The sequence below is a fragment of the Photinus pyralis genome, unplaced genomic scaffold, assembly GCF_008802855.1.
Source record: "Photinus pyralis isolate 1611_PpyrPB1 unplaced genomic scaffold, Ppyr1.3 Ppyr1.4_LG9, whole genome shotgun sequence".
Taxonomy (NCBI): Eukaryota; Metazoa; Arthropoda; class Insecta; order Coleoptera; family Lampyridae; genus Photinus; species Photinus pyralis.
Genome location: NW_022170878.1, coordinates 10,488,171 through 10,544,890, shown reverse-complemented (window position 1 = coordinate 10,544,890; position 56,720 = coordinate 10,488,171). Strand labels below are relative to the sequence as shown.

The 56,720-nt window shown below is 41.2% G+C and overlaps 6 protein-coding genes across 9 annotated transcripts; 1 reads left to right on the top strand and 5 right to left on the bottom strand.

The window, feature by feature from the left end:
- Positions 1-1,247: 1,247 nt before the first annotated feature.
- LOC116180646 lies at positions 1,248-4,795 on the bottom strand. Its single transcript, XM_031500735.1, has 4 exons — positions 4,563-4,795; positions 4,150-4,515; positions 4,018-4,101; positions 1,248-2,588 (listed from the first exon to the last, which is right to left on the bottom strand). The coding sequence occupies exons 1-4, from the start codon at positions 4,590-4,592 to the stop codon at positions 1,482-1,484; spliced, it is 1,587 nt and encodes a 528-aa protein (XP_031356595.1). The 5' UTR covers positions 4,593-4,795; the 3' UTR covers positions 1,248-1,481.
- A 205-nt stretch (positions 4,796-5,000) lies between these two features.
- Positions 5,001-5,736, bottom strand: LOC116181222 (putative protein TPRXL). Its single transcript, XM_031501521.1, has 3 exons — positions 5,574-5,736; positions 5,173-5,520; positions 5,001-5,125 (listed from the first exon to the last, which is right to left on the bottom strand). The coding sequence occupies exons 1-3, from the start codon at positions 5,732-5,734 to the stop codon at positions 5,059-5,061; spliced, it is 576 nt and encodes a 191-aa protein (XP_031357381.1). The 5' UTR covers positions 5,735-5,736; the 3' UTR covers positions 5,001-5,058.
- A 1,997-nt stretch (positions 5,737-7,733) lies between these two features.
- Positions 7,734-9,716, top strand: LOC116181477 (facilitated trehalose transporter Tret1-like). The gene is made up of 2 exons (XM_031501859.1): positions 7,734-8,221; positions 8,272-9,716. Exons 1-2 carry the CDS (start codon positions 8,155-8,157, stop codon positions 9,609-9,611), a joined length of 1,407 nt encoding a protein of 468 aa, XP_031357719.1. The 5' UTR covers positions 7,734-8,154; the 3' UTR covers positions 9,612-9,716.
- A 1,560-nt stretch (positions 9,717-11,276) lies between these two features.
- LOC116181467 (facilitated trehalose transporter Tret1-like) lies at positions 11,277-13,029 on the bottom strand. Its single transcript, XM_031501852.1, has 2 exons — positions 12,749-13,029; positions 11,277-12,703 (listed from the first exon to the last, which is right to left on the bottom strand). Exons 1-2 carry the CDS (start codon positions 12,813-12,815, stop codon positions 11,364-11,366), a joined length of 1,407 nt encoding a protein of 468 aa, XP_031357712.1. The 5' UTR covers positions 12,816-13,029; the 3' UTR covers positions 11,277-11,363.
- A 3,330-nt stretch (positions 13,030-16,359) lies between these two features.
- On the bottom strand, positions 16,360-23,379 carry LOC116180860 (carbonic anhydrase 2-like). Of its 3 annotated transcripts, XM_031501022.1 has the most exons (8): positions 23,220-23,311; positions 23,017-23,076; positions 22,923-22,956; positions 17,205-17,396; positions 17,034-17,152; positions 16,895-16,987; positions 16,625-16,846; positions 16,360-16,577 (listed from the first exon to the last, which is right to left on the bottom strand). In XM_031501022.1, exons 3-8 carry the CDS (start codon positions 22,954-22,956, stop codon positions 16,440-16,442), a joined length of 798 nt encoding a protein of 265 aa, XP_031356882.1. In that variant the 5' UTR covers positions 23,017-23,076; positions 23,220-23,311; the 3' UTR covers positions 16,360-16,439. The 3 variants fall into 3 exon arrangements, with proteins under 3 accessions (XP_031356882.1, XP_031356883.1, XP_031356881.1); XM_031501023.1 differs by lacking the exon at positions 23,017-23,076 and having other exon boundaries at positions 23,220-23,379; XM_031501021.1 differs by lacking the exon at positions 23,220-23,311 and having other exon boundaries at positions 23,017-23,209.
- A 10,618-nt stretch (positions 23,380-33,997) lies between these two features.
- Positions 33,998-47,792, bottom strand: LOC116180330 (glutamine synthetase-like). Of its 2 annotated transcripts, none has more exons than XM_031500261.1 (5): positions 47,638-47,792; positions 36,378-36,570; positions 35,688-36,324; positions 35,467-35,606; positions 33,998-34,660 (listed from the first exon to the last, which is right to left on the bottom strand). In XM_031500261.1, the coding sequence occupies exons 2-5, from the start codon at positions 36,559-36,561 to the stop codon at positions 34,512-34,514; spliced, it is 1,110 nt and encodes a 369-aa protein (XP_031356121.1). In that variant the 5' UTR covers positions 36,562-36,570; positions 47,638-47,792; the 3' UTR covers positions 33,998-34,511. The 2 variants fall into 2 exon arrangements, with proteins under 2 accessions (XP_031356121.1, XP_031356122.1); XM_031500262.1 differs by lacking the exon at positions 47,638-47,792 and adding an exon at positions 39,953-40,183.
- Positions 47,793-56,720: the final 8,928 nt, after the last annotated feature.

The following is a 56,720-nucleotide window of genomic DNA, read 5'->3' as shown; positions in this document are numbered from 1 at the left end:
ACTGGGCAGGGAAAACGGAAAACTTCTAAACGCACCCCAAATGCTTCTCTTGCATCTTCAAAAGCCCCTAACCTTGTGCTTCTTTTTCTTAGCAAGATCGAATGTTCTAAACCTTTAAAAAAAAGGCTTTCAAAGACACCGAAGATCTCAAAACTAAAAAGACTCGCAAGGAGTCATAGCAGCCCTTAAATGGTCTCTTAAGCATGTTTAAAACGTACAAAGGCCTTTGGCCAGACTTTTTTAAAGGGTTTTGGAAGACCCCCGATATAGGAACATGTTGGCTACCTCTCAAAGCCCTTTGTAGAAGCTTAATGCACTTAGAGACCCTTGAATGTCGTAAAAGGTCTTCGGGACTTTACTTTCAAAAGCTCTTTCGCTACTCTTTATGTCCTTCCGTATAGGCCACACTATATCCACTAAAATTCAAATGGATGCATCAAACGGAATTAAAAGGAAAATTATGAAAAAGATTTACAAGCAAGTTTTTTAGCCTTCTCAAAAAGTAAAATGGTAGGAATCCACTCCTCCCCCCCCCCCCAAGTATAGAGAAAAAAAAGGTACCCATTTGCATCTTTTGTATACTGGGCGGTATCATGGTAACGATAAACATTTGTGCAGTGGATCTGAGGAGTATGGAATACCGCCCAGTATACAAAGATTCGATTATCTGATGAAAGTGAAGTCTTATTTTCTAGGGGAGGGCGGCTCTCGTTAGCGTCTTCTATGGGCACTTTTATCGGAGAGTCTAAATCTGTTATCAGAATTTCCATAGCACGCTAGATGTAGAAGCTACAGGCTTACTTCTTATGGGCGCCATATTGGATTTATACGCAATCAGATGTTTTGTTGAGAAACGAGCGTAAAACATTTTTCTTACGACATGTCATTATTTTTTTTTTCGTCTTTTATCTCATTCCGTAAAAATCCAATATAGCGTCCACAAGACATCACTAACTCTGACACTTTTGAATCTCGGTAGCAGTCGGTTTGATGTGGATGGAACGAATGAATTCCTCTCCTATGTTGTGCAATCGGTTCTTTTATGTGTTTGGTCGTGAGGGTAATTGAATAAGACGCAGAATTTTGTGCGTAACAAAAGACAGCAAATAAGTATACGCACACAAGGTCATACTAGGGAAACCTTCTACGGAACAAAAACCCCGGCAGTCTAAATTATTTTTTAACAGTATTAAGGTTCTCTCGTTCTTTTTTATCGTTGCCCTTCTTCAAATATTTAAAAAAGCGAAAAAATTTAAAACTCACTCACACTTTATTCCGCTACAGCTATAATTACACAGAATATTAAAATATGGGGCGGGTCCGCACCCTCACAAAACTATGAATCAATCTCATTTTGATAGGAAACTAGCTTTAAATTAACAGCGCAGTAAAAAAATGAAGAGGGTCCATCTCAGGCTAACATCACAGATTTCGTCTACCCCTCACGTACTGAAAATGATAGCAGGTACACAAATTCTAACCTAAATTTCGGTTTCGGTATGCGAGTGACTTCTGATCAGTCGATTCTTATCGACGACGGCGCCGTGAATGTCGCGCAGGTTTTGGTAGTTCTGCTTGCCGATCGCGACCTTTTTCAAGAACTCGCTTTGGCTCTCGCCGAAGAGGAACTTCTTGACGTTCTTCTCCATTTCGGCGTACTTGACGGGATCGATCGGGGAGGTCGGGGAGACGGTTTGGTTGCTTTGAATCCACTCGGCGACCCTCTGCTGGTTTAGGACCGGCTCGCCGAGCAAGTCGATCGACTTGTGATCTTCGCTCGAGCACGTCGGCGAGCTGTTGTACTCCGTCTTTTTCAGCTTGATCTTCTTGTCCGACGGATGCGTGTATAAAACTGGTGGAATGTTGGTGTGGACGTTGTCGAGGAGAATGTTTTTCGATCCGGTTTGCAGACGAACGGAACAGTAACGGGGTCCTTTCAATTTGGCACTGTCGTGGAAGAGTTGCGATCGCTCGCACAGGTGGTGGTGGCGCAGTTTCTTGGAGGCTTCTTTGTTTGGTGGTAATTTAGAGCTGGTTTCGCAATTTTGTACCGCGCAATCCTCCTCTTTTAGATAATTATTCGGTTCTACCTTAACAATATTAGATCTAACCTGTAAATTTAAATTATCATATTCGTGAGTATAATTTGGCACATTTTTACTCATAGTTTCGGAATTTTTTACTATCTGCAGCGAGGGTTTACTTTCCATGTCGTTGTTGCACCTAAGGCAAACCGCCGATCTGTAAGTGCCCGTTTGGGTGCCGATGCTGTGGTTAGAAACGTCGTGAAGTATCTTTAAGGTTTTTGAGCATGTACAAGTATCACAGTGTTTTACTAGCGAGCGTTCTCGTTCGCGTTCTTGTAGGACTTTGGCCATGATCGCCGCCGAAACGATGTCGACCGGAGGAGACTCCGGCTCAGATTCTTCCCTTTCGGTCGACTTGGGGATGGAGTAGACCATGGCGGTCGGCGGGAACGTGGGAATTGGCACTTTAATGTTACGCACTTCGGGTGGCGTCTTTTTCTCCTCTGGTTTCTTTTTTCCTGCAACGTAGGAAGATACCTTCGCCTGTACCTCGTTTGGTAACTGTAAATGAAATGACAAGAGTGCTCATTTGTTTTTCCACACATCTGATTTTTACAATATGCGATATGCTTGCCTTTACTAAAAACATCTTTGGTTAAACTTTCAACAAAATATCTTAATAAATAAGAAAATTGACATTGCGCACATTAATCGTCAAGATTTTTCTTGATTGAGGTGACCGAACGCAAAAAAACGAAATATCTTTAAAAAAATTCATATTGTGACTGTGAAAACACGGAACCAAGTAAGAAAAGAACGAGAGATGGCAGATAGTAACCCTATCACCCTCACCATGGACCAGCTAGACACTGACCAACCAACTGCAAGCACCAAACACCGCTACACCCAGGTGGTCCTTCACCAAGTGTCCTACAGCGACCCCAAGGAGGACATCCACGCTTTCCTCGATGCCTTCAACACTTCGCCCAGATGAGGGACGAGGGTCCCAGCCATCTGCAGCCAGATGAACCAATTTACATCCATCTACATGTCAGATGCTAGGAGATCGCTTCGGGCTCAGAAACGCACCCACAAGCTTTCAACGCCTGATGGATCGCTTCAAGGCGTATCTCTACTCGCCTATCTTGACGATCTAATGCGGAACGCCATCTTGTAGACTCTCTCTGGACCTCGGGAAGACTAGCGCCATAAATCAGACGGCCGCACCTCGCTACGTCAAGCAATTAATGACATTCTTGCACACGTGGTACCACCGCTTCGTCTCCGGATTCCGCCGGACTAGCGCGACCCTTAACATAGCTATTAAAGAAAGACGCCACATGGGACTGGACCCCAGAAAAGACCTTTGAGGAACATAAAACAGATTCTCACTTCGGGATCCATCCCACGAAAAGCGGACCTAAACGTACGCTATGGAGGCGGTCCTGTCCCAAGAAGAAGGAAGAGACCTGCGCGAGACCTCCGTGTTCTCCTTACGATGCCGCTACGTGTGAAGAACCCCCCCCCCCTGCGAGTTACGTTCTCCCTGAAGCGTTCAGTATTTACAACTCTCCCAGAAAAATTTGTACCTTCAAAAATAATCATAAGCAAGGTGATTGATCTAAAAATTTGGGGGTGGGCGTAGTATGGAGGCGTGGTATGGAATTCCACCCTCCTGCATATATGAAGAACTTGATGGAATCAGGTTTCGCAATATTTTCTGTGTAAATCTTCTATTCTGAGATACCTACCAAATTTTTTCCTAGGATTTTACTTAGAAAAAATCCCCTCTATATAGGAAACGAAATATAAGAGGAACTTTATCTATCCACGAGCGCCACTTCAGATGATGAAATACAATAACAATGACAATTAAAAATTGGTCCTTCAACCAGATCAAATTTTTTAATCTTTTTTTGTTTGTTAAAAATAGATAAACTTTGTGTACTTTGATAATTACGCAAGTGGTAAATTCAAGCTTGAGACTTACCGAATCTAACTTCTGCGATACAAAGTTGCTTTGTTTACATTGCAGGAATTGTATGGCTAAAGCGACGTCGTTTTTATACCTCTCCTAAAATTTAGATCTGGAAACGACACCTTTTTTCGAGACCAAACTTACGTTATCCTCAGTTAACTTCTTGATCGAATAGTTCGCCTCGGCCAGAGTATGAGATAGGGTCGCTATGTCCTTGGTTAACGTGTTCTTGTCGGTCTCCGAGCTGTCAACTAGCTTCAACAGTTTATCCTCCAACCCCTGGTTGACTCTCTGAATGCGCCGGTGCGCCTCGTACAGCCGCTTATACTTGTCCTGCCAGGTGAACAGCTCCTCGTGTACAGAGGGCTTGTTCGCCTCGTTCAAGACGTTCGTTTCCATTGTCGTGATGTGGCTGTCGCGTTCGACAAGCTTCTGTTTGAGATTTTCGATTTCGACGTGGAGGTGCAGGTCGTGGTCGCTGGCGCACTTCCTGCAGTTGCAGCCGCATTCCTGCAATCTGTCGATTATTTTAAAGAAATACGCACTTGACCGAGTACCTTGCACTGATTGTGCTTATCGTTTGCCATTTCAACAAATTGACAAAAGCGTAAGTAAAGACGTGGAGAGGTATTTATGTAAAGGAAAAGGTGGTGGGGGTTTTTGAAAAGATTAAAACACCCATTTCTGCTTATCGCAAATTTTCATGCGACGTCAGCACGAATTCCCAGTGCTTTTTTAATTAGGATATAATTAACACGACTGTGGTTATAAAAAAAAATAATTAGACAAATGACATTTGACTGTCCATGTCAAAAACAGCTGATTTACTGTGTCTCTGCTATCACCAAATAAAAAAAAGCATTGATTATACAGGGTGGGTATAAAACAATAGACACTTCAATACATTACGCCTTAAAATCTCTGTAAAATGAAAACCTTCCGAGAGGCTTAGGTATTTAAAAAAAACCTAAAGGAGGAAATTGGAAACTCTTAGACGCTGTTCGTGTGACTTTATTCAACTTAACTAAAACAATTGATGAAATATTGAAATGATTAATACAACTCTGATGCCATATCCGCCCACAGGCAACATTTTTGGTCTTGGTGTGGGCATCCGTGACTAAAAGAAGATGATTTTGAGACGGTCAGATTCGCGAGGGTACTTACTTGCTTTCTTTGAGCACTCCATTGAGTTGGAAGCACAGCTCCTCGTTGAACATACAGTTGAACACCTCGCAGATGTCGCTTTCGCGTTCTTTTGGGGCGTCGCCTTCATCTGCGGATGCTAGCGTCGGAATGTCTGGAGATGGGGTGGGCGATGACGGTGGTGAGGTTGATGGGAATGTAGAGGTGGTGGGAGACGCCGAGGAGGGCGACGTTGGTGACATCGTTGAAGGTGATGCAGCTGATGCTGATGTTAAAGAGGGTGAGGATGTGGTTGATGATGAACCTTCACTTGGTTGCACCGTGGTAGCGACGTGATTGCAATAAATCGTAGGGCACTCGCATTTGTCACTGAAATTATACATCTTAGACAAACCTGATCGCGATTAGTTTCGAATAGTTACGAATCCTCAATTTGGCCGCCTGCTTGGAGGCACTCTTTGACTGACATGCAAGACCACGACTTCTCCGGGTTTACGGTAGATTTCTGCTCTCCTTTGATGGAGAACGCATTCAAAATTGCAAAGTGCGCAATTAGCAAAAGAACCGTGCTTGTCGGTAGCATTCTTATTTTGAGACTGGGTTGATGGCGGAGCCACCCACAAACCGGATACGTGTAAATAAGTTTCCGTTCGAATTGCGGTTTTTGAATGCGTAGTAGAGAAACGCTCTTCATTGTATCTTAATCAGATTTGCAATGAACTGGGTCAAAACAAAAGAACGTTCTCTTTACAATTCACCAATTAATGGATGCATCTCATCTTTACGGCAAAGAAACATAAATAGCCCTCTATAATAAATGATCATAAGGGTAATAAAAAGCGCTTTGGGTGAGAGTGTCACCGTCTGAGGGGTATGGAATATTCCCCAGGAAAAAACACATTTTGAGAACGATGAATGCGGCGAACGTTCCGCTTAGAGTCTTCAGAAATTTGTTTCTAAAATTCGTTCCTGGTGGGTATTCCCGCTTCCTCTCAGAACACTGCGAATTGATGAATTCATGAAAGCTTAGGGCTCTTAATACTTTGGGAGAAAACGCACTACCGGGGTGCTGGGGGGGGGGGGTATGGATTACCCCCCAGTACAAGGAGAATCGACTTCATTTGTTTGAAAATTACCTTGACAGTTTCTATCGGGAAGGAGTCATCAAATGTCCACTTCTGGGGGGTTTTCTAGACCCCCCCAGACCCCCCGGTGTTACGTTCTCCAAAATGTTCAGCTCTTAGAAGTCTCGTGTATGGAATGTCGTGTCAGCAAACCAAAAATTCAGTACTTCATTGGAAATAATCAAACATTTCTGAGAGAACATACCACCGGGGGGTCTGGGGGGTATGGAATACCCCCCAGTACAAGGGAGAATCGACTTCATTTGTTTGAAAATTACCTTGACAGTTTCTATCGGGAAGGAGTCATCAAATGTCCACTTCTGGGGGGTTTTCTAGACCCCCCCAGACCCCCCGGTGTTACGTTCTCCAAAATGTTCAGCTCTTAGAAGTCTCGTGTATGGAATGTCGTGTCAGCAAACCAAAAATTCAGTACTTCATTGGAAATAATCAAACATTTCTGAGAGAACATACCACCGGGGGGTCTGGGGGGTATGGAATACCCCCCAGTACAAGGGAGAATCGACTTCATTTGTTTGAAAATTACCTTGACAGTTTCTTTCGGGAAGGAGGCATCAAATGTCGACTTCTGGGGGGGTATTCCATACCCCCCCCCCCCCCGACCCCCCGGTGTTACGTTCTCCAAAATGTTCAGCTCTCAGAACTCTCGTGTAATGAATGTCGTGTCAAAAAACAAAGATTCAGTACTTCATAGAAAATCAACAAACATTTTGGGAGAGAACATACCACTGGGGGGTATGGAATACCCCCCAGTACAAGGGAGAATCGATTTCATTTGTTTGAAAATTACCTTGACAGTTTCTTTCGGGAAGGAGTCATCAAATGTCCACTTCTGGAGGGTTTTCTATACACGCTTCCTCCCAAAACGTTTAGAACCTATTTTCAGAGAGACTCGGCTAATCTCTTCGGAGATTTTTTAAGAGCCCGATAAAAAAGGGCTGCGGGCTCATAACATTTTGGTCGCCCCTACCGAGAAGTGCCCTAAAGCGTATAAGATCATCTGGCGTTGTCCAGAGTTGCCACTGCTTTTGTAGTAAACCGCTTCATTATGGATGTTTTAAAGATTGAGAGGGAATAGAGCAAATTGCTGTCATTATGAACTTACGTGACTCAATAAGAACAGTATATTCTACTCACGTCATTTGGGACGCTTACACAAAGAGCAATTTCAAAACAATTATCGCATATATGTCATTCGGTAATTATGAATTCTTGGTCACTCGACCGCATTACGGTCAATATGTACACGAAGAGGAAAGAGTCTGGATACCGTCCACGTGCTTCGGTACCAGAGAATTGCGTCAAATTTAATCCTGTCCGAGACTTGGGAGGAAACTGAACTTTCGAACGACTGGCAAATTTCCTTATTTTCCCACCCCAGCATTTTCAAAAACGTTCATCTCCAATGAAATTGTTGTCGCTGCGCTCACAGGAAATTGCCACATTTACTACGAAAGTGGTATGCACTACCTCGAGTACAATTATTAAAGGTCGAAAACAACCTTCCCGAAACGTGTTTTAAAGCTAAGATAAACTGCAATTAGTGGTAAGAGTAGGTACAATTAGCTTGTCGAATCGATTAGTACAAATTTCCTTGCGGTAATTCCCAACGTAGTAAATAAGCGCGTTATTGGATCCGTAGAAAATTTTTAAAAGCTTAATTAAAAAAGTGCAGGTAAATTGCTTTTAATTGGGCCAAATCGTAGAGGTGGTATTTTGAAGTTTGCGATAAGTACCTACTATCAAAAGTTCTTGCGCGATCCACTCCGTGCGTGCTTGTAGATAGGATAACATCGTGTCGTTCGTCCTCGAAATGTGATTGTGCTGTTATTGAAGAGAAGAAAAAAAACGCGCGTCCAAAATGACGATGAAATTAGATGGCCAACGCATCAGCAAGAATCTCTTCCAATATGTCGCAATGTTTTCTGGTAAGAGGCAACCGGTTCCGTTAGGTTTCTACCAGCAGCTCCAATTGCAGGTGGTCTGGCGATCATTTGCAGCGGAATGCATTACGGATGGCCGTCGGCGTCGCTGCCCAAACTGGAGGGAATCGCGACCAACGAGGAGGGATCCTGGATGGCAGTCATGCCGCTGGTTGGTGCGATGTGTGGTTCGCTCTGCGGAGGCTTAGTGGTCGATCTAATCGGGAGGAAAAAAACGATCCTACTCTCTACGTTTCCATATTTCATAGGTTGGATTCTGGTGGCCTATGCCAAGTCAGTTGTTGTGATACTCGTGGCGCGTTTCCTCGCCGGAATCGGTGACGGCTTCTCCTTCTCCGCACTTCCCATCTACCTAGGAGAAATATCAGATCCGCGCATTCGAGGATCGATCGGATCTAGCATTTCGGTAGCTTGGATTTTCGGCATCCTACTGGCGAACGTTTTGGGATCGTACCTCTCTGTCACACTCGCCGCGCTGATATCGTCCGTCCTTCCTGCCGTCTGTCTGATCACGTTCATCTGGATGCCGGAGAGTCCCTACTATCTCCTAATGAAGGAGAACGACGACGAGGCGCGGAAGAGCATGGAAATCTTTCACGGGAAAGGTAACATCGAAAACGAACTGGAAAGGATGGCAAAGGAAGTGAAGGAGCACAACGCCAGCAACGGAAGGTGGGTGGACCTCTTCCTCGTGCCCAGCAATCGTAGAGCACTCATCGTCATGCTGGGCACGCGCGGCTTCCAACAACTCACCGGAACTACGGCCATCACCTTCTACGCCTACACCATCTTTGACAACGCCAGCAGCCTCGTCTCCCCAAGCGTCGCCTCAATTATCTACTTCACAGTGCAAGTAATTTTCTGCGTCATCTGCTCGATGATCGTTGACAGAACGGGCCGTCGACCGCTCATGATCATTTCGATAATCGGCTCGGGCATCGCCCTCTTCATCGAAGGCACCTACTTCTTCCTAAAGGACGAGACGAACATCAACGTCGACGACTTCAGCCTGGTGCCGGTGATCGCGCTGGTGCTCTTCGTCGTAATGTTCAGCGTCGGCATGCAGGGCGTTCCCATTTTACTCCTCAGCGAGCTCTTCCCGACGGACGTCAAGGGTTTCGCGGTCTGCTTCGCGGACATCTACTTCAGCGCGCTGGCGGCGACCGTCTCGAAGTGTTTCCAAATCACCAAAGACCATTTCGGCCTGTGCGTGCCGTTCTTCGCCTTTACCGGTTGCTGTATCGTCGGTTTAGTTTTTATTATCTATAACGTACCCGAAACGACTGGGAAGACTCTCGAAGAGATTCAGGAGGGATTTCGCAGCGAGGAGGTCGAAGATTTTAGAGAGCGTTATAAGGAGAACGAAGAACTTTGAGACTGATTACTGTTTTAGTATTTTATTGATCTTTTGATCCTTTCTGTAGTTGTTATTCACAATGTCGTTCCTTTTATTTAAATAAACAAATGCTAAGCTATCGGAGATCAATCTTTACGCCTGTTAGGAATTGTCGACGTATGAGCCAAACTTCAGTGAGAAATTTTTCCACAACATCTTCAGTTTCTTCCATTTTCTTCGGGTTTTTCGACTATCTTTCTTCCCAGTTTCCTCAGCAGATCTTCCTACGGGTTTCCGACTCCCTCTTCATCTCGCTCGGGACCAATTTTGAAATTTCTCGTTGAAAATTGAATTGAAAGTCTATTTTAATGCCGAGCTATCAAAGGAAAATTTCGACAGAAATAGATCCAACCCACCAGACCTTTCTTCTGACTAAATTTGTGCAGAACTGGCCTTAGGCTCGCTCGGCATTTTTGATTCAAGAAAAATCTAATAGTTCCAAAACCAATGGTAAGCGAGCCGAAGACGAGTTCGGCACAAATTTACTTCTGCCATTAGACCTATTCTCTGACTAAATTTGTGCCGAACTCGTCTTCGGCTCGATCAGCATTAAAATAGCTCTACTATTAACACTTCAAGAAAAATCTAATAATTCTAAAACGAATGCCGAGAGAGGCGAAAGTGAGTGCGGCACAAATTTACTTCCCCCATCAAGACTTTTATTCTGACAAAATTTGTGCCGGACTCGCCTTCGGCTCGCTCGGCATTAAAATAGCTCTACTATTAACACTTCACGAAAAATCTAATAATTCTAAAACCAATGCCGAAGGAGGCGAAAGCGAGTTCAGCACAAATTTACTTCCCCCATCAAGACTTTTACTCTGATAAAATTTGTGCCGGACTCGCCTTCTGCTCGCTCAGCATTAAAATAGTTCTACCATTAACTCTTCAAGAAAAATCTAATAATTCCAAAACCAAAGTTCGGCACCAATTTATTTCCCACATTCACAATTACTCCAGACGAATAGTGCGAGTTTGTTTTCGAGCTATCACTTTTGCTTCAAAGTTTAATAGCAGATCTGTTTTTATGTCGGACTCGCCTTTGGCTGGCTGGCTTAAAGTATGTAACGTCAATTTAATTAGTGATTTATGGATGTAAAATTAATTATTCATCTTCAGGAACCAACACTATTAACGAGAAACTAAGTTAAAACGCCCCTTAAATAGATTGAGTTAATTATTAATTATTACTTGCCTGTACTCAAACGTATGACACTTCGATTTAGAACACACATTTATTACTTCAGTATCGATGTTGAGACTGAAACTAAACACTATTCATTTTGCTTATATAGCAAACAAAAAGCCTCTAGAGAAGTCGCGAATCAGCATAAGAATGAGTCACATCCGCTTTCATTCCTTATCACCGGTGATTAATCCTTTATCGACTTGACTGCGCCTTGATGTCGCTCGAGAAAATTCGCTACAAACTTTTGAAGACCTTTATGCATCTTCCAAGGGCCTCAAAGCGCCTCAAAAGTTTGTGTCTTTGGGATCTTTTGATAGGGTCTTTAAGTTGCTTTCAGTTTTATTAATACTTAAAGTATTTAGGAGGAATTTTCAAGAGTCTGTAATGGTTCAAAGTTGATTTTCGGATTATTGCCCCAAAAAAAGATTTGATTTGGTCTTCTCCATCGCAATATGTACAAAAGCTACCTACTTTATTTAAATAATTGATTACATGTTAACTAGATCCGTTTACAAAAATACTGTCGGTCAACGACATTTCACTTAAATTTCTGGGTTTTTTCGATACTCCTCCGTCGTCTCCTTAGAATCCTTCCCTCTAAAGCACTGCTGAATTTCTTCCAAGGTCTTTCCGTTCGTCTCCGGAACGACGTGGTACATAAAGAGCAGTCCCAAAAAACAGAAACCGGAGAAGGCGAAGAACGGCACGTGCAATCCGTAGTTGTCCTTGGTAATTTGGAAAAACTTGGACACGATGGTCGCGACCAAGCTGAAGTAGATGTCGGCGAAACAGACGGCGAAGGCCTTGACGTCCGTCGGAAAGATCTCGCCGAGGAGAAGGATCGGTATGCTCTGCATTCCGATGCTGAAGATGAGAACGAAGGCGATCATCGCAATGATCGGGATGACACTGTAGTCGTCCACGTCAATTTCGGTTTCTTCCTTTATGAGGAAGTAAATGGCCTTGACGAGTAGCGCGATTCCCGAGCCGGTGATTGAGATTATGAGTAGCGGCCGACGTCCCGTTCGGTCGACGATTACGGAACAGCACGTGCACACTACTACTTGTATTGTGAAGTAGATAATTGAGGCAACGCTTGGTGATACCAGATCGCCGACGTTGTCGAAGATGGAGTACGCGTAGAAGGTGATCGCGGAAACTCCGGCGAGCTGCTGAAATCCGCGCGTTCCCATCATAACGTAGAGCGCCTTGCGGTTGCTCGGGACCACGAATAGGTTCAGCCATTTTCCGTTGGACGCGTTGTGCTCTTTGACTTCTTCGGCCATTACCTCTAGCTCTCTTTCGACCTCCTGTTTGCCGTTGAAAATTCGCAGACTTCTGCGCGCCTCCGATTCCTGCCCCTTCATCAGAAGAAAGTAGGGAGTTTCGGGCATCCAGATGAAGGTCACGAAGCACAAGGCGGGAAATGCGGACGATATCAGGGCCGTCAGCGATATCTCCAAGTACGATCCGATCGCGTTGATGAGCATTATGCCGAAAATCCAGGTCACCGAGACGCTCGAGCCGAGCAGTCCGCGAATTTTCGGATCGGAAATCTCGCCGAGGTAAATGGGGAGGGCGGTGAAAGTCAGACCGTCCGCGATTCCGGCGAGAAGTCGCGCGACCATGAGGACGGCGAACGACTTGCCGTACGCGACCAGCATCCAGGCGGTGAAGAACGGAAACATCGCGAAGAGCAAGGTCTTCTTTCTTCCGATGATGTCGACGATGTAAGCACCACAGAGCGAGCCGCACACTGCGCCAACCAACGGCATCACGGCCATCCAGGAGCCCTCCTCGTTGTCCACCCAGCCTTCCAACTTGGGCAAAGAGGGCGAGGGCCATCCGTAGTGCATTCCGCTGCAAATAGTCGAGAAGGTACCTAAAACAGATTTTGCCATCGGTTCTTCACGAGTAGGTGACTTACCCGAAACCATGGCGAGGTATTGGAACAGATTTTTACAACCCCACATCATCTCCAACTTAATCGTCATTTTCGACCTTCTTTCGTGAACACGTCGATTAGAACTGAATGCATTTTTACTCTCATTACTAAACGACAACAACACAAAGACTGGTACGTACGAATCGCATGACTCAATGAGCAAAAAATTCAACAATCGCACAAAGAGAGATTGCCATAGCGAATTTTTCTGTTCGAATTGTTTTCAATTGAAAATGTTCGCCGCTGCCGAGACTATGAATCGAAATATTCGGACGAGCCAAACCTTGAGATTCGCGCATAAAAATATCAGCACGAGCCACGGCGTGGTACTCGATAATTCAGTTCATTATTGAGCGTTAAAAAAAGCACGCGATTGTTACCGTTTTTGTGATAACGCGCGAACAAAAGCACCTCCAAGTGCCAGTATCCATTGGGAAAGTCCGCGTCACGTTTTATCACCTGGAATCCCGCGTCTCACTTGAGGTATGCGGCGGTGGCGTGGTTCAGCCGAATTTATCCAAGTGGGCAGCCGAAGAAGATCTTTAGTATCACACTGAGAGAGGTATCGAGAAGATGCCGTTCGAAGCACCCTCAAAAATTGACTGATTTTCAAGGAAAAGAGATAGGCAACTGTTAAACCATCGCTGCATACCTTGTATCAGGTAATACCACGTTGGCGCACCTCCCTCGACTTCTTGCGTTGATGGTTTTTGACTTATTTTTTCTTTTAAGGGAGCATCGAATCCGAAAAGTTCATGGTGTACGGTACTAATTTTTGCATTTAATTTCTTGTCACTTTTGGAGGAAAAAACCCAGAACCATATTCGAAACGTTTAGGACCTTCAGAACTCTCGAGAGATTTTTCTCCGCTCCACTCCACCAGTTAATCATTGCTGGTCCCTTCACTCAACGTGGAGGACCTCGGTCATTTTTCGAGAAAGATTCAATGAATCTTTATTTCCTGGAAGATGTTCCTGGAGAGTATTCCAAACCCCTCGGTACTAGACTCTCTCTTGAAATGTAAACAAGTTTTTAGCACCCATATGACCAGTTACCAGGAAATACCATCAAAATTCTTTTCCTAATTCAAAGTAGATCCATTGAATATTTCTGTCCTAGGTATATTCCTAGGAGTTATTCCATACACTCCAGACTCCCAAACGCTATCCAAGATATAAGATTCTCTCTTGAAAAGGGGGATTTGGTGAATATTTTTACCTGGGGTGGTATTCTGTACCCCCAACAGGTCCACCTTATGAGCATCGATCAGGGATCGTACTTACTCGCCGGATCCCCTTAGGAATTTGGATCCGTCTATTTCTATCTAGGTCGACCAGGCAGCATTTAGGCACACTAAAGGTCGATTGTGCTTACTCCCTTTTCGCACTCCCCCCCCCCCCCCCCGGCCCGGTCACACATTCGCTCTCAAGCCTGGTGATCTAAAGACCAGTACCCCGCTCCTAATGTATGCACCCACCAGCTTCTCCATCGTATGTAGAAGAAACCAGCTCTCTCCAGCTTTCGGGGATATGTACCCTAAACGACCCCGGCTTACACCGATCCGGGTAGCGCCGTTTGGTGGGTCCGAAGTTATGTAGTCCCCAGGGCCTGGAAAGTGTGCTTTCAGGAGACATGTATTAGGGACATTAGGTTATACTGTAGGGTCTAAACGTTGTGGAAAAGAGCGTATTATAACTGAAAGGGGGGGGGTCTAGGGGATATGGTCCAGGTCCAGGAACAACACATCATGAGTGAAATATTTAGTTAATCTTCTCGAGAATTGTTATTGATCTTCTGAGGGCACTTAACAGGAGATTCGCGGAATATTTCTTACCCGGGATTTGTTACTGGGTGGTATTTACCACCCTCAAGATTATTGATCAGGGTGGGCCATTGATTTTCCTTTTCCTGGAAAGTACCCCATACCTCCCCCACCCCTCTCCATTACTACCCCCTCCACAAAACGTTTAGGCTCTTTAATGGCAATTTCGAGTTTCGCAAAATCTTTCTTTCATAAGACCCCCGTATTAGCGAATTCTCCCTCAAACATGGTATTTAGCATTTTTCGGAGCGGTGGCACTACCGGGAGTAAACCCCCCCCCCCTTCCCCTAATCTCTTTGCGAATTGTTATTATTGTGCTAATGACTCTAAAAGGGAAATTTATATCTTCTTTGCGCGGAAGTGCTGGGGGGGGGGGGTATTTCATACTCCCCGTACATTTTTTCGGACCACTTTGGTTCTAGGAACGTCGACGTGTACCTATTACTTCCTTCCCCTGGTCGATCAACGTGTAGTGATCCCGCACTCACGATCAAACACGAAGATCCCTCTAGACTCAAAGCAGTTTGACTTGTCTAGTAGTACACAGTGCCAGAGTGCTGTTCATTGTAACGGTAGTCCGATTTGCAGTAAGTTTCGAATTCGTATAGGAACATTTCCATAGATTTATACGTCTTTCGCTATAAAAACCGTTGCACGTCATTGATTTATGAATCAATTTCAGACAAGTTTTCTATAGATTTCGCACACTACTTGTTTTTTTTTGTACATGTTGCAGTGTTGCAGCATATGTCTGAAATTGATACACAAATCAATGACGTGCAACGGTTTTTATAGCGAAAGACGTATACCATCAGCGAGTTTGGTGTAGCGACAGCGAGCGTATTTGGAAAACCATGCGCTGTTTTGGTGATTACGGCGTCTCCGGCTAGCGTGGTTGCGTAGAACCGTGCGGGGACGGGTTATGAAATATGGGTGGATTATTGGACCACAGCGAGCGTTGATTCTGGTTCGGTTTTTTATTTGGGCAACTTCATATAGAAAATTAGAGAGGGAAAATAGCGAATTCTCGCTTAACTTCGATCGCAATAGCGTGCGACGTTTAATTTTTACAATCGTCCGTGATCAGTCACACGATTTTAAGAGAAATCGCCGCAATCAACGCGGACTGGCGAATATGAAATCGGCCGTGCCAATTTTTTGTGAATCGCGGAACAATTGCAAAGCGATGGACCTAGTTAAACTCGTGTACAAGATTGTCCAACTAGTCGAAAGTGAGATCCGTAACGCAGCTAGCTCTCGTGTTAATAAAATTTCTAGAAAAACGATTCGTTTGAGTGCAGCGCGTAGGCATACTCAACGGTTTTCAATAGATGAGACAAAAAGGGGAATTAAACGAACTTTTAGCGACCTAATTTTGGCTCTGTCGTGAAACGATCTTCGTACAAATAATCACAGGCAATTGCATGAGAGCAAGTATCATCCCAAAAGCGATCCAGTTTTCAATGTTTCTTGGAGGGAGCCTTTTGAAGGGAGGGCGATACCATTTGTGACTTAATGAAAAAACTGATTCCAACGATATCTGTACCCCGGCCCATCGTGTTCTCGTTTGTTGGAGGTACGATGGCGTCCGTGCTTCTTTGTTAGCAAGCATTGTGTAAGCCGAAAGGTACTCTAACCTTAGAGGCATTTACTGTACCTGCACTACGTGCGATTTGCCAAGAGCCGAATCAACCTCAACTACCCCGAAAGTATATTGCTTGGCCAAGACCAAGACAAGGAGAGGCGGGGGGGGGTGCTGTTTGGACATGTAATTAATCTAAAAATATATTTGGCAAACAGTGTAAACCACAAATATTGTGCGTTGCATTAAAATGTAGGTATTCCTAGTCACTAGTGCGTGCATTCGAGTACTTCGCGTCTTCCGACCGGCAGCGGAGGTCTGAAATTCGCCATGACGAATCCCTCGTGCTTGTCGATCGGGCACATTCCCTCCTTGCAGTAATTCCTCAGCATTCGACAGGTTTTCAGCTGCGAATTCGCATTTTTATAGCCGTCGAGGGTAAAAACAATCTCACCTGCTCCTGCGAAACCTCGATCGGCTGTTTGAATAGCACCCAAACCACGCACTCGTGGCAGGGGGGCGTGGTCAGTGAGCCTTGGTAGGTCCAATATGCGCTGTTTTCGGGGATAAACGCGCTCGGGTCGATGGGGATGCCTACCGGTTTCGCTTGGTCTTTAAATTGGACGTTGTGGACTTGCGCAACTACTTTGTTGAACTCGTAGTGATTTTTTCCAGGCTGAAAATGAATCAGTGAGTATGACCGGTGCTAAGCGCATCAGTGTACCTGTAGCAGAATTCCTAAAACGCATAATCCATCGGGGTGTTTCAGCGCCTCCTCAACGGAGCTATACCTGGTGTTCCTGTGCACTAAGTGCAACTGAAACACAAACATAAGCCACACTTTCAGCGCAACAAACCCTCACCTCCCCCGCGTACTTCTTCCCATTGATCGTGTGCTCGGACCCTTCGGTGTCGGAACCTCCCCAGTGACAGTGGAACTGCTCCAAGACGTACTTGTCCTTTAGCGGCCCCCCGCTCAGTTCTGCAAGTGAAAGGTTGATAAATCGGCCGAGACCGCTCGACGAATCGCGTACCCGAACCGGATCCGTTAACCTCCACCTTCCAACCGTTGCCGGTGTTGGTGATCCTCTCCGTGTTCTCGGGGATGTACTTCCAGGTGAGTTTCTGCGTCGGCACGAAGGTCTTCAATTCGTCCGGGTTGATGTCGATCGGGCTTTGCCTCTCGCCTTTCGCCGCGGGGAAACATTCCGACCACGTCAATGGACCTGGAAAATCAAGAACACGTAAAAAAACCTTTTTTAATCGTGGCCCCAAGGGGTATATGGACTGCCTCTTCATCTTTTCTCGATATATCGATCTCGTGGAGTATGAAATATTATTCAGGAAAGGAAGATTTGATCGTCTTTACACCTTAGTCGCGAGGCCTGAACGTTTTGAGAAGGTCGAGGGGGGGGGGGGATGAGAAACTCCTGGGAGAGACAGATTCGATCACCCTCTCTTGATTGACACTTACTACGAATGAACTAAAGGCTGTAAGGTAACACCAGGTGGTCTGCGGGGTATTAAAACTTGTCAAAAGAAAAAGGATTGAGTACCTTTTCTTACCAGGAGGGTGGGGAAGGCTGTAACGTAGCAACGGAGCTGATTGAAGGGACCGCCCCCCCCCCCTAGCTATTTCAAGATCTTAGAGACTTCATCACTCCTATGATTATTTTTAGGGAGGGCTTTCGTACTTCCTTTTCCTAGGAAGTATTCTAGACTCCCTTCCTGTACGATTGCTTTCCCCTGCCCTTGAATATTCTGTCAATGGGGGTTGGTAGAAAAGGGGATTCAACGACCTCCCTGAAAGTCTATTATAAAACTGACCTTTTGATGCTCTTTCGCGTTACTCTCAGAGGTACACATCTCAACGACTTGAGGATCTTTTGGAAGATCTTCCAAGTTGCTTGCAAGCTCATGGAGACCGTTTAAAACTCACTTAAATAGTCATAAAGCGTATTAATGGTTCTTAAACGTATTTTGAAAACCTTCTATACACTCTAAAGGCCAGTTAAAGCTTTCAAAACCTCCAGAAGGCCATTGGAGGACTCTTAAAGGCCCATAAAAAGATTACTGTAAGCATTTAGAACACTTTTCTAGACGCTTGAGGTTCAAGTTCTTAGAAACTGGCGCACTTGTAGAGGCTCAAAGGTCACTACAAGGTTCAAGTAACGGTCGAACAAAAAAGGATTGACATCAAGTCGCCTTTGGAAGTTCAAGTTATGATTACCAGATGTAAACAAAAATTCCAAGGGTGACTCGACAGCAACTTTTTTTTCATCGCAATATAGTATGCGATCAAAAATGAGTTGCTGTCGAGTCACCTTTGGAATTTTTGTTTACATAGGAAATTGCACTTCCAAAGGCGACTCGACAGCAACTCATTTTTGATCGCCGTTTATTATCTTTGATCATTGACAAATATTGGGCCATGGCTCTTAAGTCTTGCTAACTAATTGTTCAAAATTTGTCGTAAATGGAGGCTACGATTATTGATACGGTCAGGAAATGTGTATCGACTTTATATTTCCGCCACCCGGAAGCGCAACGGAAATTGCTGCAATTGGAACGAGTTTAATTTAATATTGAAATGTTTTGAAGGAAATTCTCGTTACGAAACGCAAGTTAAGTGGATTGCATTAGCTTAACCGATCAGTTTACAAAACACATTTAAGAAATTTATGAGAATTGTGTTGTTTAGGTCATTTCCATACGACGATGAGTCAGGCGCTTGAGCTCAGCATCTATTATTTAAAAGATTAGAGTCACGTGCAGCACAGCCTCCTTAATTCAATAAAGAAATCATGCGTAAGTGAATGATAATTGAAACGGGATCATTTTCAAGGTCGCTGTTCACCTACACACGAGCCTTCGAACCGCACACCACGAATGACTTTGTGGCGATCGTCTTACTTACCGGGAAGGTTTTGGGTTGTAAGCGTGAAAGTGCTATTTTTAGGACACTTTAATTTTATTGCCCCCAACAAACAATAACGAAAGTATCTGGGTGACCTTGAAACTAGTTATTATTTGACCAGAAATCGACGAGTATCGCAATCGCGACCGTTTTTCTTTTACATAACGCGGCGATTGCAAAGTTTATCGACAGATAGCTACAGAATAATAGAAAAGTGTTGTTTCTCTTATCGCCCAACCCGCGGCACTTTTTTTGAGAAAAATTTGATTAGATAATCGCTAACTGCTCCGAATGTTTCGCTATAAAACCGCCGATGTTTCGCAAGTATCCCAACTTGCACTTTGTTTGCAAATGCTCTCTTTCGAAATATGCAAATCTTAACCTTGTTGGCTTGATAAACCGGCGTGAGTACCATGGCAACGAATTATCGTGACCCTATGAAAGTCACAAATATTCCAGGACGAAAATGTTTTTCTTGTGTGGTGTACCTCAGGGACCCATACCAGGGCCGTCTTCTGCAAACCATCTCGACGAAATAGTAGTAAAAAGATGGGAGCATTGGAACAAAACTTTTTTTAAATTTTAAGATATCATTCATTTGGTGAGGATTCGACCAGATCAATCCGTGGATTATTTTTTGGCGTATCAGAGACATATTAAATCCAGATCTTAGATTAACTTATGGGAAAAGTTTTCAACGATTACAGTTCGAAAATAAAATTGTATTAATCAGGTTTTGGTATGGAATTCCCTCTCTCCAGAAATACACCCCAAAAAACGAGGGTTCGATATCTCTTTCTATAGTATACTCTTGGCATCATAAGAAGACTAACATTTTTGTAGGAGAACGCAGTACCGATTGAATACTCCCCAGTATCCGCAATTTCGATTAGACGTTTTAGAATGAGGACATATGGGGGGGGGGGGGGGGTGGTTGGAGCTCTCCTCCCCCAGTTTGAAGAAGAAACGTTGGGCTCTTTCTGAAAAATGGATCCTCTCATAACTAATCATTGTTTAGGCAGCCCCCAATTTCTTTTCCATACCTCCAGACCCCCGGTGCTACGTTGTCACCCAAAACGTTCAGATCCGCTCCTTTGATAATTTTTCAAAGAATCCCCAATTTCCCCTTATCTGGGGGTCATTCCCCCAACTTCTGTGCTACGTTCAGCTCTCTCATTATGACTCTTCAGTAAGAATCCGAGGTGATCATGAGAGCGCTGGTGACTGTCGACGTTTCGGGATGAGAACGTAGCACCAGGAAAAACTGGCGAACCTTCCTGAATAATGAACATTGTTTAGATGTGGGGTATTCCAATACACCTCAGTTATAACAAAGAGTTGGGGAAACTTTCTAAAGAATAATCATTATAATTCTCCAGGAAGGACTCGCAACCTCTTGCCTCCGTGTGATGCAAACATTTCATGATGCGCAAGTAGTACGGGGAGGGGGGGGGGCATACCCCCCGCAAACGAAAATTAGATTGCGCGTACCCGAAGACAATTACAAGACTGCTAGGAACAATAGGGAAAGAGTCATCGTGCTTTCTTGGAAAGTATTTTTATTTCTGGGGGGTATTACATATATTATATGCCCCCAGACCCCCCCGATACTATGATAGTTCCCAAAAACTTTTACTGTTACCATTCACACGATCAATATTCGAGAAAATGTTACCACATCACGTTCACAAAAAAGGTTAAAGGCAGACGAATTTATTTAGTGGGAAAACGTAGCACCGGGGGGCCTGGGGGGTATGGGATACCCCCCAGTAAGCGAAAATTAGATTACGCGTTCCCGAAGACTATTACAAGGATGATAGAAGGAATAGGGAAAGAGTCATCGTGCTTTCTTGGAAAGTATTTTTATTTCTGGGGGGGTATTACATATATTATATGCCCCCAGACCCCCCCCCCCCCCCGTACTACGATAGTTCCCAAAATCGTTTACTGTTACCATTCACACGATCAATATTCGAGAAAATGTTACCGCATCACGTTCACAAAAGGTTAAAGGCAGACGAATTTAGTGGGAAAACGGAGCACTGGGGGGTATGGAATCCCCCCCCCCCCCGCAAACGAAAATTAGATCGCGCGTACCCGAAGACAATTACAAGAGTGATAGGAACAATAGGGAAAGAGTCATGGTGCTTTCTTGGAAAGTATTTTTATTTCGGGGTAGTATTACATATGTTATATGCCCCCAGACCCCCCCGGTACTACGATAGTTCCCAAAAACGTTTACTGTTACCATTCACACGATTAATATTCCAGAAAATGTAACCGCACCACGTTCACAAAAAGGTAAAAGGCAGACGAATTTAGTGGGAAAACGTAGCACCGGGGGGTATGGAATACCCCCCGCAAACGAAAATTAGATCGCGCGTACCCGAAGACAATTACAAGAGTGATAGGAACAATAGGGAAAGAGTCATGGTGCTTTCTTGGAAAGTATTTTTATTTCGGGGTAGTATTACATATGTTATATGCCCCCAGACCCCCCCGGTACTACGATAGTTCCCAAAAACGTTTACTGTTACCATTCACACGATTAATATTCCAGAAAATGTAACCGCACCACGTTCACGAAAAGGTAAAAGGCAGACGAATTTAGTGGGAAAACGTAGCACCGGGGGGTATGGAATACCCCCCAGCAAACGAAAATTAGATTACGCGTTCCCGAAGACAATTACAAGAGTGATAGGAACAATAGGGAAAGAGTCATGGTGCTTTCTTGGAAAGTATTTTTATTTTTGGGGGGTATTACATATATTATATGTCCCCAGACCCCCCCGGTACTACGATAGTTCCCAAAAACGTTTACTGTTACCATTCACACGATCAATATTCGAGAAAATGTTTCCGCACCACGTTCACAAAAAGGTTAAAGGCAGACGAATTTAGTTGGAAAACGTAGCTCTGGGTGGTATCACCCCTCTCCTCCACCGGCTACCCGTAGCACCATGCGTACCTATCCCCAGGCAATTTTGAGAGCCTTGGCGACCACGAAAATCCCTGAGTAAACATTTTCCAAGCGATTTCTCCGACTTTTGATATGTTTATAATTTTGCAATAATAATCGATATTTTTTTGTATCCATTACGTAATTTTCAAAGAAGCGGTCAATCCGTATTTTTCTTCGGATTTTTCTGAACGTTGCTGATACGAACGGCGTGCAAAAATTTCGGCCAAATCGTTCTAATTTCCCTGGTAAAGAGTCATCGTGTTTTCTTGGAAAGTATTTTTTTGGAATTCCCCTCGCCTCAGACCACCTGGCGCTACTTTCATGCCAGAAAACTTTTAGTATGGAGTATGGGAAGAAAAATTCCACTGTCCCTTCCAAAAAACGATCATAACAATTTTTAAGGCCGAATAATTTTGTAGGAAAACTAGGGGATCCCCTGGATTATTTATTTTGAGGACGATAATGTAACTCACGCCCGCTAAAAAAAAAAAAAATCCCCACACTTTGTAATTGTAATGAAAATTTAGTTTCCAAAAATCTGCTCGTTTCGAGCAACCGCTTAAAATATGATATTTACGATAAAATCTATTTTTATGAATTCAAAAATAAAATTCTATTTTTTACTGAAATTACCCAGAGTGAAAAATGAAAACAATTGGTGGGCGATTAGGAAATAAATTCACCCAATTTGACACCCTTTGACCTTGCGGTTAAGTGGTAAATTAGCGCAAGCTTTCCACCTCGCGTCGCCGACCGAAGAAAATTTTCGCCCATCGGAAAATTAATTGCTTTTTAGTATGTGAAAGTTCCAAGGTCGTCACAGATGCGTGATTAGTGTATAAACAAAAGTGGTATTGTAGAGGTGGCACTTACCATTTTTCGAGCTGTATCCCCATTCGACCGCCATCTGAAAAAGCGAAGAGTCGTTCATCATTTAAAAAGCCGAGAAACTATTGTCTGTTATTACCTTTTAATGGATTACTTATTTAATAGTCTAAAATTACCGTACACCACAAAAGCACGAGCGCTAATGAAAGATAAATGGAAATTAACTTTTAAAGGAATTTTGTTTTGTCTTTATCAGCGCTGATTAAAATACGGCGGCAAACAAACTTATCATCACTCACTTCGTAAAACTAATCCTTCCCAACACACGCGCTCGTCGCTTACCTTCAAAACTGTCCCAAAAAATGTCACTTTAAGCAGGTACTACTCTCGGCGGACCAAGCTAAGAGAGGAGGCGCCCAACTGCGGGTTTTTGTTGTCCGAAGCTCCTATTAAAATCTGGTATCCTTCACTAAACCCCACTCTCTCACTCTTCGAAAACACGGGAACTCACTCGGACGGTTTGCCTTATTACATTTTTCGAATTTCGATCGGGAAAATTGAGGAAAATTGCTCAGATTGACGTTTAGCTTATAGCGCGCTGCCCGCACGAATTCTTCAAAATGAATAAATAATTAAAGTGACATTCAATTACGGACGGTCAGTACATTAAATGGCCATTTAATTTAATTGCGTTACAACCACGGCATTTGTCGCCGGAACGGTAACGAAAGTTCGCGTGCGTGTAGTTTGGAGGGAAATGAAGCCCTTATCGCTTTTACATTAGGTCGTTCAAAGTCGCAAAGTAAGGGCGAAATTGACAGTTCGTTTACATAGGCGAGATGCAATGAGTCGCTGTCGCCTAATTTCGAAATTGCGTGTAAAATTTCGAAAACCCACAGCTACTTCTTTAGCTTCATGCCTTTTTCACCTTCACCACTTCTGATTACCTTGCTCCCGTTTTTCGCCCGTTACTTCGACCCTTTCATAACCATTCTTCAGCAAAAAAAAACGTAATTTATTTCATGAGGTGGGGGCGTCTTCTATACCCCTCCCTTAAACTAGTTTCTCCTCAGCACTGTCGTCCAAGGATCATCGAATTTGTTCCATACTCCCTAGACACTAGACCCTAGAAAATTCATCAAGGAGGGGAGTATTCTGCTCTCCTCCCTGACATTACATGCTCCTCAGCACTTTCGGGAAAGGATTATCGGATTTGCCTTTTTTGTGGGAATGGGACACCTCGATGTTACGATCCCTCCCAGAATGTGTAGAATCCTCAGTACTCTCACAATAGGCGAGCAAGTAGAATAGAATTTCTATCCTGAGAAGGGGCAGTATTTTACACCCCTCCCCTTTTTTATACATTTTTTTAATTTTCATAAAACAATTAATGAGTAACGAAAACAATTGAACTTTTTTAAATGATGGCAGTGCATCTTTTCATTAGGATCAGTTGATTTTTTTCTTTTCGATGATGATATAACATGTTAGTACACAATTCAAGAAAATTTTTCAAAAAATTTGTTTCAATTAGAACAATAACAATAATCCAGATATCATACATCAAAATAAAACAAATGAACGTGTATATGTCATATTGAACCTTGAAGAAAAACCAATGGGGTTCATCGCAATGAATGTTCAAAGTGTTCACCAAAGGCAAAGCAGGATCACAAAAAGTTGGAATAAAAATTAAATTTCTTCCACATGGGTGCTAACGTGTTACGTCATTGAAAAGAGAAAAAATCAAATGAGGCTAATGAAAGTGTGCATTGTTATTTAAAAAATTTCAATTGTTTTTCGTAATTCATTGGTTTTCTGAAATAAAAACAATGAAATGCTGCCTTATTATGGAGAATAAAATGTTAAACAACTTTCATATAGGAAAATTTTTTTAAAATAATTTCATTAAAAAATAAAAACGATTTTGCAAAATTTCGTTTTTTTCCGGATATCTCCGAAAGTAGTCGGAATTTTCTCAGTTTCAAAACTGCATTTTGTTAAGCATCAAAAATACACAACTTCTTCTCTTATATTTCCCGAGATTCCCATGCGGTGGCCCTCGAATTTGAATCAGCCTGTACAGGGTGTTTTTTGGGAGCTTTAGTTAAACGTTTCTGGGAAAGTAAAATACGTAGGTTTTTGAAAATTTATACTTAGAAGTTACTCTGAACGCCGAATCTATGTAAAATATTTTCAAAATGTCCGCACTTCCGAAAACACCGGTAGTAGATAGTAATTCCGTTATTTTAAATGGCAATCCCTATTTTTTATTGCATTTTTGGATTCTACGTGAAATTTCAGTTCTTTTGATACCCACATGTCGATATCTGCCATTTATGATTTTTAAGTTATTTTGACTTTGTGAAAAAAAATGGCGGATGCAGATGGTACCTTGATAATTTATTACTTGAAAACGGTTATAGCCATGGCAACCCATTTTTATCAGTGCATAGAGAATGAATAGGGATTTCTTTTAGTGTACTTAAAAAAAACTTAAGTTGCGTACAACCGCACCTATGGAGATCCAAATTTAAGAAACTTCAAAGTCTATAAACTTAGTTTTTTTAAATGGAATGACCATGTTCTTAATATTGCATGAGATAGAGAATCGAAATTGGCATATTTTGATATTACATGTTCCTATAGCTATCTTTAACAGTTTCTGATTGAATTGACACTATTTTTTTCGGATTTTCTTTTTAGTAGTCGGCCATGATTCTATAACAATTGAATTTTAAACAAATCTAGTCATCACCCACTGTTATAGGTTAACATAAGTTTTTAAAAAATCGAAAAATGACTCGCAGTGGTTTCACCTATTATGGAATTATGGAATTTAATTGTTATTTATGGTGAAATGGGCAGAATCGCGGCGCGCGCTTTCCGTACATTCATTCGAAAACTGGAACGAAATTGTATGAATTTTGGAAATTTTGTACCCACAAATGCACTACAAACCGTTGAAGCTCAAATGATACAAAGCTCTACAAGAGAATATTTAAGAAAATGAATTGAATTGCAAATGCAAGATTAACAAAATAAATTCAATGCAAAATATAAAAAACTTCGTTGAAACATTTTTGGTATGGAATTGTTGCTAGAACAGATATCTGCATCCGCCATTTTTTTTCTTAAAGTCAAAATAACTTAAAATCCATAAATGGCAGATATCAACATATGGGTATCAAAAGAAGTGAAATTTCACGTAGAATCCAAAAATGCAATAAAAAATAGGGATTGCCATTTAAAATAACGAAGTTACTATCTACTTCCAGCGTTTCCGGAAGTGCGGCCATTTTGAAAGTATTTTACATTGATTCGGCCTTCAGAGTAACTCCTAAGTACAAATTTTCTAAAACCTACCTATTTTACTTTCCCAGAAACTTTTAACTAAAGCTCCCAAAAAAACACCCTGTATAAAAACATTTATAAAATTTATTCTTCTATAAACATCAATCCCACTCCATCTTCAAAATGTTGGTATTCTTTAATTTTGTTTCTAGTCCCGCCTAGCCTCATAGATACCCTCTCTGATTATTACTATTTGAAATTTTTACCCTTGCCCAGTTCAATACCTGCCCTGTCCAAATATTTTTCTCCACTTTTCTGGTAGTACCATAGCAGTTCTCTTCAAGAACTGGTCACCCCCCCCCACTCAAAAATAAAAAAAAGTAAAAATTAAAAAAAATGTATCTTTCCTGGAGCAGAGGGAAGCATTCTATACCCCCGCAGCACGTTCGTCAAATGATCATCCAATCTGGGGACGTGGAATACCCCCCAGAAAACAAAAATTCAATAATCCTTTTTCTAAAATTATGATGGAATTGCTGTGGAGGACTTGGCATCGTAAGGCCCGAGGGTTGGGGGTAGGGTTAGGGGGATTGACTCTTTGTTTCCTGTGTGCTGTTTTAGATCCTCCAAGTTTTGGTGATGATCCAAAATATATCAAAATTGGTTTTTTAAATTTAACGCCAGTTACTGAGTGGGCAATAGAGTGTATTTCCATTTTTTTTAATCCGCTTCTTTGCCTTGACGACACTTGGTAACTTAAGTGCTTTCTCATGTAACCTGAGCAATTCTCGTAATAAAAAAGCAAGGTCGAGACCTATTCAAATTTGGAAAAAACAACACCGCATGAGGAGTCACGTGTTACTTGTTGACACAGCTTCACCTTTTTTGAATTAGCTGCGTCAGCGGATTTCGACATTATTTGCGTTTTGCCCCAAGGATTAGATAACATTCTGACGGTCTTTATTTTCAAATAAAAGTGGGGGGTAATGAAGAGATTCTCAACTGGCAACTAAAAATTGTACAAAAAGCAAGAATAATTAATCGGTGTGAAAATAGCATTGTGTAATTTATGGTAATTATTTAATGTATGATTTTTCGTTTTCATTGCGAATTAGTAGAAACGCGTTTGAATGTTAATTAAAGGGATTGTTTGTCAAACAGGATGCGTACGTTTTGAATTGTCAATTGCTTTTAATATCCGTTTGATTAAGAGGTTGCGCGGTCACGTCGCGATGAATTTGCCGCCGCCTGTTAATGGGATGCACTTTGCGATTTAGGCAACGATCGTTACACGTTGTTGGTTATGCAACACTTCAAGCAAATTTAAACCAAAAAAAAAAATGCGAATTTACATTTTAAATTCTCTGTGACCATGCCCCACCATTTTTGGTCTATCTAAAGCCAAATTTTTCTCCTGTAAGTGCTTGTCAGAATTCCAAAGGTTCAGGACAAGAAAGAGCCACCAAAGGCCCCAAAAGGACATTTAAAACTCTTTTTCACGAACCTACAAAAGTCCACCTCCACTTTCCTCGAACATTATAATCTCAAACAGGATTGGTTAAGGTTTAACAGCGGCGGGGGTTCAAAACGATCGAGCAAAGGAGAACTCCACAACCCTTTCCCTGTAAAACTCATATTCTGGAAATGGTAACGGAACTGTTGTGTGTACAGGGTGTTTCAAATTCCTCGTTTTCGATGTTCTTCGGGGATATCTTGATAACTAAGAGAGATAGAGCGATGCGATTTGCACTTCTCTGGGTTACTTTTCAAAGCTGGCCTAGATGTCAGTTTTGGCGTATGACTTGGGCGAACGTGGCAACACTGCAAAAGTTCAAAAGTGCAATAAACAATTTTTGTGGGAATATATGTATAGTTCTTGTTTCAGGAAATGCTCCAAACAACAGTATTTTAATGAATTTTGCTTCATGTATCTCAAACCTGACTGAAACCTATATCTATGGTTTACTCAGACTTTAGATTAATTTATATTGATTACAGAGACTAACTTTTAGATTTATAGAATTTGAACTGAATAAGATAAATGAGTAAATTCTATTAAAACTATTATTTTGAGCAATTCCTGAAATGTGAATTATACATTTCACGGCCTATTTGTATTTAATCCACGAATAACGATTTAACTATGTATTTTTCTAATTAGAAAAAATGTAAGAATTTATTGGTACAAAAAATACCATACATCCATTTGAATAGACTTTGATGCTGTATATTACAAACTAAGCAGGCTATGGAAACTTGTTCATGCATTTTTGGACTTTTGCGCTGTTGCCACGTTCGCGCAAGTCATACGTCAAAATTGACATCGTTAATCTAAGCAGCTTTGAAAAGTAACTCCGAGAAGCGCAAACCGGATCACTTTACCTCTTTTAGTTCGCAAACATTCCCGAAAAACATCGAAAACAAGTAATTGGGAACATCTTGTACTGAGGATTATACTCCCCAGACCCTCCCGGTAACAAGATTTTCTTTCATAAACAGTTTTTCCTTTCGGACTATCATGACAGTTGCTACGGAAGTCCTCTTTTACGTACTGTACAGAACGGGCAGGGGGGGGGGGAGGTTACCCCCAGCACCAATACCCTCACCAATTGAAAAGTCGATACGCGTTTTTGGAAAATTATATTAAAAGCAGCGGGGGTTCAAAACCAACCCGCAAAGAAGGACTCCACAACCCTTTCTCTATAGATATATATGTCTCGTCCAGACGATTTGCTTTGGACTCTCCTCCTACAAACCGTTTTTGAGATATTCGGTCCCAATGGCTCTTTGTGAGGACCCTTCTCCGACAATCCACTCTTGCAATATAAGGAATTATAGCCGACCACGAGAAGGGTTCGAGGACAGAAGGACTATGATGGGTAGAAACTGATTCCTTTCGTTTTCGTTTCATTCGAGATCGAGCAGCAGTCGCCAACGTTTTAATTTTCACGGATCACTAAACAAAAAATATTTAATCAATTTAAGTATAAAGGTTACCTTAAAAACCCATAAAAATAGTACTTATTCAATGTAATCAGTAAGTTAGCATTGGCGATCCAAATTCTTCACGGATCAAAATTTTCTCGGGGACCACCGCTTGGCGACCGCTGTATTAGAGTACTATGAAAGATAAAATCAATTTCTCCCCCCCCCCCTTTCGTTGCCCCCTAATCTCGAAAAGAAGTCGCGCATGAAAGTTCTCCGCTCCTCCCTCCTCATATTCAAAAGTTTTACTTAGCACCACTAACGGCATGCGTATGTAAAATCTGAGGTCAATTGGTAGCCTGAAATGATTTAACGCCCCCCCCCTCCCCCGTCCCCTTAATATTATATTGGGGCGGAGGTTCTAAATAATCCCGCAAATAATAACCCCACCTCCTTTCTCTGTAAACCTCAGTGCCCTTATGGTGGTCTTTTGGTAATGGCAATGGAACTATGTATCGTGTGTGCCGGGGGGTACTCCATACTACCCCTCGATAACATTTTAACCCCCTCCCCCTTTTTCCCTATAAACCGCACTCCATCCCCACCCCTTTTCTTATCAATTAAATTATCATAACGAATAAATACATTACATCTGCAACAGGGAAACCTTCTACGGGTAAAACAGCCGGCATATCCCACACAAAGCAAAATGCTAAGGAGAAAAATGCACAAATAAATTGTACGATAAAAATGAAGTAATTGGATCAAAAACAAAACACACGAGACGTCATAAATGCACGTGAAAAACATGGTAAATCAACTTAGTACAAAGATACATTAAAAACACATGCATGATCAATTGAGATAAAACAACTCGTAAAATGATAAATTGCGTGACCATAAAAAAACATCAAAATGGCGTGGCTCTACTCCCGCCTCGGTTACCATAAATTAAGACGAAAAGTACATTTTGACAATGCCAATAGTAAGTATTCATGTTAAAGTCATGCACCACAATTTAATAAAACATTACAAACATCTACAGAAAGCCACATTCAAAGACTAAAGATAATGTCCACCATGCCATGTTAAAACATCCCCCATTGGCTGGACAAGAAATACTTCGCAAAGTGCTTACCCAAGAAACAGACTCGAGGCAATCGCAATTCCTACACCTAAACCGGGAGTATTACGAGCTTACGTACAAAGTCATGGCCAATGACAGAGTAATGTGGATACTAAAAACGAAACAATTACTCATCTACCTACTACTTCTCGTAAAACCCGTTTTCGTCGTTATCATTCGACACCGGATCTTCTAGTAAAACTGGAAAGCCATAATTAATAAATTACATGAATAAATTATATATTAGAGGATGCACGATTGTCATAGCGTTTGACTTTGAAAAGGCGTTCGAATATTCTAGACATCCAAAAAGACGCCATCAAGTCCAACGGCGATGAGGAATGAAGGCGCATGTGACGCGATCTCTCCGGGAAATGTGATGTGCTTATTCCGTAGTTATGGTGAATTCTCGAGAATGTTTCGTGAATTTTCTAGAATTCCGTTTTGCAATAGAAGCTAATTGAAGCCGGTTCAATGGAAGTTCCAACATTGATGTCGAAGTGATTATTTAAAGTTCGCGCTCGTGTGTGATAAATTTACATGTTATAAATTTGTGAATCAGTGAGTATGTACGGTTCCAGTCAGAAAACACAGTGTTCGTACCATTAATCAACCGCTCGTCCGAAATTCTGGAGCCTGTTGTACGGTTCCGGTCACAAAACATAGAGGTCATACCAATCGCTCGCTCAAATTTCGTGGCCGTTATATGGCTCCCGTTACAAAATGGGAAGTGCATACCAATGCCGAACGAACCGAAGGCGAGTTCGGCATAGCTTGGGCTTTCCCGTCCCGGCGGCAAACGACGTGCACCAACGGGCAAACCAGTGGCGGAGTAGCTACCGCTGGTGCCCGAGGCGGCCCACCAGAATTGCGCCCTCACACTCCTTCCTTCCTCTTTACACATTCTCCACCAAATTAACAGCTTGGCAGGTACCATGAAAACAGATATGTACAGGGTGTTCCAAAGTGCTTGTTTTCGACTTGGGCGAACGTGGCAACAGCGCAAAAGTCTAAAAATGTAATAAAAAGTTTTTACTCTATTTGCAATGTTGTTTTGCACCAATACATTCCTTATTTATGAGAAAAATACATGTTTGATAAGCAAAAAATTGCGGTAAATAGGGAAACCCATTATTCAGTTTTGAAAATGTCGATTAAACAAAGTAGGCCGTAGAATATTTATCTGATTCATTTCAAATTCTATAAAACTAGAAGTCTGTAATTAATATAAATCTATCTAAAATCTATATCTATCTAAAATTGAAATGAATCAAATAAATTAGTAAATTCTATTAAAATTGTTGAGCATTTTCTGAAATATGAGGTACATACAGGGTGATTCCTATAGTACCTGCCACCGTTTGGGAGCGTGTAGGTGGTGCGTAGGGGAGTATTTTGATATAGGACACTTGGGGTCGGAAATCTAAAATAAGGGTGCCAGAGCCAAATTTACCTTCTGGAATTTCGCGCCTGTAGGTAGGCAACCCAACCGGCCGGCGGTGCACACGGAGCGATCTCAGGCGGCGATGTGTGGCTGACACTTGATCAGAATTTTGTTTAAACCCACGAAATCCCGTCTGCAACGACGCGTATCAAGTGAATAAACACTATGGCAATAGTATAATAATAGTTGGCTAGATGTAGGAAGTGCATTGAGAACAACGGTGGCCACGTTGAACACTTGTAAATGTTATTGCTTTTGACTGTCGTTTTCCCTCCCATGTCGCTTCCTCGCGCTAACTCGCTCTGCATCGCTCCGCGCGAAACGTCGGTCGGTTGGGTTGCCTACATACAGGCGTGAAATTCCAGAAGATAAATTTGGTTCTGGCGCCCTTATTTTAGATTTCCGACCCCAAGTGTCCTATATCAAAATACTCCCCTAGGCACCCCCTATACGCTCCCAAACGGTGGCAGGTACTATAGGAATCACCCTGTATACACTGTGTCCAAAATAAGTATGTCTTTACACGGTGATCTCGGAAACCATAGAATACGAAAATGGTCAAATTAGGGAAAAGTTATGCAATTAAAGAGTAATTATCGTGCTGTAAAGAAAAATACTTTTCTCATTGCCACTTTGAGCTCTCAATAGCAATAACTTTCAATAGAACGTTTCGTTTCGGATAAATAATCATCAACTTTATTTTTCATGGCCCTTGAAAAAGCAGGCACATATTGTATTGGGTAGTATTTTGTATTACGAATACAACGATGTACAGCACACATAAAAACAGAAATTGGTTTTAACAGGATGGTGCACTCGCGCACAACAACACGAAACGGTGTATTAAAAAATCACTCAACGGCGTCTTGTAGAGTTCAAAAAGTGGCAATGAGAAAGTGTTTTCTATTTGTAGGTATCTGTTCAAATACATACCATCATCAGAAAGAAAAAATGAAATCGACAAATTTCGGTTTTCCTGGCATATCTTCGGAAGTAATCGGAATTTTATGGTTTTCTAACTACGGTTTCTGTTTCTGAGATCTCCATGACAAGACATTCTATTTTTGGACACAAGTTTTTATTAACTTAAGCTTCGAGAAGCGCCCCCAGAAGTGGCGGCGCCCGAGCCGGACCGCCACTGGGCCAACAGACTACACCAATCTAATAAAAAAAGGCGATCTTTGCGAAAACGTACATCTATGTAAAATAGTGATTCATTACCATTATTAACGAGCGACAAAAAGCGAGTTTATGATTTTGGACTTTCTGTCCGTCGGTCTTACAGATTTCCACAAAATTTCAAGACTCTTTTGCGTGGAGAGAAAAGGTTAAGAGACATCAATTGTAGATAATTGTCCCCTCTTTATTTTAGAATAAGAGGACTATCTTTTGTGTAAATCGCTTGCTTTGCAAGATATAAGATGAAAACCTCCAAAAACATTGTTTATATTGGTTTTTGATTATTTCTCATCGTTGCGGGAAAAATGTTTGTTGGACAATTCCAGATTCGTCTTCATCACACCAAAAAACATAAAATAAATTACTAAAAACATCACACCAGAACTTTCCACTAGGAGTACTTTTCAAACGATTCCTCTTTCTCGAACGCTTCCAACCCCAACTGACTATTCTAGAATGTTCTCGAACGAACACGTCACATCCGCCTTCGTTCTTTATCACCGATGACTAATCTCTCATGGCACCTCGATGTCTATCGAAATTTCTGGAATGTGTAATTTTTTTTTCTGTGGGATTTTATAATACTAGTGGTACAGTGGACTAAGGGGTACAGTAGACAAAATACCAAAAATACATAGAAAGTCGGCTTGTCTTAGGCCGATTGAAAATTGTATATTTTAGAAAGAATATTTTTTTGGAATTTTGTTTACTGTACTCCTCGATTTAATCAAATTAGCGTAATTTTTCTTATTTGTGCCCGCTCTCCAGGTTATAATTGTTCAGAAATGTTCATTTTTCAGTATATCCGAGTACATGATGAACAAAGAGGTCTTTTTCTATCCAAGATAAATATTTCAACCTTTTACTTTGGTTTAACCTTTACCAATCTTGTATCAGAAGAAGATAATGTGTGAGGTGTGGCTGTTTTACAGAGTATCATGGGGCGAACTCTTATAGGTATAATTGAGTTCGTTTTCCATCAATAGAAATTTTTCACCACTTTACTTTGGTTTAAAATTTGTTTCCTGCTCTTGATACATGGAGTAACAGTCACTGTACATTTTTCTGGTTACCAGAAGAACATAGTGCACGAGGCGGGCTTTTCTAATCACCAAGAGAAACATGATATCTTCTCTTAAACTTTTGCTCATGCTCAATTAAAACAGATCAGTTTTATTTCCTTAACAATTCAAAATAAAATATAATATAAATGTAATGATCGTAGCTAATTACATACTTATACATAGCGTGCGTTTTGGATAATGCCTCACATGCACTTAGAATACTCTTATATTAACATAACGAGAACTTTCATTGAAAATTTTGATATGATTTGTATACGCAGAATATGTACAAAAATAGAAAACCTTATTTGACTACTTCTCAAAATTTGATCAACAGTTTATTTACAAACTACGTAACCTACCTACTTTGAACACCACAAGATTTTTCATTTTGTGCAAATCTACCTAATTCATACTTTACTACGATAAAATAATTTTTCCTTTTTTTCAATTCTCATTTAATCATTGAATATTTGCCGAAAGCGTCTTAAGTCATAAAAATACCGAATAAAAAGAAGAGAATATTTTGTTTTGTTTTTTGTCATTCGCTAATGTGCTTTGAAAGACGACTTTGAGGAACAAGTTTTCTTTATTAATTGAGTTTATTCGTCTAATACGCATGTTCGTACCAAAGCCTCAACGACTGAGTATGGATCACAGTTGGATGCTGGCCGTCTGTCTTCTAGGTAGCCCTTCTTGTCTTCGGCACAACCGCGCGGTATTCTTATGCTGGCCGAACGATTTGCGACACCTAGGAAGAAAAAAATGTTATTGTCTCTCGACCAGTCGATTAAATTGCCCACCTCTCTCCTCCCCACAACACAGCATCATAAAGGTTAACTGTATGTTGATAGGGCGTTGGACAACTCTATCCGGATAGCTGTCCCAATAGTTGTCAGAAGCGGACAAGTATAATTGCGCGTATCTATACAGGGTGTCCATTATGTATGGCATATAGTATATATCTCGGTAAATATTGACTGTATACAACATTTTTTTCCATAAGAAATTAGCATTCCATTGTTTATATTTGAGAAAACAAGTGACTAACGAAAAACAATTGAATTTTTTTAAATAGCAATGCATATACTTTCATTAGGCTCATTTGACAGAGATTTTTTTCTCTTCACTGACGTAACACGTTAGCACCGCTTTTTTTTGCCACTGTCTTGCAGTTAATGGTGACATTTTGAACATTCATTGCAATGAAAACCATTTTTTTGAAAAATTTTCTTGAATAAGGGTCGGTACTAACATGTTATATCATCGAAAAGAGAAAAAAATTTCTATCAAATGAGCCTAATGAAAAGGTGGACTGCCATTTAAAAAAATTCAATTGTTTTTTGAAATAAAAACAACTGAATGCTGCCTTATTATGGGAAATAAAATGTCAAACAACTTTCATATAGAAAAATGTTGTATATATTCGATATTTACTATATTCCATACATAATAGGCACCGTGTATAATTAAAACTGATATCGGCTGGTGTATTACCGGGCTGTGTGTGTGGTGGGGGGAGGGGAGGCTTAACCAATTCCCTATTGGAAAACTCACCTGCACTGAAATCGTGTATCGAGGATGTTTCGTGCCTTCCGGTCAATCTACGTTCGTTATCCTTGCCCCCTTTAGGATCGTAGGCCTGTATGTGTCTGATGTGGTGTCTGCTCAGTTTGTCGATCGCTTTCTCAATTTCGCTGCAATTAACAATTTAAATTAGAACGTGACTTCAATTAACATATATCCTCAATTAAGTACAGTCAAGGTTGGAGACTTACATGATTCCATTATCCTCGCGCATTAATTTCGTCGAAAAGTTCGTGTGAGCGCCGGCTCCGTTCCAATCGCCCTCCATCGGCTTGGGATCCAATGTCGCTATGACGCCGAATTCCTCGGCGACGCGATGCAAAAGAAATCTCGCCATCCAGAGCTGATCGCCGATCTGGATGCCCTCGCAGGGACCGACCTGGAACTCCCACTGGGCCGGCATCACCTCGGCGTTCTCGCCCGAAATGTTAATCCCCGCGTAGAGGCAGGCACGATAGTGGGCTTCTACGATGTCACGGCCGTACACTTTATTAGCGCCGACCCCACAATAATAAGGCCCCTGAGGTCCAGGAAAACCGTGTTTGGGCCAACCCAGCGGTCGCAAGTCCATGTCCAGCAGAGTGTATTCCTGTTCGATTCCAAACCACGGCTTGTGATCGGCCGCCGCCTGCATCACCTTCAAGCAGCTGTGTCTTCGGTTCGATTCGGTCGGTTTCTTGGTGTACTTGTAAGTCTCGCAAAGCACCAGCTTGTTATTCCCACGCCTGAAGGGATCCCTATAGATCGCCACCGGATAAAGGTACACGTCCGAATTCATGCCTTCGGCCTGCTTCGTCGAACTCCCGTCGAAATTCCAAATGGGTAACTCTACAAAATAATCGATAAGTTCGCGAGTATCGCTTTATGAGTTATTCGCAAACCTTCCGGATTCTCCGGGATGAAATCCAAGGTGCGAGTTTTCGCGCGCAAATTCTCCCCGCTGCCGTCGATCCAAATGTACATGGCCTGCACTTTTCCATCGGGAACGGGCAGGTCCAGGAACTTCTTGCTGACGGTTTTGTTGATAGCCGCGTTCGGCGAGTGATCCAACGTCGGATTCGGCATCTCTTTGTACTGCAAAAACATAGGTATATTCACGTGGTCCTGACAAAAAGATTGTTCTTTACTGAGGCTCATATTCAATACTGCCTCTAGGAGACTTGTTGAATTACTGCTGATACTTATCAGGAGCACAGAAATACATTACTGACGTCTTAGTGTCAGTCGAAGACCCTTCCGAATGGTTACTTACTCATACCCCTAACCTCCTAAGGTTGCAGTACCAGGAGAACATAATTTGCCAGTTACGGTCGTATGTCCCTGGTCGTTTTCGTTCTCAATATTGTAAAAAACTGAGTGTGATCTCATTTGGGGAACAGTTTAGTACCGCAGGGGCTGGGGGTATGAAACAACCCCCAAGAAAGGGAGATTGGATGATCCTCTGTCGTTAATTGTGATGATAATTTTCAAGAAAGGGTAATCGATTTCTTCTGTGTGACTGGGAAGAGTATTTCATACCCCCCACCCCCGGTGTTACATACCCCCCACCCCCCCAAACGTTCGGCCCTTAAAACTTTCCCGTATGGAATATTTTCCGGAAAAGGCAGAATTGTTGACATTCGCTACAAAGTAATCAAAACATGCTCTTTACATTTTGGGGAGTAGCTTGGTATCGAGGAGTTTGGGGGGTATTAATACCGATCTTCTTTTGTCCTGGGGGGTTTTCCATATCCCCCAGTGTTACATCCCCCCCCCCTCCAACGTTCACCTCTTAGAATTTTCCTGTATGGAATATCTTCCGTTGTTCACATTACCTGTAAAGTAATGAAAACATGCTGTGATAATTTTAATCGATTTCTCCTGTGTGTTGGGAGGGGGGGGGGGGTATTCCAAACTTCCCAGACTACCCCGGTCTTACATTTCCCCCCAAAACGTTCAGCCCTTAGAACTGTCCTGTATGGAATATCTTCTGGAGAAGGAAAACTTGTTGACATTTCCTACAAAGTAAACAAAACACGATCTTCACATTTTGGGGGACAGTTTAGTACCGGGGGGTCTGGGTGGTATAGAATACCCACCAGAAAAATAGGGATTCGATGATCCTCTTTCGAAATTTAACAATCATGATAGTTTTCAGGAAAGGGTAATCAATTTCTCCTGTGCGTTATAGCCCCCAGTGTTACATTTCCCTCCCAAAACGTTCAACTCTTACAACTTTCCTATATGGGAATTTTTATATAAGCAAGGAGTCCGAGGGGAGTTTGTTGAGTCTGGAAAGAAGAAGAGATTTGTTTTTGCGCTCCTAATACTATGATTAAACAATGATTCTGAATACTGTTATGCCACTACCGATGAATGCTGAACATTTCGTGAAAAACGTAGCGCCGCGGGGAGGGGGATCCCCAGACAAACAAAACAAAGATTCGACGGCTCTCTTTCGAAGAGTGATAGCGCGTTCCTGAGGGTAGTATGCTAGACAAGAAGTCTGGTAGATAGAATTCCCCCAAGGACAAGAAGAGCGGTAGTTCTTCGTGTCCTAGGAAATCTTCAGATATAGGATATATCCCCCCCCCCTCCCCCTAGGCCGAAAACTATACCGCATACTGTTATACCACTAGCGATGAATGCTTGGAGAGGACTGTAGCACCAGGGGATCTGAAGGTTTGAACAGGATGTTTCCATGCCCCGCTACCGAAAATTATCAGCAGCGTCCTCAATGGAATACTTGCTGTTCCATGGTGGAGATGGAGACTGGGAGTTATAGAACTCCCCCAAGATAAGAGGATATCATGAACAATCTTCGTCACTACAAAACTCCATATCTCCCAGCCCCTCCCCATACTACTTCCTCTCCCAGGGAGAGAACTACATTCTCGCCTAAAATGTTTAGAATATCACCATGGCCTTCCCGAAAAGGACCATCAATAGAATCCTGAAAGCAGTTTTTCCAGTAGAACGGTGGACAAGGAGTTTGGGATCCCATGGCCTTTACCGAATACTAGCGATAGGTACAAAGCATTTTTGAGGAAAGAAGATGTAACACCTGGGAATACCCGCGGGAAAGAACGATTCGAATCCGTCCTAAACATGCTTTTGTAGCAGTGAGAGTGGTCAAAATGGGATAATGAAGAAGGGAAAGGGAAGGACAAATACACCTACCACGAAAAGGTGATAAAGGTGATGGTTGTTTTCCTAAAATCATCCTGGAGTGGTCAGGAAAATCCCAGAGCCAAAACAAATGTTGGCATAATATTACGTTTACCACTCTCGGAGAAAGGGAAAGAAAAGATCTTTAGGGAGGAGCAGGGCCGTAATATGTCGGTGGCCAAGACAAGGCTTCAATCTCCCCCGGAAAATTAGAAAACTCGTAATTTTGTTCGTTCTGGTTCGAAGGATGATGATCTAGCTGTATTATCCACCACCTATGGATCCGCGATGGTGCTAGGGGTGAGGAACTGAGGATGCAAAGGAGCAATCACGCACTGTTCTGAGAAAACTGAAGACAGGAGAAGAATCTGGGATGGCTTTGGTTTTATCACTTAAAAAGTCAGAAATATCAATTGTTTCCTGTTGCGAAAAACCAGACACCTTGATTTTTTAAATTAAAATAAAGTTGTCATTTTGCTCAAAATTTGGGCGAAAAACCTGCGGTACAATCTAATACAAAAGTTTATTTTAGATCGATGGAAAGCCATACTCAAAACTGAAAACTTTTTTGGGGGCGCTTAACCTAAAACCACTCTAAGGTCAGACCATTTTTCCGGTTTTCGTCGGAATGATCGCGCCTCGATAATTAGTGAAGGTCGCGGCCTTATTTTATATACGGAACGGGATCGATAACCCCCTTTTCTTTCATTTTTTTTAAAAGATGGAACTGGATCGCGAGTCATTAGCCAAAGGTCGAGATATGCGCTTATCGCAATTGTTCTAAATCGGCCAAGTCCTCGACGACGTCGCTCACAACACACGTGCAGGTTGTTTTTCCATTTTCGGAAATTACCGTCCGTAATTGATCACGCAAATCGGAAAACAAAGGCTCCGACTCCGAGGTCGCACTTGCAGTTCACGTGAACAGCTGTATGTTGATCACGTGCGGCGAGTGACTCGTCCAAATTTCCATCAGCTGGAAAAACTTTTCCGACTGCATGTTGTCCAAAACTGGCCAAGCCTTCCCGTGTCTATAAACGGCGCGAAATTTCGCAATCGATTAAAGTGCATCGCTCAGTGGAAAGATCCACTTTGCGTATGACATTTGAGGTTATAGACACTTTTTGGATGTGAAATTTCTGGCAGCCTTGAACTTATCGAGAGAAAACACACGGCTGATGTTGACAAATTCGAAATAGTCTAATTGGGTCACGATTGATTTTTAAGGCGCTGGGAGGACAATGCCTCCTTGACTGCTCGAAATGGGACGACGGCCGGAGGGGGAAAAAAAATTGAAAGTGGTACTTACAGGACTAACTGGGCAGATGCAGGGGGACGATCCTCACAAAAAAATACGCATAATAATTAATGAAACCTCGCATTGGAGAAGTCAACGCACTCTGTTCTAATAAACACAGTATCAGAGCTAGAGAGAATTCGGTTGCGCGTCTGCTTTATACGCACACCCCGACCTCGTGTCGTGGGAGGCACGTGTCCAAAGCGTCGCGACGCCCGCACTTCTAATACTTTCTTGACGTTTAGCGCACCCACCCTGCGTCTACCACGAATAATCGCGACTCAATGCCAAGGCTAGGAATTTCGTTCGCATTGTGTTTCGATTCCTGCTTTCTTTTATCGACATCGCAAACCTTGGACGTGTTTCCGCATTCGTCATATCATCGGGTTTGTAGTGCGATCTAAAATTACGACCGCTTTTGTGCTGGCTGCCAGTTGAAAATTGGAAGTTCACAAAACCTTCCTCATTAAAAAAGCTAAACGACGCTTCGGCGACGCCAAAAACATTTTTGAAATTACAACACCCCACGTGCTCCTTTGTGTTGATATTGGATGCTTTAGTCGGTTTCTTCATCATTTTAGGATTCCGTAATTTCTGGCTCTTTCATCGATTTCAATTATTACGGCTCTTCCGATCTATTCTTTGGCGTAGAGTTCGACTGTTTCGCCTTCTACGGCGTGTTTGATATTACCATTGTATTTATAAACGAAAAATACAATGATTGTTTCACTAACCGTCAGCTGTTCGGGCGCCTTTGATTAATCGATCGGCTTATCGTAGAACTTTCGGGTTTTCGGCATTATATTTGTACTATCGCGTTATTCTTGCATGGGACCGTTTAAAGGCCGATATCTTAGACCATGGTCTAAGGCCGAAATCCATTCCTGAAGTTGATAATTTATTTCCTCGTAATTTGTTAAAATAAGGGAATAGGATTATCACAGTGCGTGTATGAATATCAGTTTTTTTCATTCAATAAAATAGTTGGCTGATCTTATCTAATTCACGAAACTACTTTGTTAACAGGTCAATAGTATGGTCAATTTCATGTAAATTGAGTGATAATCGCTCCGTATCGTCAATTTAATTAGTATACGAGGTATACGAATTATTTCATGGTAATGATAACTACTTTTCGTTTACTGGGGAATATTTTATACCCCCCGGTACTTCATTCTCACCCAAAAATGTTTAGGGTAGGCACTCACGTGAAAATTTTAGAAACAAAAAACAATCAAACTTAGCACCACGATCCTGTGGAGCATGGCCAACTTGTCAAGAAATTAAAGGTCCAATGGTCCCTTCTGAAAGTATCACGAGAGTCTTGAGGGCTCAGAGTTTTAAGTAAAATTGTAACACCGGGGGGTCTGGGGAGTATGGGGGTATGGAATACCCCCCAGTAAACGAAAAATTGCCATAATTTCAAACAGTTCCAAGATTGGGCTACTAGTTCAAAAGTTACAGCCCTTTGAATTTTTTTTCGAAATTGGTTTCTAGTCTATAACCTTTGATTGAGAAGTCTAATCGAAAAAGTACGAATTGTTTTGGATTCTACGCACCAAAATTAATAAGAAAAAGTGTTTTCCGGAGAAATTTTGGTGCAGTCGATTTTTGGTAAAAAAGGAAGGTTATACACTGCCTTTTTTTGAGCCCCGAAAAAAAAATTGTCTCAGATCGACCCGAAAAAAAATGTTCTTATAGAATGCGGCCTGCAGAATCCATAATTTCAAACAGTTCCAAGATTGGGCTACTAGTTCAAAAGTTACAGCCCTTTGAATTTTCTTTCGAAATTGGTTTCTAGTCTATAACTTTGATTGAGAAGTCTGATCGAAAAAGTACGAATTGTTTTGGATTCTACGCACCAAAATTAATAAGAAAAAGTGTTTTCACGAGAAATTTTGGTGTAGTCGATTTTTGGTAAAAAAGGAAGGTTATACACTGCCTTTTTTTGAGCCCCGAAAAAAAAATTGTCTCAGATCGACCCGGAAAAAAAAATTTTCTTATAGAATGTGGCCTGTAGAATCCATAATTTCAAACAGTTCCAAGATTGGGCTACTAGTTCTAAAGTTACAGCCCTTTGAATTTTTTTTCGAAATTGGTTTCTAGTCTATAACTTTTGATTGAGAAGTCTGATCGAAAAAGTACGAATTGGTTTGGATTCTACGCACCCAACTTAATAAGAAAAAGTGTTTTCCCGAGGATTTCTGGTGTAGTCGATTTTTGGTAAAAAAGGAAGGTAATACACTGCCTTTTTTTGAGCCCCGAAGAAAAAATTGTCTGCGTCGCCTATCATTGTATTTCAGCACTTTCATGCTACGACAAAAAATGATAAATTCATTGTAAAACACTTCAATTAAAACAGAATTTTTTAACAACCTAACATCAACCCCAATTAGAGAAACGTGTTAATAATTTATTAATAGTGCAAGAAACTAAATACAGCACATACTTATAAATTTCCAACGGGCCATTATGATCTACAGGCCAGGTGGCAATCGCCACCCCCCCCCCGTGCCAGTCCGCCCCTGTTTAGCCCCACGATCCTGTGAAGCATGGCCAACTCGTCAAGAAATAAAAGGTTCAATGGTCCCTTCTGAAAGTATCACAAGAGTCTTGAGGGCTCAAAGTTTTAAGTAAAATTGTAAGACCGGGGGGTCTTCAGGGGTATGGAATATCCCCCAGTAAACGAAAAGTAGTTGCCCCTTTTGGAACACCCCCCAGTAAGTACAGGAGCTTTTCATTCTTATGGGTATAACGAAGCATTTCATGATAATGATGATTGCAGAACAAAGGACAACTACTTTTCGTTTATTGGGGGGTATTCCATACCCCCCGGTACTACATTCTCACCCAAAAATGTTTAGTGTTGACACTCGCGTGAAAATTATAGAAAAAAAGACAATCGAACTTAGCACCACGATCCTGTGGAGCATGGCCAACTCGTCAAGAAATAAAAGGTCGAATATGGTCCCTTCTGAAAGTATTACGAGAGTCCTGAGGGCTCAGAGATTTAAGTAAAATCGTAATACCGGAGGCTCTGGGGGGGGGGGTATTCGAACTTGGCGTCACGATACTATGGAACATGGACTCGTCAAGAAATGCAGGTCCAATTATCCATTTTTGAAAGTATCACGAGAGTCCTAAGTCCACAGTATCAAGTAAAAATGCTTGCCAAGTCATTGTTTTAATTTTCTCGGTTTTGTGCTTCGTCTACCTTGGTTGCTGCGACACCCTAGGATTCATCGACCGCTTTGTTTCACAGTCAGCTGTTTTTATATATCGATCGAGATCTCGACAGCGGAATATCGTAGACCTTTCGGGTTTTCGGCATTATATTCGTACTATCGTGATATTCCCGCATCGCTCAGTCTCAATCTGAATTTATGAAGTTCCTTGTGATGTGTTCAAATAAGGAAATAGAATATCATAGTGTCTGGTATGACTGTCAGTTTTTTCGTTTAATAAAATAGTTGTCCGATCTTATCTAATTCACGGCATTAGCTGGCTGATTCCGGATTTTTGGTTGGGATCAAAAATGCGCCGAAGTTTAGTGATTGGTACATCAGAGACGTTTTATTGTTTTCTGTTTTTTTCACCACGTTCGCCTTTTTCTACTGTTCTCTCTAAGTCGTTAGTACAGTATTCAAAGTCTTCGAAGGTTCGTATCTTAATTAACCCAAAAGTTCTCTCTCACTACTTTGCATCATATCATGGAAATTATTTTGGGAGCTCTCGATTTCTGTACTGTTTTGCAATCCAGATAGGATATTATGATTAAATCGTTAACGACCGACCTTCCACCAAATTACATGCATCTTATTCACCAAATTAATTTTCAAATTATGCTACCCACGACCGTAAATGTAGACAAAACCATAAGAGGAGCGTTCTCAGGATGACATTAACCATAAAATCGAAACAGGAATAGACAAACCATAGGAGATCAATTAAAAAACGGTTCAACTCATTGCGAGTGGCCTAGGTTACTAACATACAAAACCATACAACCTTTAACAAAAAAAGCTAATGCGTTAATTATAAAAGCAAAATAAGATCTAAAATTAGGTAACGCAAACAAGGCGGTTATGTAAGTGAATCTTAGTTCACATGAGCCACTTTGTCTCGTGATGTGAACGAACTATCAACTTGAACCTTGGCGCTAACCAAAATCACTACTCGTATTGTTCCTACACTCAATCGGGCTGATAAGAATTGAGCCATGACCATCGTCAATGAAATCCAATCGGTGTGGCGTTCGAAATTAATGCACCAAAAGTCTTGGGGAAAAAACAAACTCGACCGACGATTTCCTTTTTTTTTGGTTACGGAAACATAAAATTTATGTGTAATTAATATTTGCAGTTAACGACACAATTTTATGTCCTTCGCAAAAACACGTTCAACAACACGTGTCACATATCAAAGGTCTAAATATTTTGATTTGAATAAAAGAGTGGAAATTAATTGTTGTTGTCGGTGGAAAACACAAAAAAGCCAGGGGCGATAAATACAAAATGAGTGACGTTCGTAAGTGTGAATATTTAATTATTTATTTGTAATTTTTCCACCAAACAAGAGAGAATTCCATTTATAGCATCGAGGACGTAGCGTAAAAAAGGAAAACAAAGCGAAATAAGTTTTTTTTTTAAATTATATTTAGTACACGTTTTTCTGGTGTCACTCAAAGCATGTTCATTTCTAAAATTAACGGATAACTGGCAGATTTCGCGGAGTATGATGATAGTAATATTAACGGTACCTACTTTTCAAATAATCGGAAATATCAAGAAAGTCTAAAAATTATTGAAAAACTCTCGCATATGATTGAGAATAAAGGTGACTCGGTGGTTAGTGGCGCTCATCGAGAGATAGAGCTGCTCACAAGTCATCGTTTGTACCATGCGCCCTATTTTGATTGTAACTGCAGTGTATCTCGCCTGTTTTTAAAGATTTGACCCAAAATTGGTATTTCTTAAATGCAACACCCTGTATATCTTAACGTCAATTTTTCCTGATTACATTGATGTATCACAACCTATGTTTTTTTTTAATTTTAGCCACGAATCAAAAATAAAACCTTGTTTTTTACGGTTTTTAAATAGTAGGCCATGGATTTTGCTTTGTTTATTGTATCCATGGTAACTAAGGCAGCCGGATATCAATCAATACAAACGGCAAACAGTGGTATATCAATGTTATCAGAAAAAATAATGCAAAACATTGACTTTAAGATATACAGGGTGTTAAGTTTAAAACATACGAACTTTTGGTCAAATCTCAAAAACGGCGGTGGTCCAAAATTTTTGTTGACTACGCTGCTGGATTCTACGTAAACATATTTAAAATAGGCATATTTATCTTACATGGGTAGTAAGATATGATAACATCCCAAAAAGTCAAACTTTTCGTTTTCACCCTGTATCTCAGAAACAAACGTAGCTAGATAATTGATTCTGTTTGTGATATTAAAAGTTTCACAAAAAAAGTTGCACAGGATCGTGAAACCTGTTGAGATACACGGCAGCTCAACCAAAATAGAACACACGGTATATTCTCCTACCTGTCTGAAATAGTTTACAAGGAAGGCGGGTGGATCCGAATTAGACCAAAACTTTGCATACCCAGCAATAGTCAAAGACTAGTCAAATAGGTCAGTGGGGGAAGAGACCCCCCGCCCCTCTTTTTAGAAGGAGTTCTTAAATCTCTCTCCCCCCCCCCCCCCCCGGACGGACGGACAAAACGAAAACAATAACAAATTTTTTTTTAATTCTTAAAAAATGCGCTAAAAAGACAATACCGAGGACAATATACCTACTTTGGAGCTTGGAAAATTCGTCAAAAAGTGAAGGTCCAATGGTCCCTTTTGAAAGTATCACATGAGTCGGGAGGTCTAGGGGGTGTGGAAACCCCCCCCCCCCCCCCAGTACATGAAGTGTTCATTGGTATGAGTATACGAATCATTTCATGATTGTAGAAAATAAGGGTCAGTTAATTTTCGTTTACTGGGGGGATATTGAATATCCCCCAGACCCCCCGGTATTACATTTTCACTCAAAAATGTTTAGCACTCGCATGAAGCATGGAATACTCGTCAAAAAAGGAAGGTCCAATGGTCCCTTCTGAAAGTAGCACGATAGTCTTCTTGAGCACTCTGAGCTTTAAGTAAAAGCGTAATTCTAGGGGTATCGACTACCCCCCCCCCCTCAGTACACGGGGTGTTCATTTGTATGAGTATACGAATCATTTTATGACAATGATGATTGTAGAAAATAAAGGTGAGCTAATTTTCGTGGGGGGGGGGGTTGTTCCATACCCCCCAGAACTACATTTTCATTTGCACCCCAAATGTTTAGCGTTAGCACTCGCGTGAAAGCTGTACAAAAAAGACTATCGAACTAGGCACCACAATCATGTGGAGGCGTATGGAATACTTCCCAGGGAAAGATGTTTCGATGGCCCTCTTTCGAAATCTGGCAACATAGTTATGAAGACAGTACATGTTTCTCCTGCAGAATGGTGGACAGGAAGCCTGGGGGATATAGAATTCCCCTAAGGACCAGAAGAAAAATGTTTCAAATTCAGCGGTTCCTCTCTTGGGGGTATTTTCCAACCTCCACCACTACCCCACCAAAGTGCATATTACATTATCTCTCGAAATATGTGGGGTTCAGAGGTAATTCTTCCTGTTCTGGGTACCATCCAAAACATTTAAAGTTCAGTGGTAGTTCTTCCTCTCCTAGGAAGCCTAAGGGTTATAGAATCCCCCTTTCCCTTCGACACAAGAAAAATCAATGGTCCTTAAAACGTAGGGGGGCGGGAATAATTAAAAACTCTGCTATTGGTTGCGTTTCGTCCGTCCGTCTGTTTGTGTGTACGTCCACTTGTGCAGTTTTAAACTACTTGTAGGGGAAGTGTCCCAGTGTTCGAAATTTTTCGCAAGTAATTTACTTTTCTGTTTTGCTAGATGACCATAGAAAATGAATGAATTATACAGGGTGTTTCAAATGCAACGGTTCTCAAACTTTGTAATGCTTCTCGTGCTTTAAACAAGAATCAAACTACCCGCGAAGTTGTCGCAAGGATACGTCTCACGTGAGGTGATCTCAAAGAAAACTAAAGCCCAACGGTACCACTTTCAACGAGAAGAAAATCTGGTTGGTGCGGAGTAGGTCGCCCATCTTTATCGGAGGCCTATTAAAGAATGGAACACAAAAGAGTAAAGGTTAATCCAAGAACGATGATAAGGTTCGGTCGACTTTTCCTCTAACAGAAAACGTGCGCAACCTTTTCTGTTATCGAGGGGTTATCGTGAGCGGATTTGAAGAGAAAACAAGAGCAAATTGCGGTGTACTTCTAAGGCTACCGTTTAATTAGTTTGGTGATAGACGCGCGCGCGTTTCGGAGGGTCGATCGAAAAAGTCGAATTCGAAAGTACTTTCGCGAAAATTGTGCTCAAGGTGCGCGCTGGTTGATTGAACCAGGAAGCTGCGGACGACTACCGCGATCGGCCTTTTTTTCAAAATTACCCGAGATCAGATCTTTCAAATACGATCGGCTAGATCACGCGTGTTTTAAACGAGGGGTGTGTGGTATTAATATCAATTCTATGGTGTGCTTGGGTGATTGCTTGATTAATCGCAACTGAACCGGTGTGTTGCATCACACGCACCTGTCGCTAAATACCAAAGCCTACTTACCTCAAGCGAGCACAAAACGCACACACAACAAAAAAAAAACAAAAACGAAGCTCTCCGTTGATAACAACTGACAATCCTATTATTCGCGCTCTATTTTATGTGCTCCCCCACTCCGGGATGCACATGCGCCTCCATAAGTGTCATTTAAATTTTTGTTATAAAATCAAACAAATTAGACTTAACCGCGCCAACGGTGACGCGCTCTAGGTACTTATTTTTTTATAAAACAATTACTCGAACGCACCCCCTCCGCGCCGCCGTTGCGATTTAGTTTAGATTAAATCGCAACTTACGTAACGATCTGCGACAATTTTGTAATTTAAGCCCGCAATCAAAAATAATGAGAGCTGGATGGCCCTAATTAAGGGGGGGACGTTTCGATGAATTTGCCCTTCAAAAAAAATTCCCCCTCGGATGATCATTTTTTCTAAACGTAATCGTTATTTAAACAGCGCGGTACTTAATCTCATTACGCCGTTGATAATAATTTTTTTTGTGTGTGGAAAACTTGATTGCATACTACTTTCACATACGAAGTGGGTGATATCAATATTTTTCTAATTCGTCATTAAAGTGCGGGCAACCACTTTCACTCCCATTATCTTGGAATTTGGACGAACGCGATCGGTCACATAATTGATCATTTACACTTTACAGAATTTAATGCTACAAAATTTTTCGCATTCCGATTTCGTCATGTTTGGTTCAGTGGAAGATTAAAAATTGAACTCGACTGTGGTTTGGGCAAATTGACTATAACGGTTTCTCCGGAAAGAAAATCTGCCAATTCGCATGTGATCATTACTCCCTGACATTATTAGTTGCACCACTTAACGAGGGGATAAAATGATGAGTGAAGGTTGAATATTAATAAATTGCATAACCGACGCATTCAATTCCCTGCCTAATAAAGTCGATATACCACATCCTGTCATTACAACTTGTAAATGCATTGATACCATATAATAACGCATTCGGAAAACAAGGGCTTTATTAGGTTGACCCCCCCCCCTTCTCCCGCCCCTCGGAAAAAAACTCCCAGAAGTGCAAAGTAAAACACTACCCCAATTACCCGCGCACTTTCATGGTAGTTTTTGAAAAAAGATAATCGAAACTTCCCCCACGGTTGACTGCGGGGTCTGACTGTCCCTCTCCCCCCAAAACATACGAAGATCCGATTTTACCTTTCTTAAACGCCCTACAGACAGTACGATTTGTCGTACAACTTATCGTACGACTTAGATCGATACTACAGTCTGACAGATAATCTTAGGCGGAATTCACACCAAAGCAAATGACTAAGCGATGCGGATCTGACTGTATCCCTCTCGTATCCCCCAAAATAACTAATACGAAGATCCGATTTTACCTTTCTTAAACGCCCTACAGACAGTACGATTTGTCGTACAACTTATCGTACGACTTAGATCGATACTACAGTCTGACAGATAATCGCCTTACCGTGTGTAGCGATGTCGGACGACGGATCGTTAGTCGAAATCGTATCGGATGGTAGTATGAACCTGCCATAAAACTTGGCGTACTACTCGACTTACAAATTGCAGATCGTATCGTGTGTATGTGAACTGTGCGATATCTGACCAACTGTAGTACGATTTCGACTACAGGAAAGGTGATGAGTCTATTATTTGGGTATTTCTCGCTACTTACCTTACCTTTATTAGAATGGATGCTAAATATAAAGATTTTTGGGAGGAATTCATAAGCTTATACAGAGAACATAGTTGTTTGTGGAATATAAAGTCGAAGAAGTATGCAAATAAAATTAAATGCAACTCAAGTTATGAAGAATTGCTAATAAAATATAAGGAATAACCCCCCAACGCCACAATAGACATTTGTCAACTAAAGTCTGCTTTTATAATTTGCGGCATTTGTCGTTCGACTTATCGTTTACGTTTGTAGGGAATCACGTCGTACGATAAGCTGAAACGATGTTTGATACGACTTGTCGTACGATAAGTTGTACGACAAATCGTACCGTCTGTAGGGCGCTTTACTTCGCTGATGGAAAGTGCTAATGAGTTCAATTTTTGTTTGGAGGTGGGGGGGGGGGGGATAGAATTTTGTCTAGCAAAGTAACACACGATTACTAGATCCCAATTTTCTGCAACATGGTTGTCTTTGAGAACAGATAATCAATTTTCGTGTATACAGGGTGTTAATTAATGTCACGCAGATATGTCAGGGGGTCTTAATAAGAAAAAAATGCAAAAATATACATCGTCTAAAGGGCGTCGTTTTCGTTATGCAAGGTGGCAAGGTTTCAATTTTTTTCTGTGATAATTGTTTCAAATTTGATCATTTTCCTCTTATACCTCGACTCTATCGCTATCTCCGTCAGTGTTGATGTCTTCGTATACCGGTTTCAGATGTTTCATCGTTTTAATTATGAGATGTAACATAAATATTATTTGGCAGTGTGGGAACGAATTGTATTGAAAATCTCCGTACTTTTATGTAATCGTCACACGCAAAAACTCCATCCTTGTGTTTGGTTGGCATTAATAATATTTTCTAAATTTGTTGCAAAAAAGTAACAAGTTGCTTAAATACAATTCGTAATTAATTATTGTAAGCTGTTGCGCACTTTGCTAATTACTTGTTGAACAAAAAAGTTATTTAATAATGTATTGCATTAGCGCGACAAGGTGAACGATATTTTCTGCGTATCTTTTATTTTTTGAATTTCTTGAATTCGAAAATGTTAGTTAGTGTACTGATCTGACTGCTGACCAAATTTACTTGTGGATTAACACAACAATATTAAAATCGCCCACCATTACGAAGTCCATTAGCATTTTCAACCGATTTGGAGTAAAGTAAATTGCCGGCGTATTATTGATTGGAGGTAATGAAGGTGGGTACGTTTATATGTAATCGTCGTTAATAAACTGGCAATTACTTCGAGAAATGATTGATCACACAAACGACAGCATGCGATATATGGTCGAAAAACCGGGCCAAAGGAGATCATTAGAAAGATTGTCGTTGCCTACTTCTTTCTAAAAAGAAAAAGAGACAAAATCGCTACCGAATCTCAAACAAAACAATTAACGTGGCTAATTACAAGTGGCGTGTATCAAGTTTTGCACACGAATACTGCATAATCACAACGTACACCTTCCATTACTTTCAGGTTCGAAATTAGTTTGCTTTTAGGGCGTTTTAAAGCTTTATACAGGGTGTAATGTTCAGAAAACCAAATAAATTTTCGATTCAATATTATAGTATTTTGTTATACCGGGTGGTGACTTGAACAACGCACCATAGGAATTCCAACGGTAATTTTTTCATTTCTGGTTATTGGTTGTGTAGAGAAAAAAATTACGAATACGAGTACTATAGATTTAATTTTTCTAAAAAACTGGCTTTTAAGAAAATCAATGGTGCCATGGCAGTTTGAAATTAAACAAAGCTAACTGATGACAAATGCAGGCGCTTTTGTTTGATCAAAATTCCACGGCATTACCGATTTTATAAACGCGACAGTTTTTAATTTTTAAATTTTTACTATTTCTGAATTTATAAAATAGAAAACAATAGTATGTACGGATTCGTAATTTCTCTACAAAAAACAATAGACTTTATTTCTAAAATAATTAGGGAAGCCAATAATCGGAAATTCAAAAACTTCTATTGAAATTCCTATGGGGCATTAGTAAAATCGCCACCCCGTATACATCAGGGTCCCGCAACAGCGCGTCGGTCTTGATACCTGGTAAAAAATTATTTGAAAAAATCTTTTGTGCTAATGTTGCGGATCTACAAATTATTTTTGAATGTATAGGGTGTCCCATTTTTACGGCGTCAATAAATACTGATTTTTTTAAATAAAACAAAGTTCAAAGTGCCGTAACTATTCTTTTTCAAATGGAACTACTACTATTCCAATTCGCTATTCGATTGTCTTTTGTGTTCTCTTCAGTGTTTATAAGGGGTGTCCCCATAGTTTTTAGGTTATTCAATATTTTTCACAAAAGTACCTACCCATTTATTAATTACATATTTATACATCGGAGTAGACTGTGATAATAAAAAACAAAAAATTACCAGAAAGTAAACAAGTGCCATTGCTGCAAGTGTATTTTCAATTTCGTAATAAAATAAGATTAATTAAAAAGGTGAATTTCGAAAAAATGAATAAATTCGGAGAGCCGCAAACGTTATAAATTATAATAAAAGGGCCGCATACGTTTTGTTTTAAAATTGAATCACCAAAAGCTCCAACATTTTTTCATCAAGCACAGCACACTGAAGGATGGAGCTAACAGTCTTAAAAAAGTTCCAACTGTAATTCTTAAGCCCAACAGCAAAATTTTAGTGTCGGAGAGTTAGAATCTTTTTGATATTACAAAAAAAACATCTAAAATTGCAGGGATTTTGCCATTTTTTAAAACTTGTTTAATCCAGTTGAAATCTTTGAACCGTTATGGGAGAACCTTTATCAACCCCATACCAGACGTATAAAGGATAAAAAATAAATAACATCATTAAATAATACCAATGTCAACTATCATTGCTATTTAAATAAAAATATCTGATAAGCTATAACAGAATAACAAATTACTGTTGTTATTTTTAGCGAATTTGATAGTACCCGAAGTATTGTAGTGGCCCCTTTCGTTTTATTATTCAAAATCTAGCAAGCGATAATTTAAAAAAAAATTAAAAACATGCAACTGTTTCCATTTAAAAAACAATTTTTGATTTGTACCGCAAACGAGCCGATAGTATCGTACCATGCACGTTAGGGATTGTGTCACAATCGCTTCCTTTTTCTGTTCAAATTTGTTGTTACGCGCCACGCATGACTACATAAATTAAGCTTAATTAATTATGTCATGTGTTTCGCATATTTTTATAAATTAGATGTAATTACTGCTACCGCTGAACCAAAGTAAAAGTATAGTACAGTAAACCAAGGACAGGTTTTTGCATACAAAGGGTGCTGCTCAGAAAGTTTGACTGGGTGCTCCAAACTGAAAGAATGTCAACTGTGTCCTTCCTATCTATACACTAAGACAAGATTCCATTTTAAAGTGTGGACTAAAGCACCTGTCCTTGTCTGTTGTATGAGACAATAGGCACTTTACTAATTCACATTAACATATCATTAATTTTATAACGACAGTTATAATAATTGCATTAGATAGAAACGGCAGACATATAACAGCCCAGTGAAGGTCGTAGTTGCAATTCAAGTGAAACTAAATTTAATTCCGTACAAGAATGCGGTAATTGCCTAATTTTACAACGGTCGAGCCTAACCCTAGATCGAAGAATGTACACCGTTGACTTGGCTGAAGAAGCCGAAGACGAAACAGTTGAATATCCGTCCAATCAAAAAGGCGCCGAGGAATTCCACGATCGAAATGCTAGGGCGACAGAAACAGCCAAGAAAAGTGAGATGAAAGAAAACGGAAAAGATAAGGGCGCGAACAGTATCTACGCCTTAAAGCAACATCAGCAACAAACTAAACGAAGAAATCGAAACGGTGTCCCTTCTTTGTGGGTCAAAGAGCTCAAAAAGAGTAACGATGTCGCAAAAAGCTAACTACCAGGAGAACATTACAAATAACATGCAAAATATGACCCACGAAGAAGTATTTCTACTCCTAGTCTCCTACTATCAAAACTCTGTAAATTTTCATTGAGTAGCAGGGGAACAGATTAAATGTGGAGGTCCAGCTTTGGAAGATGTACTTCTACACTTAATTTCCTCTGCAGCTGCGACTGTATCAGGAAAATAAAGTACACGGCGAGGTATTTGTACTCCCACCACACAAAGTAGACATACCTAAACTATCTTTAGCTACCAGGAGCATATGCTCCGTGTATTATGAGAATAATTCCTGGTACATTATGTTCTCCTGGTATAAAATTTGCACTTACGCCAAACGGCCAAAGTAAAGTCTCGAAATATTTTTGTGAGTGCTGAGAAAAGATCTCCTTGTGCATCATGTTCTCTTGGAAATGTTAGAAGAGTGGACTAGCTGATACTCAGTGTATTAGGAGAAAGAACACTTCCTCGCACATTGTATTCTCCTGATACAAATTTGTAAAGATTTATGCCAAACATTCTACTTTTTTAAACCGGTTGAAGCATACTTTCTTATTAATCTTTGTTGTTGTTTCTTGCGCTTTTGTTTTTAAAAGAAGCGTAGTGCAAGGTCGGCTGTGCCACGTTTTTTCCCCCAAAATGTTAAGTCATCAACAGTCTACTTCTTTACTTTACTTTAAAATAGAACACAAATGCTCTCCTGAACATGATCACCACAAATATTGATGGTGGTATATGTTTCGAAACGAGAACGTATCACCGGAAGGTTTTCGAGGTATTTGTAATACCCCCCAAGAAAACGAGATTTGATATTTCCCCAATGATCATCCCCACCCCAATAGTGACGGTCCTCAATACTTGTCATCATCAATCTCGAGAAAGAGTCATCGAAGTTTCATTTGCCTGGGGGGGTATTCCATATCCCCCAGCCCCCCCGGCGATGCTTACTCCCCTCAAGACATTCACAGTTCTCAGTAAGTGTGATCACTTTTTATGAAAATGGAATGCTCCACCGATCATAATCACCAATGATGGTTCTATACGTTTCGAAACGTGAACGCACTACCGGGGGGTCTGGGGGGTATGGAATACCCCCCAGGAAAACGAGATTTGATATTTCCCCAATGATCATTCCCACCCCAATAGTAACGGTCCTCAATACTTGTCATCATCAATCTCGAGAAAGAGTCATCGAAGTTTCATTTGCCTGGGGGGGGGGTTTCCATACCCCCCAGGCCCCCCGGCGATGCTTACTCCCCTCAAGACATTCACAGTTCTCAGTAAGTGTGATCACTTTTTATGAAAATGGAATGCTCCACCGATCATAATCACCAATGATGGTTCTATACGTTTCGAAACGTGAACGCACTACCGGGGGGTCTGGGGGGGATGGAATACCCCCCAGGAAAACGAGATTTGATATTTCCCCAATGATCATTCCCACCCCAATAGTAACGGTCCTCAATACTTGTCATCATCAATCTCGAGAAAGAAGTCATCGAAGTTTCATTTGCCTGGGGGGGGGGGTCCCCATACCCCCAGGCCCCCCGGCGATGCTTACTCCCCTCAAGACATCACAGTTCTCAGTAAGTGTGATCACTTTTTATGAAAATGGAAATGCCTCCACCGATCATAATCACCAATGATGGTTCTATACTTTCGAAACGTGAACGCACTACCGGGGGGTCTGGGGGGTATGGAATCCCCCCCAGGAAAACGAGATTTGATATTTCCCCAATGATCATTCCCACCCCAATAGTAACGGTCCTCAATACTTGTCATCATCAATCTCGAGAAAGAGTCATCGAAGTTTCATTTGCCTGGGGGGGGGGGTTTCCATACCCCCCAGGCCCCCCGGCGATGCTTACTCCCCTCAAGACATTCACAGTTCTCAGTAAGTGTGATCATTTTTTATGAAAATGGAATGCTCCACCGATCATTATCACCAATGGTGGTTCTATACGTTTCGAAACGTGAACGCACTACCGGGGGGTCTGGGGGGTATGGAATACCCCCCAGGAAAACAAGATTTGATATTTCTCCAATGATCATCCCCACCCCAACAGTGACGGCCCTCAATACTTTCATCGAAGTTTCTTTTGCCTGGGGGGTATTCCATATCCCCCAGACTCCCGGTGATTCATACCCGGCCCTCAAGATATTCACAGTACTCAGGACCGTGTGATCATTTTTTTAGGAAAATCCATCTAAGCTCCTTTTTCTGCAGTTGTTTTGTATAGAATGCTCCCTCGAAAATGACCACCACAATTATTGATGTTTCTGTACGTTTCGAAACGAGCACGTACCGCCGGGAAGTTCTGGTACGTAGAAAATTTAGAAATCTAATGCGGTCTAATAAAAACACGGTAGAAAATTAACCTAACCTTAAATTGAATTAAATTTACGCATTCGTGACGAATTTATTTGGTTATCAGGAGAACATAACAATTAACAAATTAATAACTCAATATTGTGCGCGAAGAGGTATGTCTGTATTTCGACATCTTTATTCTAAGGAAAATGCCTTTAATACATCATATATTTCTCGACAAATTTCTATACATTTTTACTGATACCAGGAGAACATACTAAATTTGAAAACCTTCTTCTAACCATAAATGAAGTGTTTCAACACTTTGTTTTCTTTTAATCTTCTGTATCGTTTGGTGTCAGTCGACCAGGAGAACATGATGTGATCTTTCTAACCTCGGGAGGAGTATTTTAGCAACATTCTACATCAATAGGGTACAATGCGCAAAGTACACATAAAGTATCTTTCAAGAGACGTCTATAAACTTTTTTTGGCTACCAGGAGAACATAATAAATGAGGTCTCTTACTAATCTCTAGCACCTGAAGAATTTGAAAAAATCCCGAAGGAACAAGAAAGCGAAGAATTGCAACACTTGGTAAATCTGAAGAATAGGAAGACTTTGAAGCAAGGGAAACCGGAAATAGTTTTAAAGAATCTAAAGGAGAAGATCGACGTACGTGGTACGGTGAACTCAATCTTGACAACATTTTCTGTGAGTGTCAAAATGTCACTTCTTCAACAGCGCAAGGCGACGCACTAATAATGAAATTGTTTTAATTACATTGATTTATAGCATTATTTTGTAACCACTAATTGTAATGCATTTTGATTTACTGGACAGTTGCGAATCATAATTATGCCAAATTTACTACCCCCCCCCCCCCCCCCCCGCTGCGGATTTATCTTCGTACTTATCCAATTACCACCGCGTTTCTTAGACGTACGGCTTCTTACCTCCAAAATTCAAGGCAAACAGCAATCTAAGCGGATAATTTACGAATTTGTCCCAAGACCCCTCACCCCTTCTTATTCCCCAACTCCTCAGAAAAATCACAACATGCTCATTGCTCAGATATTCCATAAAACACAGCCTTGCAGAAAATCTATGCAAAAATGAAGTCTTGAAACCCTTCTGATGAGCATCTTGCATTTTGATCGCCTGGTAGTCATATGTCTAACAGAATCC

Coding starts and splice junctions, on each gene's coding strand:
- LOC116180646 (XM_031500735.1), bottom strand. CDS start 4,592: ATGGCAAACGATAAGCACAATCAGTGCAAG. Junction 4,516..4,562: donor ATAAGCACAATCAGTGCAAG/GTACTCGGTCAA, acceptor GACAGATTGCAG/GAATGCGGCTGCAACTGCAG. Junction 4,102..4,149: donor AGAAGTTAACTGAGGATAAC/GTAAGTTTGGTC, acceptor TCTAAATTTTAG/GAGAGGTATAAAAACGACGT.
- LOC116181222 (XM_031501521.1), bottom strand. CDS start 5,734: ATGCTACCGACAAGCACGGTTCTTTTGCTAATTGCGCACTTTGCAATT. Junction 5,521..5,573: donor GGCGGCCAAATTGAGGATTC/GTAACTATTCGA, acceptor GTATAATTTCAG/TGACAAATGCGAGTGCCCTA. Junction 5,126..5,172: donor GGAGTGCTCAAAGAAAGCAA/GTAAGTACCCTC, acceptor ATCTTCTTTTAG/TCACGGATGCCCACACCAAG.
- LOC116181477 (XM_031501859.1), top strand. CDS start 8,155: ATGACGATGAAATTAGATGGCCAACGCATCAGCAAGAATCTCTTCCAA. Junction 8,222..8,271: donor ATATGTCGCAATGTTTTCTG/GTAAGAGGCAAC, acceptor CTCCAATTGCAG/GTGGTCTGGCGATCATTTGC.
- LOC116181467 (XM_031501852.1), bottom strand. CDS start 12,815: ATGACGATTAAGTTGGAGATGATGTGGGGTTGTAAAAATCTGTTCCAA. Junction 12,704..12,748: donor ATACCTCGCCATGGTTTCGG/GTAAGTCACCTA, acceptor AATCTGTTTTAG/GTACCTTCTCGACTATTTGC.
- LOC116180860 (XM_031501023.1), bottom strand. CDS start 22,956: ATGGCGGTCGAATGGGGATACAGCTCGAAAAATG. Junction 16,988..17,033: donor GGAAGAAGTACGCGGGGGAG/GTGAGGGTTTGT, acceptor TTTGTGTTTCAG/TTGCACTTAGTGCACAGGAA. Junction 16,847..16,894: donor TTTTAGGAATTCTGCTACAG/GTACACTGATGC, acceptor ATTCATTTTCAG/CCTGGAAAAAATCACTACGA.
- LOC116180330 (XM_031500261.1), bottom strand. CDS start 36,561: ATGCCGAATCCGACGTTGGATCACTCGCCGAACGCGGCTATCAACAAA. Junction 36,325..36,377: donor CATCCCGGAGAATCCGGAAG/GTTTGCGAATAA, acceptor ATTATTTTGTAG/AGTTACCCATTTGGAATTTC. Junction 34,661..35,466: donor GATACACGATTTCAGTGCAG/GTGAGTTTTCCA, acceptor TTTTCTTCCTAG/GTGTCGCAAATCGTTCGGCC.